General features: G+C 41.3%; 1 protein-coding gene across 1 annotated transcript; it reads left to right on the top strand.

Annotated features, from left to right (window-relative positions):
- The first annotated feature begins 39,984 nt into the window (after nt 1-39,984).
- On the top strand, nt 39,985-49,319 carry FGF16 (fibroblast growth factor 16). The gene is made up of 3 exons (XM_003412713.3): nt 39,985-40,258; nt 46,639-46,742; nt 48,032-49,319. Exons 1-3 carry the CDS (start codon nt 39,985-39,987, stop codon nt 48,275-48,277), a joined length of 624 nt encoding a protein of 207 aa, XP_003412761.2. The 3' UTR covers nt 48,278-49,319.
- The last annotated feature ends 22,770 nt before the right edge of the window (nt 49,320-72,089 follow it).

Here is a 72,089-nt window from a genome sequence, read left to right on the forward strand (position 1 = left end):
AGTCCAGTATTTGTTCATGATAAAAACTCTCAGCAAAATAGGAGTAGAAGAAAAATTCCTCAACATAATAAAAGGCGTTTATACAAAGCCAACAGCTAAAAAAAATAACATCACCCTAAATGGAGAGAGCCTGAAAGCATTCCCATTGAAATCAGGAACAAGACAAGGATGCCCTTTATCACCTCTCTTATTCAACGTTGTGCAGGAGGTCCTAGCTACAGCAATTAGGCTAGATAAAGAAATAGAGGGCATCCAAATTGGCGAAGAAGTAAAAATATCTCTATTTGCAGATGACATGATCTTATACACAAAAAAAACTAAAGAAGCCTCGAGAAAACTACTGAAACTAATAGAAGAGTTTAGCAGACTATCAGGATACAAGATAAACATACAAAAATCAGTTGGATTCCTCTACACCAACAAAGAGAATGTCGAAGGGGGAATCACCAAATCAATACCATTTACAATAGCCTCAAGAAGATAAAATACTTAGGAATAAATCTAACCAGAGAAGTAAAAGACCTATACAAAGAAAATTACAAGACACTACTGCAAGAAACCAAAAGAGACCAACATAATTGGAAAAACATACCTTGTTCATGGATAGGAAGACTCAACATTGTAAAATGTCTATTCTACCAAACGGATCTATAGATGCAATGCAATCCTGACCCAAATACCAATGACATTTTTTAATGAGATGGAGAAAAAAATCACCAACTTCATACGGAAGGAAAACAGGCTCCAGATAAGTAAAACATTACTGAAAAAGAACAAAGTGGGAGGCCTCGCACTGCCTGATTTTAGGACATATTATACTGCCACAGTAGTCAAAACAGCCTGGTACTGGTACAACAACAGATACATAGATGAATGGAACAGAATTGGGAATCCAGACATAAATCCATCCACATATGAGTGGCTGATATTTGACAAAGGCCCAAAGTCAGTTAAATGAGGAAAAGACAGTCTCTAGCAAACGGTGCTGGCATAACTGGATATCCACCTGCAAAAAAATGAAACAAGACCCATACCTCACACCATGTACCAAAACAAACTCAAAATGGATCAAAGACCTAAATATAATATCTAAAACGATAAAGATCATGGAAGAAAAAATAGGGACAAAGCTAGCAGCCCTAATACATGGCGTAAACAGAATACAAAACCTTACTAACAAGTCACAAACACCAGAAGATAAATGCGAGCTCCTAAAAATCAAACACCTCTGCTCATCCAAAGACTTCACCAAAAGAATAAAAGGATTATCTAAAGACTGGGAAAAAGTTTTTGGCTGTGACAATTCCAATCTGCATCTAATCTCTAAAATCTACAAGATACTGCAAAACCTCAAAAACAAAAAGACAAATAACCCAATTAAAAAATGGGCAAAGGAAAAAGCAAAGAAGTTTCCTGGATAAACAATGCTTCGAAGGTCAGCGGAGCAAGGGTGGGGGCTTGGGGACTATGGCTTCAGGGGACATCTAGGTCAATTGGCAAAATAAATTCTATTAAGAAAACATTCTGCATCCCACTTTGAAGTGTGGCGTCTGGGGTCTTAAATGCTAACAAGCGGCCATCTAAAATTCATCAATTGGTCTCAACCCTCCTGGATCAAAGGACAATGAAGGACACCAAGGTCACAAGATAATTATGAGCCCAAGAGACAGAAAGAGGCACATAAACTAGAAACTTACATCATCCTGAGACCAGAAGAACTAGATGGTGCCCAGCCACAACCGATGACTGCTCTGACGGGGAGCACAACAGAGAACCCCTTAGGGAGCAGGAGAACAGTGGGATGCGGACTCTAAATTCTCATAAGAAGACCAGACTTAATGGTCTGACTGAGACTAGAAGAATCCTGGCAATCATGGTCCCCAAACCTTCTGTTGGCCCAGGATAAGAACCATTTCCGAAGACAACTCATTAGACATGGAAGGGACTGGACAATGGGTTGGAGAGAGATGCTGATGAGGAATGAGTTACTTGTATCAGGTGGACACTTGAGACTATGTTGGCATCTCCTATCTAGAGGGGAGATGGGAGGGTAGAGAGGGTTAGAAACTGGCAAAATGGTCACGAAAGGAGAGACTGGAAGGAGGGAGTGGGCTGACTCATTAGGGGGAGAGTAAATGGGAGTATGTAGTAAGGTGTATATAAGTTTATATGTGAGAGACTGACTTGATTTGTAAACTTTCACTTAGGGCAAAATAAAAATTATTTTTAAAAAAAGGGGCAAAGGATATGAACAGGCACTTTACAAAAGAAGACATTCAGGTGGCTAACAGACACATGAGGAAATGCTCATGATTATTAGCCATTACAAACAAAAAAGAGAAATGCAAATCAAAACTACAATGAGATCCCATCTCACCCCAACAAGGCTGGCATTAATCAAAAAAACACAAAATAATAAATGTTGGAGAGGTTGGAACACTTATATGCTGCTGGTGGGAATGTAAAATGGTACAATCACATTGGAAATCCATTTGGCACTTCCTTAAAAAGCTAGAAATAGAACTACCACCATAAAAAAAAATACAATCCAGCAATTCCACTCCTTGGAATATTTCCTAGAGAAATAAGACCCTTCACAGGAACAGATATATGCACATGAACATTCATTGTAGCACTGTTGACAACAGCAAAAAGATAGAAGCAACCAAGGTGCCCATCGATGGATGAATGGATAAATAAATTATGGCATATTCACATAGTGGATTACTATGCAATGATGAAGTACAACGATGAATCCGTGAAAAACCTCATAACATGGAGGAATCTGGAAGGCATTATGCTGAGTGAAATTAGTCAGTTGCAAAAGGGCAAACTATTATAAGAACCCAAGAAAAAGTTTAAACACAGAAGAAAATATTCTTTGATGGTTACAAGGGTGGGGAGGGAGGGAGAGGGGTATTCCCTAATTAGACAGTAGACAAGAACTATTTAAGTAAAGGGAAAGACAACACACAATACAGGAGAGGTCAGCACAACTGGACTTAACCAAAAGCAAAGAAGTTTCCTGAATACAACCAAACGCTTCGAAGGCCAGAGTAGCAGGGACAGGGGTCTGGGGACCTTGGTTTCACGGGATATCTAGGTCAATTGGCATATCAAAATGTATTAAGAAAAAATTCCGCCTCCCACTTTGGTGGGAGGCATCTGGGCTCTTAAACACTAGCAAGCGTCCATCTAAGATGCGTCAATTGTTCTCAATCCACCTGAAGCAAAGGAGAATGAAGAACACCAAAGACAGATGGTAAAGATGAGCCCAAGAGAAAGAAAGGGTCACGTAAACCAGAGACTCCCTCAGCCTGAGGCCAGAAGAACTAGACGGTGCCCAGCTACCACCGATCACTGCCCTGACAGGGAACACAAGAGAGAATCCCTGATGGAGCAGGTGAACAGTGGAATGCAGACCTCAAATTCTCATAAAAAGACCAGACTTAATGGTCTGACTGAGACTAGAGGGACCCTGGAGGTCATGGTCCCCAGACCCTTTGTTAGCCCAAGACTGGAACTATTCCCAAAGCCAACTCTTCAGACAGGGATTGGACTGGACTATAAGATAGATAATGATACTGGTGAGGAGTGAGTTTCTTTGCTCAAGTAGACACAGGAGACTATGTGGGCAACTCCTGTCTGGAGGCAAGATGAGAAGAAAGAGAGGAACAGGAGCTGGCTGAATGGACAGGGGGAATACAGGATAGAGAGAAGGAATGTGCTGTCTCCTTAGGGGGATAGCAGCTAGGAGTACATAGCAAGGTGTGTATAACTATTCGTATGAGAGACTGACGTGATTTGTAAACTTTCACTTAAAGCACAGTAAATAAATAAATAAATGAGCAGTTAGTTGTGATACTGTCATCTCATCTCACACTAGAGTGGCCTGATCCTCCTCTGTGAGCCTGAGATGTTAACCAAGAAAGAAAGTCCTGGGCTTGGAGAGGCCTAGACAGTCAAGAGCCAGTGAAGCCACACCCTGATAGGACAAGTTTGTACTCCCTTCCTGGAGGGAGGGGGCAAGGAGACTAAAGCAATGACTAGATCCTGCTATAGATTTTGAGCTAGAGTATTATGCAACCTTGTTTAGGTGGCACTGTGATGACCTGTCTAGCTCCCTGCCCCATCTAGGGCCACCTAAACCTCACTGATTAAATTGTTCCCCCATCTGCACCAAACCCAGATTCTGGGATTCCTTCTGACTTGAATCAGGGAGAAATATATCTTAGTATATTCCTCACCAGCTGAGGCTCAAGTAAGTAGGGTCTGGTCCTGCTTTGATCTCACAATTCCAGTCCCAGTAACTGGGCTCTTGTCATTTCTTTTACATACATACTCAATTCCTGTTTTGGGACTACTGTCTTATTCCCTCAATATCTGAGGCTTTATAGTTCCCCAGTAGCCCTGGTGGCAGTAGTTAACCAAAAGGTCGCCAGTTCAAATCCATCAGCTGCTGCTTGGTAACTCTATGGGGCAGTTCTATGCTGTCCTATAGTCCTAAGGGTGGCTATGAGTCAGACTCCACTTGACTGCAATGGGCTGGGTTTGGTTTTTTCTTTTTTTATATAGTTCCCTAAGAGGAGCCCTTGTGGTTCAGCGATTAACTGTTCGTCATTAAAAGGTTGGCAGTTTGAACCCACCAACTGCTCCACAGGAGAAAGATGTAGCAATCTACTTCCATAAAGATTTACAGCCGTTAGAACTCCATGGGGTATTTCTACTCTGTCCTACTGAGTCACTAGGAGTCAGGATCAACTTGATGGCAACAGGTTTGGGTTTTTTTTGGTATAGTTCCCTAGGTACCCAAATTCTTCCAGGACTTGGGGGGGGGGTGTTTCTTGCCAATCCCTACTCTATCTGGGTCCTTTCTGGCAAATGGAGTTCTTTGCAACTTTTTAAATTCACGTATTTCAATTTTAGACATTGTCAATTTGTTCCCTGCCAGAAAAGATTAGGACATTAGCACTCATCCATTTCTGCCTATTCTCTCTTCCATCACCTCCTCATTTTTGCTAGTCATGTTAATTTTTTACCTTGTCAGGTTTTATAACATATTGGTACTGCGTCCCTGCCACCTGCAGTTGGTCTTCCTTGCTACTGGCTCCCTACCTAGACTCTTGTCTAAAGCCTGCTGTCAGGCTCCCTGGATGCTAGCTCTGCCCACCTACAGAGGCAACTATCTGTTGCTTGCTGACAGGCCTCCCTGGTCCTAACAATCTGCCTAAAATCTATTTCTCCCTGGACCTGTTGCTGAAACCTCCTCTTGCTACTGATTCTGTCCCCGTTGAATATGTCTCTCTTCTTAGTTTCTGCTCTGAAGCAGTTCTGGCACCACCATCCTAATAACCAAGGTGCATGCTTACACCCTTAGCCAACTGTACTTCTAACATTTTTAAATAATATGTGGAAAAATTCCTTTTCTTCTCAGTTTTAATCAAGAGAAAATTGAGTTTTTTTAATTAACTTTTACCAATAAATTAAAGAAAACCAGGGTAAATAACACACATCCAAAAGATCAGATATCTGATAGCTTACAGAATAAACCTACATCTAATCATAGATTAAATTGGATGGGGATGTATGAGGTCATTCAAATATTATCTTTCCTCCACTATTATCTCCAAATCCCTTTTTGAGGGTTGTTTTGATTTGTCCCAGGAGTTCCTAACTCCTGCAACCCTCCTATAAAAAAAAAAAAAAAACAGTAGACAATAAATAGCTAATAATTCATGCCCAGGGGGAGAAAAACCTCATTTCGGCTTTCCATGCCTTCTGCCACTGAGCAAGCTTCTGGCCTAGGCCTAAACATGCAGAAATCTTTACAGCCTCCAGACCTTTACTTATGCTCTCCTCTAAGCTGGACTGTTACTCCTCTTTCACTCTATTTATCCGAACTGTACTCATTCTTTAAAACTCCACTCTAGTATCACCTCCTCCAGGAAGCACATCAGTCTCTTGCTTTTCAACCTCTTGCGACATTTAAAATCTACAACATACAATTTAGCACATAGCTCACTAATCTCTTAGCCCCTATTGCTTCATGTAAACTAGTTTAGTCAATTAGTACAGTAAGAATCCTTCTTGACCTCCGCCACAACACTTAGCTAAAGCCTGAAAAGCCTGAGCCAGTAGTTGAGGCTCAGCAAAAGCATAGCGGAGATACTTGTTCTAAAACAAAATCAGGGATTTCCATTCCTTGTGCTTAACTGGTTAGAAAATGGAGTGCTCAGACACAGCCATGTGAGCCAATTCCTTAAAATAAACTATATATATATATATATATATATATACACACATACATACATACATATTTGTTGTTTATCTGGAAAACTCTGAATGATAGACGTTTTGTACTGAGAGTGATTCTAGAGGAACAGAATCTTAAGGATGAGTTTTCTGATTTGGATTGAGGTTTCTGGAATTGGCTCTCTACTCCGATTAGATTTAAAGGCACTACTAATGACTCTTTTCAGTGGTGAAGGGTACTACTGCGAGTGCAAGGTGTGATGTAGTAATAGAGACACACAAAATAAGACTACTGGATATTCCTAATCAAGTCCTTATAACTGACTAGGTTCTGGGTGACCAAGTATTTGATATTTTAGAACATTTTTGTCAAAATAACAAGTATAAAAAGATTGGTTGCTCCTAACTGTACTGGAAAAAGTGAGAAAAGAAAAGGATGAGCTAGGGTTTCAAATTTCCAGCTCAAACTTCACATAAACAACCTGAAAGTTTCTATGTCTTTCCTGGAAGCAACCCTTATATCCTGTAGCTGCAGAGCTGAGATGGCTAAAAACCAAACCCAGCCTTATCCCACCAGTGGCTGAATTACAACACAGGTTGAATTCCCAATCTCAAAAGATGTCTGATGTTAAAGGGAGGGCATTGACTGGGAAGGAATGATAATGGGAAGGAATAGGATCCTGAAAATTGGAATGGGAACGCATGGGCCGATACTGATCAAGTCAGGGACATTAAACCCCTAAAATCTGATGAGTCCTTTTTGCCAGTAGAAGCAGTGCTTCCATTCCAGTCTGGGAAGAATACACCTGCTTTCTTTCAGGAAACTGTAATGGTCTTCCCTGAAATAGTTGTCTTGTAAGACGCCGCTGATTCTCCTCAGGACCTAATTCTACCAATTCTGTTTGCTTCTAGATCTATAATTAGACTTAAGTCCCAACAGGCCTGAAAGGTGAGGTACAAAAGAACTACATAATTTTTCCAATTTATACAGACAGAAATGTGGAGAATGTGTATGGAAATGGATATTAAGGGTATTGAACAATGGTGGAAGAAACATTAAGTTGGATCAGGCCAAATTTATTGATATAGGCCCACTAAGCAGAGACTCTGCATTCAGAGTTTCAGCTCAAGGGGTTACAAAGATAAATAATTTATAAGGATCAGCACAAAACTGTTTCCTATGAGGCAGAGGTTAAACATATCCCAAATGTCCAACTTTTCCAAACTGCTGTACCACCCCATCATCTCAACATCAGCTACTCCCTCTCCACTCAGTACTTCCTCTCGTCTTTGCGTTCCGTAAATTGCTGCAAAGTCTCACAGAACTCACAAACAGCATAAAGGAAATGGCTCATGCGGTTGTAGAGGCTGTCAGGTTCCAAATTCATGGGTCAGGCATAAGCTTCTCCCAGCTCATGGGGCTGCAGGTGCTGAAGAACCCAAACTGGCAGCTCAGACCACAGGCTGCTGGCCCACAAGGTGAAGCTGGAGAATCAGGTCAGACAATACACTGCCAGCCCACAGAGCTGTGGAGGCCGGCAAATCCCAGAAACACAGGTAAGACAGCAGGCCTCTGGCTCAAGTCCAAAGAACCGGAGGTCAATCGATCACAAACCAGACTCTTGATCCAGAGGAAAGAGAGAGAGCCCCACCAGAGCACACACACATGTCTTAGATGCAGGCCACACCCCAGGGAAGGGTGTAACTTGAGTAAGTGCAGGACTTGTGTCATGCCCCCCTGTAAGGCTTCTATCCAAGGCACACCCGACCCCAATCCTGTCACATCAACATGTAGAGGTCAGGATCCACAACACATAAAATGAAGGACAATCATACAATATTGGGAATCATGGCCTAGCCAAGTTGACATACAACCCCAGTCATCACAGGTTCCATATACCTTATTTACATAGTCCCACTAAATCATTGTTTGTGAGTCACAAAGACCATGGCTAAATGGGCTATATTAAATAATTCATTGTACGTTGTACGGCAAAAGAGATCTAATTTTTTGTTTGGTTGGCTGAAGCATGGACCAAAAGGTGGCCTACACCAAATAAAGTTGAAACGCTAGAACTACCTTGGTATACTGTGTTGCTGTTTTTAGGTGCCATCAAGTTAGTTCCAACTCATAGTGACCCTGTGTATAACAGAATGAAACATTGCCTGGTCCTGTGCCATGCTTACAATTGTTGCTATGTTTGAGCCCATTGCTGCAGCCACTGTGTCAATCCATCTCGCTGAGGGTTTTCCTCTTCCTTGCTAACCCTCCAACCCACGAAGCATGATATCCCCCTCCAGGGACTGATTCCTCCTGATAACATATCCAAAACACATGAGACAAAGTCTCACCACTATCCCTTCTAAGGAGCATTCTGGCTGTACTTCTTCCAAGACAGATATGTTCATTCTTCTTTCGCCAATACCATAATTCAAAGGCATCAATTCTTCTTCGGTCTTCCTTATTTGTTGTCCAGCTTTTGCATGCATATGAGGCTATTGAAAATACCATGGCTTGGGTCAGGCCCACCTTAGTCCTCAGAGTGACAACTTTGCTTTTTAACAGTTTAGAGAGGTCTTTTGCAGCAGATTTGCCAAATGCAATATATCATTTGATTTCTTGACTGCTGCTTCCAAGGGCATTGATGGTGGATCCAAGTAAAAAGAAACCCTTGACAACTTCAATGTTTCCTCCGTTTATCACGATGTTGCTTATTGGTCCAGTTGTGAGAATTTCTCTTTTCTTTATATTCAGGTGTAATCCATACTGAAGGCTGTAGTCTTTCATCTTCATCAGTGAGTCCTTCAAGTCCTCTTCACTTTCAGCAAACAAGGTCGTGTCATCTGCATATCACAGGTTGTTTATGAGTCTTCCTCCAATCCTGATGCTTCGTTCTTCTTCATATAGTCCAGATTCTCAGATTATTTGCTCAGCATACAGATTGAATAAGTATGGTGAAAAGATACAGCCCTGAAGCACACATTTTCTGATTTTAAACTATACGGTATTCCCTTGTTCTGTTCAAACTACTGTATCTTGATCTATGTACAGATTCCACATGAGCACAATTAAGTGTTCTGGAATTCCCGTTCTTTGCAATGTTATCCATAATTTGTTATGATCCGCATAGTCAAATGCCTTTGCACAGTCAATAAAACACAGGTAGACATCTTCCTGGTATTCTCTGCTTTCAGCCAAGATCCAGCTGACATCAGCAATAATATCCCTGGTTCCACATCCTCGTAATTCATCTTGAATTCCTGGCAGTTCCCTGTCAGTGTACTGCTACAACTGTTTCTGAATTATCTTCAGCAAAATTTTACTTGTGTGTGATATTAATGATGTTGTTCAATAATTTCCTCATTCCATTGGATCACCTTTCTTTGGAATGTGCAAGAATATTGATCTCTTCTAGTTGATTGGTCGGGTAAATGTCTTCCAAACTGACAGCAAGTGGTGGAATATACTGTAGAAGAAGGTATCCAAAGGCTTAGGAAGATTGGAACATTAGAGTGGATTCATCATGTAAGGCCTGCTCACTCTCCCCGGGAGGGTCCAGAAGACACCCATTTTATCACAACTGTGAAGAATAAGTTTATAAGGGGAGCCCCAACGTTCCTGAATAGTTCTGTAGTAGCTCTTCTCTGTAGTCCAAAAATCACAGAGGGAACTGCTGCCTCTGAACTGGGCTCCTAAAATACAACAGGAATAATTGAATCCTGGGGTGGCAGAGGCCAAGTTGTGGCACTTAATCATCAAAGACAAGTTGGGTATGGTTACTGTAATGGACAGTGGAGTCAAAGCAGTAATCAGAATAATCTGAATCACAGAGATCTATGGCATTGGCTAGTTGATCATGATGTCCCTAAAGGAGAAATAGATGGATAGTCTACTAAATTCCTACTTACTCTGTATAAGCAAAAGAGTTCTAGGGCAAATGAACAGAAGTCTAACTTGAATCACCAAAACAGAGAGGCCTGGACCTTTAATTCCAAAACTTCAGCTTGTTTATAGTTACACTGTTACAGACCCATACAATCTCTTGAAGGAAGGGAAAGGCCAGGTTGCCTTGAGGAAGGATCCTCCTACACTGACAAAAATTTATACTGTTAATCTTTCTCCCAGCCTTCCCCAAAGGGACCTATGACCATTTAACACGGTGACTGTGCATTGGGGGAAAAGAAAATCAGACTTTCAGGGATTACTGGACCCTAACTGCACTGACACGAATCCCAGGAGACCCAAAACATCACTGTGGTCCACCAGTAGGAGTAGGGGTTTATGGAGTTCAGGTGAATAATGAAGTTTTAGCTTAAGTCTATCTCAGAGTAGGTCCAGTGGGTCTCTGGACTTATTCTGCGGCTATTTGCTCAGTTCTGGAATGCATAAATGAAACATACATACTCAGCAACTGGAAGAATCTCTACATTGTTCCCTGACATGTGGAGTGAGGGTTATTATGATAGGAAAGTCTCAGTTGAAGCCACTATAACTGCCTCTACTTAGGAAAATAGTAAAGCAAGAGCAATGTTGCATTCCTGATGGGACTGCAGAGATTAGTGCCAGAATCAAGAACTTGAAGGATGCAGGGGTGGTGATTCCCACCACATCCCTATTCAATTAACCTATTTAGCCTGTGCAGAGAACAGGTGGATCTTGGGGAATAACAGTGGAATATCGTAAACTCACCAGGTGGTGACTCCAGTTGCAGCTGCTGTTCCAAATTAACACATCCCCTGGTACCTGGTAACACATCCCCTGGTTCTGGCTCTGAACTGACTCTAATCTCAGGAGGCCCAAAATGTCACTGTGGCCTACCAGTCAGAGTAGGGGTTTATGGAGGCCAGGTGAACAATGAAGTTTTATCTTAAGTCCATCTCATAGTATGTCCAGCTATTGATCTGGCAATTTGTTGTTTTTTGTGTTTTTTATCAGTACTTATTAGTTAAGACCACCAGAAGTAGTTTGAGTTCAGCTGGAAAGATCAGAAATATACCTTTACTGTCCTACCTCAAGGGTATATCCATTCTTCCTATAAAGCCCTACATCATAATATAGTCTGCAGGGGCCTTGATCACGTTTATCTTCCACAAGACAACACAATCCTCCATTATATTAACATTATGCCAAGTGGACCTAGTGAGCAAGAAGTGGCAACTACTTTAGATGTATTGGTAAGACATCTATGTGTCAGAGGGTAGGAAATAAATCCCACAAAAACTTAAGGGCCAGCCCCCTCAGTGAAGTTAGTGTGGAGCAAATCAAGATATCTCTTCTAAAGTGAAGAAGTTGTTACATCAGACCCCTGCTACAACTAAAAAGGAGAAACAACACTTAGTGGTTCTCTTTGGATTTTAAAGGCAATGTGTTCCTCATTTGGGTGTGCTACTCCATCCCATTTACCAAGTGATCCAAAAGCTGCTAGTTTTGAGTGGGGTTCAGAACACAAGAAAGATCTGCAACAGGCAAGCTGCCCTGAAAGATGCTTTGCCACTTGAGCCATAAGATCCAGCTGATACAGTGGTGCTTGAGGTGTCAGTGGTAGACAGAGATGCTGTTTGGAGTCTTTGGCACATTCTATTGGTGAATCACAGTGCAGACCTTTAAGATTTTGAAGCAAAGCTTTGCCATCCTTTGCAGATAACTACTCTCATTTTGAGAAATAGCTTTTGGCTTGCTACTTGATCTTAGATAGAGACTGAACACTTAACTATGGGCTACAAAGTTATCATGTGACCTGAGTTGTCCATCATGAACTGAGTGTTGCCTGACCTACAAAGCCATGAAGGTGGGCATACACAGTAGCACTCCACCATCAAGTTGAATGGTATATATGAGATCAAGTTCAAACAGTCCCTGAAGGCACATGAGAAAGTGGCCCAAATGTCTGTGATATCCTCTCCTAATACATAACCTTCTATCTCCCAGCCTGCACCTATGGCCTCATGGGGAATTGACCAAGGAAAAGAATACAGATGGTCCTGTTTAATATGCAGGCACCACTCAAAAGTGGACAGCTGCAGTGCCATAGCCCCTTTCTGGAACTTGCCTGAAGAATAGTAAAACTTGTCATCGTCAATTCTGACTCGTAAAGGCCCTATTGGACAGAGTAGAACTGCCCCATAGGTTTTCCAAGGAGTGCCTGGTGAATTCAAACTGCCAACCTTCTGGTTATCAGCTGTAGCTCTTAACCACTATGCCACCAGGGTTTCCTTGAAGGACTATGGTGAGGGGAAATCCTCCCAGTGGGTATAACTTTGAACAGTGCACCTCTTTGTTCATTTTGCTTGAAAGAAGAAATGGCCTGATGTGTGATTGTATACTGATTCACGGGCTGTGTCCAATGGTTTGGCTGGATGGTCAGGGACTTGGAAGGAACATGATTGGAAGATCAGTGACAAGAAGGTGTGGGGAACAGATATGTGAACAAAAATAAAAAACTTGAAGGTATTTTTGTCCCATGTGAATGCTCACCACAGGATAACCTCAGCACAGGAGGATTTTAATAATCAAGTGGAGAGGATGACCTATTCTGTGGATATTGGTCGGCCTGTTTCCCCAGCCACTCCTGTAATTGCCCAGTGGGTTCATAAGCAAAGTGGCCATGGTAGCAGGATGGAGGTTATGTATGGGTTCAACAACATGGACTTCCATTCACCAAGGCTGACTAGGCTACAGCCACTGCTGAGTGCCTAATCTGTCAGCAAAGGAGTCTAACACTGAGTACCCAATGTGGCATCATTCCCCGGGGTAATCAGCCAGCAGCCTAGTGGCAGTTTGATTACATTGGACCACTTATACCATGGTTGGGGAAGCATTTTGCTCTTACTAGGATAGATACTTGCTCTGGATATGGATTTGCCCTTCCTGCACACAATGCTTCTGCCAAAACTACCATCCATGGACTTACAGAATTCCTTATCCATCATCATGGTATTCCACACAGCATTGCTTCTGATCAAAGAACTCACTTCACAGCAAATGAACTGCAGCAATCGCTCATGCTCATGGAATTCACTAGTTCACCATCACCGTGTTCTCCATTATCCTGAAGCAGCTGGCTTCATAGAATGGGGGAATGTCCTTTTGAAGGCTTAATTGTGGCACCAGCTAGGTGGCAATACCTTGCAGGGCTGGGTATTTTTCTCTAAGAGACTGTAAAAAAAAAAAAAAGAGAGACTGTATATGCTCTAAATCAGCATCCAATGAATGGCACTGTTCTTCCCATAGACAGGGTTCACAGGTACAGGAATAAAGGGATGGAAGTGGGAATGGAACCACTCACTATTACCACTAGTAATCCGCTAGCAAAATATTTTGCTTTCTGTCCCCACTGCTTCATGATCTGCTGGTCTAGAGAGTTTAGTTGAAATGGCAGGGTGCTTTTCCCAGGAGACACAAAAGTGACTCCACTGAATGGGAAGTTAGGAGTGACAGTCTGCCACTTGCACTACTCATGACTCTAAATCAACAGTCAAAGAAGGGAGTACTGTACTGACTGGGATGGTTAATCCTGATTACCAAGCAAAATTGAGCTGCTTCTACACAATGGAGATAAGGAAAAGTATGGGGAATACAGGAACTCCTTTAGGCCATCTCTTAATACTACCATATCTTGTGATTAAAGTCAATAGAAAACTACAACAACTCAATTCAGGCAGGACTACTAATGGTTCAGACTCTTCAAGAATGAAAGTTTGAATCAGCCCATCAGGCAAATAACCATGACCTACTGAGGTTTTTGCTGAGACCAAAGGGAATATGGAATGGGTAGTAAAATGATAGTTATAAATACCAGTTATGTTATGAGTATTTCTTGCTTATATTGACACATGTTTGTGTGTGTGTCTTCTTTTTATTCTCTTTCTTATCCACTAATCATACAAGATGCATTCATAATAATTAACTTTACATCACAATGTTGAAGCTACAGGATAACAAGTAGAAGAGCAAACATCACCCAGAACTTTGCATCCTCTTCTGGGCAAAGGGTTAGTGAGTTTTCAGGGCTATACAGAGTAGGTATTATGTTAGACAGCAGTATGACTTTGTTATTGTCTTTATTTGGAGATTAAGTACAGTGTACAGATATGTGTATGGGTGTCAAGTTGACAGGGTTATAATTTTCATGGGTTAATTTGTCTAGATTATACTACCTAGTTATTTAATCAAACCCTAATGTAGGTGTTGCTGTGAAGGTATTTTTGTACATGTGGTTACCATCTACACTAAGTTGACTTTAAGTAAAGGAAATTATCCTTGATAATGTGGGTTGAAGGAGCCCTGGTGGTGCAGTGGTTAAGTATTCAGCTGCTAACCAAAAGGTTGGCAGTTCAAACCCACCAGCTGCTCCTCAGTAGAAAGATGCGGCACTCTGCTTCCGTAAAGATTAAAGAAACACTGGAAATCCTATGCGGAAGTTCTACTCTGTCCTATAGGGTCACTATGAGTCAGAATCAACTTGACTGCAATGGGTTTTAATGGAGGTTGGACATCATCCAATCAACTGAAGGCCTTAAGAGCAAAAACTGAGGTTTCCCAGGGAAGAAGAAATTCTGCCTCAAGACTGTAATGTCATTCCAAGAGTGGATCCAAGATGGCAGACCAGTCAGATGCACTAAGCCATCTGGCTGCAACAAAGACAAAAAAAAAAAAACCCAAGTAAAACAGATACAGGCATCAATCCTGGAACCCTGAACATTAATGAAGGGATAAGGTATTAGATTTGAAGTCACTGTGAAGAAAGAAGAAACTGATAGAAAATGGGAAAGGAATAGAGATATATAGTGGAGGTTCCTGGCCAAATAGAATGACTCAGTGTGGCCATTTTGGAATAAAACCAACTCCACACATGGAAAGACACCTCCACAGAATTATCAATAGGAGACAGAGGTACGGCACGGACACACCTAGGGCTGAGTAAGACCACATTTGTTGGCTACAACTCAAAGAGGAGCCCAGACTCTCTCACCCTCTGAGTGACCGGCCTTGCACACTAGGACAAGGTGGTGAGAGCTATCGAGCCCACAGACAAGCAAGCAACAAAGCAAACCCAGCCCACTGGCCCAGACGTAACCAAATGAAACAAAAAAGCAGGATGAAACAAACAAACTGGCAAATAATAAATAAAGAAAATAATACATGAATGCTGTGAAGATGGCAGATAATATCAAAACATGCAAAAAACAGGTCGAGATGGCTCCATTAAGTGACCAGAATAAACCACCAGTCGGCCTTCTGGCAGAAGAAAAGGCTCTGAAACTACCAGATAGGTAATTCAAAATTCCAATATTCAGGGCTCTCCAAAAGATTAGGAAAGAGGTCAAGGAAAATACAGGTAAAATCATGGAAAACACAGACAAAACCAACAAAAACATAGTCAAAATCAAGGAAAACAAAGACAAAGCAATAGCAGAATTCAGGAAAATAATACAAGAATAAAATCTCAAAATAAATAAATAGAAATATTCCAAAAATAGCAATTAGAATTTCAAAAGGTAAACAAAAAATTTCAGAAATGGACAATGCAATAGAAGGTTTTATGAGCAAATTTGAAACAATAGGAGATAGAATCAGTGAAATTGAAGATGAATTCATGGATGCCACTTTGAGGAATAATCAGAATAAAAATGAAGAAAACCTAGGAACTATGTGGGATACAACCAAGAGTAAAAATTTGCACATGATCAAAGCTCCAGAAGACGGAGAGAAAATGGAAAACACGGAAAGAATCGTTGAAGACTTGCTGGCAGAAAACTTCCCTAATATCATGAAAGATGCAAAGCTGACCATCCAAGAAGCTCAGTGAACCTCACATAGGATAGACCCCAAAAGAAAGTCACCAAGACATATCATAATCACATTCACCAAAACCAAAGACAAAAAAAGAACCCTGAGAGCAGCTAGAGAAAAATGAAAAGTCCCATACAAAGGAAAACAGTAAGATTAAGCTCTGATTACTCAGCAGAAACTATGTGGGCAAGAAAGCAATGGAATGATATATGTAAAATCTTGAAAAAAATTGCCAACCAAAAAAAATATCCTGCAAAACTCTCTCAAATATGATGGCAAAATAAGGACATTTCCAGATAAACAGAAATTAAGGGAATTTTTTTAAAAAAACAAACCAAGCTTACAAGAATTATTAAAGACAATCCTTCAGTTACAGAAATAAAAACACCAGACAACAACTTGAATCTAGGACACAGATCAGTATCAGTCAAATACTGACCTCAGTAATAAACCCTCAATGATAAAATGAAACTAAAATATTCAAAACAGGGAACTAGAGACATCAATCGGTAAATGACAACAAAGTCAGAACAATAAAGGAGGGAATAAAAGGTGTAGATATAGAATTTTGAAATGGAAAGGAAGTCAAGGCAATATCAAGTAATAAAAGACTGGTTCAAACTTAGGAAGATGGGGTAAATTTCAAAGTAACCACAAAGAAAGTCAGTAAATCTACTCATCAAAATAAAGAAGAAAAACATAAAGTCTCAGTAAACACAAATCTACAATCATAAAAGAAACAAAAAGAAATTTCAGAAAAAAAGGAATTCAGCACAGGAAAGAGAAACAAAGAAAACGTCAGAACTACAAAAAAAAAACTACAAAATGACAGTAATAAACTCACACCTATCAATAATCACACTGAATGCAAATGGCTTAAATGCACTCATAAAGAGACAGAGAGTAACAGAATGGATTAAAAAAAAATGACCCATCAATATGTGATCTACAAGAGACACACCTTAGACACAAAGACATACATATATTAAAAATCAAAGGATGGGAAAAAAATCAAGCAAACAACAACCAAAAAAGAGGAGTGGAAATACTAATCACAGATAAAATAAACTTTAAGGCAAAATCCATCATAAAAGACAAGGAAGGACATTATATAATAATTAAAGGGATAATCCACCATGATTACATAGTCAAAACAAATATGTATGCACCCAACAACAGGGCTCCAAAATACATAAAACGAATTCTAACGGAACTGAAAAGAGAAATTGACAGTTTCACAATAATAGTAGGAGACTTCAACACACCACTCTCAGTAAAACACAGAAAATCTAGAAAGAAACTCAGCAAAAATACAGAAGATCTAAAGGCCAGGATCAACCATCTTGACCTTACAGACATATATAAAACATTTCTCCCAACAACAGTAAAGTATACATTCTTTCCCAATACACATGGAACGTCTCCAGAATATACCACATCTTAGGCCACAAAGCAAACCTTAACAAAATCCAAAATACTGAGATAATACAAAACATCTTCTCTGATCATAAAAGTAAAAATTAATAACAGGAAGAGCAAGAAAAAATATCAAATTCATGGAAACTGAATAACACCTTGCTTAAAAACCCCTGGGTAATAGAAGATATCAAAGATGGAATAAAAAAAATTTCTAGAATCAAATGAGAATTAAAACACATCATACCAGAATCATTGGGACACAGCAAAGGCAGTGCTCAGAGGTCAATTTATAGCAATAGGTGCACACATCAAAAAAGAAAAAAGGGGAGGCAGAGACAAGATGGCGGAGTAGTCAGATGCTTCCTGTGATCCCTCCTACAAGGAAGACCAGAAAAAACAAGTGAATCAATTAAAAAATGACAACCTGAGAGCCTTGAACATCAAAGGCAAAGATGAGGAATCAGACTGAGCAGCTGGGGGAGGGAGAGATGGTTCATAAGCAGCGAAGAGTTGCCAGACCCGATCTTGCAGGCCGAAATGGGCTGGTGCCAGCGGTGAGGCAAGCAGTGGCATTTGGGACACGTTTTCCACATCGGGAGAGATCCAGCAGCAGAGAGGCTACTCATGCCTCCAGAATCAGCAAAAAGCAGCATTCAATCAGCAAAAGATAAGTACATGTGTCTAACTCACCACATGGATCAAAAATCACCCCTTTGGGAAAAACCTCTCTCTCACTTACGTGCTCCCTTCCCACTCTGCACTGGGTCCAAGGCTGCTTCAGAGAAGTAGTACCCTTCACGCACCCTGAGTCGTTCTCCCAGCCTTGGAGAGGGAACAAATTAACAAACAGGGAAAATATAATCTGCTGGCTCCCCTAAGCCAGAAACTCAGGGTAGAAACATCTCCTTTGCTTAGGCTCAGGCATAAGGGGTTCACGGACATTGAATACCTTTCACCCCTTCATAGACCTGTGTGGGCCCATTTCAACAGTGCATGCCCTCATTAGCACAGTACAACAGGGTGTATACCTGAAATCTAACTTCAACTGTTTCTTCTAAATGATGGAGAGGTAGGTTTGTGACATTTGACACTGCTCTACCTATTAAGCAGCGTCATCACCTACCCACATCAGGGTCCTGAGGACTGATGGCTCCACGCATGCCACCTAGCCAACCACAACAGGGTCCAAGAATAAGTGGCGCCTCCCAGTCCTTACAGCCAACAGCATTGGCTGCCCATAGTCTGGTTGAAAAACCCACCCACCTACTCACTCTAGGAAACAGGGACACACTTTCCTCACAGACACTCAGGGGCAGTTGTTAGCCCCCTGCCTTGCTTAACGTGTGAACTCATACTGCAGCCAGATACCTGTGCCTACGCCAACCACACCTGCTCGTCTAGGACTGTAGGTGAGGCCCTGCACCATGCACTTGGTAACCCACTACCTAGGCACATGAGCTAAATCCATACAAGAAAAGTAAACAGACTCCTGGGATCACATACCTAGTAACAGCTATAACCACCTGGTGACAGGCCATTAGAGTTTCAAAGGCACCGATAATCAAAGTAGCTCACTTGAGCAGCATATTTGGGCATATCGAAACAAAACGAGAAGCTAGGATGCTGTAAGCAAACATAAAATGAATAAATACAATAACTTATTGATGGCTCAGAGACACCAGTCAATATCAAATCACATAAAGAGGCAGGCCACGATGGCTTCAGCAAGCTCCCAAAACAAAGGATCAAGAAATCTTCCCCATGAAGAAAACTTCCTGGAATTACAAGAAGTAGAATACAAAAGATTAATATACAGAACTCTACAAGAGATCAGGAAGTAGGTCAGGCGAAATGCAGAGGAAGCTAAGGAACACACAGACAAAGCGATAGAGGAACTTAAGATTAGAGAAGAGCATAATGACAAATTTAATAGGCTGCAATAATCCATAGAGAGACAGCAATCAGAAATTTAGAAGATTAACAATAAAATTTCAGAATTAAACAACTCAATAGAAAGTCATAGGAGCAAGAATTAAGGCAATGGAAGGCAGAACTAGTGAGACTCAAGATAAAGCACTTTATACCAATATATTTGAGGAAAAATCAGATAAAAGAATTTAAAAACATTAAGAAACCCTAGGAATTGTGTGCAACTCTATAAAGAGGAAAAACCTACGAGTGATTGGAGTACCAGAACAGGGGGATGACAGAAACTACAGACAGAATTGTTCAAGATTTCTTGGCAGAAAACTTCCCTGATATCATGAAAGATGTGACGAGATCTACCCAAGAAGCTCATTGAGCCCCACACAAGGTAGATTCCAAGAGAAAGTCATCAAGACATATTATAATCAAACTTGCCAAAACCAAAGATAAAGAGAGAATTTTAAGAGCAGCTAGGGACAAATGAAAAGTCACCTACAAAGGAGAGTCAATAAGACTAACCCCGGACTACTCAGCAGAAACCATGCAGGCAAGAAGGCAAAGGGATGACATATACAAAGACTTTAAGAAAAAAATTGACAGCCAAGAATTTTATATCCAGCAAAACTGTCTCTCAGATATGATGGTGAAATTAGGACATTCCAGATAAACAAAAGTTTAGGGAATTTGCAAAAACCAAACCAAAATCACAATAAATACTACAGGGAGTTCTCTGGTTAGAAAATCAATAAAATCAGATAACAACCCAAGACTAGGACACAGGACAGAGAAACCAGATATCAACCCAGATAAAGAAATCACAGAAATAAATCAAAGCTAAAATGCTTAAAATAGGGAAACAGAGATGTCATTATGTAAAAGATGTCAACATTAAAACAAAACAGGGACAATAAAAGTAGTCATAAATCTTTCGTAGGTAGAGAAAGTCAAGGCAATATAAAGAAACAAAAGATTGGTTTAAATTTAGAAAAATAGGGATAAAATATTAAGATAACCACAAAGGAAACTAACAATCCTACACATCTAAATAAAAAAAAAAAACAAGAAAAACATAAAGACTCAGCAAATACAAAATCAACAACAGTGAAAAAGAGGGAAAGGAAATATATAAAGAAAAAGGGCTCAGAACAGAAAATTAAGTGGAACAAAGGAACTGTCAACAACACACACACACAAAAAAGACATCACAAATGACAGTGCCAAATTCATACCTATCAATAATTACACTGAAAGAAAATGGATTACATGCACCAATAAAGAGACAGAGAGTGGAAGAATGGATAAAAAAAAAAGATCCATCTATATGCTGCCTGCAAGAGACACATCTTAGACTTAAAGACACAAACAAACTAAAACTCAAAGGATGGGAAAAAATATATCAAACAAACAACAATCAAAAAAAAGAGTTGGAGTGGCAATATTAATTTCTGACAACATAGACTTAAAAGTAAAATCCACCGCAAAGGATAGGGAAGGATACTATATAATGATTAAAGGGTCAATACACCAGGTGGACATAACCATAATAAATATTTACGCACCGAATGACAGGGCTATAAAATACATAAAACAAACTCTAACAGCATTGAAAAGAGAGATCCACAGCTCCACAATAATAGTAGAAGACTTCAACACACCGCTTTCAGTGAAGGACAGAACATCCAGAAAGAAGCTCAATAAAGACATGGAAGATCTAAATGCTAAAATCAACCAACTTTATCTTACAGATATATACAGAACACTCCACCCAACAGCAGCCAAGTATACTTTCTTTTCCAATGCACATGGAACATTCTCCAGAATAGACCACATATTAGTCCATAAAGGAAGCCTTAACAGAATCCAAAGCATCAAAATATTACAAAGCATCTTTTCTGACCATGAAGCCATGAAAGTAGAAATCAATAACAGAAACAGCAAGGAAAAAAAAATCAAACATATGGAAACTGAACAACACCTTGCTCAAAACTACTGGCTTATAAAAGAAATTAAAGAGAGAATAAAGAAATTCATAGAATCAAATGACAATGAAAACACATCCTACCAGAACCTTTGGGACACAGCATAAGCAGTGCTCAAAGGCCAGTTTATAGCAATAAATACACACATCCAAAATGAAGAAAGGGCCAAAATCAAAGCATTAACCCTATAACTCAAACAGACAGAAAGAGAGCAGCAAAAGAAGCCCTTGGGAACTGGAAGAAAGCAAATAATAAAACTTAGAGAATAGAAAAACAATTGAAAGAGTTAACAAGACCGAAAGCTGGTTCTTTGAAAAGATTAACAAAATCGATAAACCAAACTGACAAAAGAAAACAGGAGAGGAAGCAAGTAACTCAAATAAGAAACGAGATGGGTGACATTACAACAGGCCCAACTGAAAATTAAAGAATTATAACAGAATACTATGAAAAATTGTACTCTAACAAATTTGAAAGCCTAGAGGAAATGCGCAAATTTCTAGAAACACACTGCCTATCTAAACTAACACAAACAGAGGTAGAACAACTAAATAAACCTATAACAAAAGAAGAGATTGAAAAGGTAATTTAAAAACTGCCCCCCCCCCAAAAAAGCCCTGGCCCAGACGGCTTCATTGAAGAAATCTAACAAACATTCAGAGAAGAGTTAACACCACTGCTACTAAAGATATTTCAGAACATGGAAAAGGATGGAATACTCCCAAACTCATTCTATGAATCCAGCACAACCCTGATGCCAAAACCAGGTAAAGACACCAGAAAAATGAAATACCAATACCAATATCCCCCATGAACTTAGATGCAAAAACACTCAACAAAACTCTAGCCAATAGAATTCAACAACATATCAAAAAAATTATTCACCATGAACAAATGGGATTCATACCAGACATGCAGGGATGGTTCAACACCAGAAAAACGGTTAATGTAATGCATCACATAAATAGAATAAAAGACGAGAACCACATGATCTTATCAACTGGTGCAGAAAAGGCATTTGACAAACTCCAACACCCATTCATGATCTCAGCAAAATAGGAATAGAAGGGACATTTCTCAACATAATAAAGGGCATTTATACAAAGCCAACACAGCCAACATCATCCTAAATGAAGAAAGTTTGAAAGCACTCTCCTTGAGAATGGGAACTAGACAACGGTGCGCTTTATCACCACTCTTATTCAGCATTTTGCTGAAGGTCCTAGCCAGAGCAATTAGGTTAGAAAAAGAAATAAAGGGCATCCAAATTGGTTAAAAAAATTTAAGGAAGAAATAAATGTATCTCTATTTGCAGATGACATGATCTTATACACAGAAAACCCTAAAGAATCCACAAGAAAACTACAGGAACTAATAGAAGAGTTCAGCAAAGGAGCAGGATGCAAGATACACAAAAATCAGTTGGATTCCTCTACACCAACAAAGATAACATCAAAGAGGGAACCGCCAAATCAATAGCATTTACAATAGCTGCCAAGAAGATAAAATACTTAGGAATAAATGTAGCCAGAGACGTAAAAGACCTATATGAAGAAAACTACAAGACACTACTGCAAGAAACAAAAAGAGGCCTCAAAAAAAACCAAACTCAGTGCCGTCGAGTCGATGCCGACTCATAGCGACCCTATAGGACAGAGTAGAACTGCCCCATAGAGTTTCCAAGGAGCACCTGGCAGATTTGAACTGCCAACCCTTTGGTTAGCAGCTGTAGCACTTAACCACTACGCCACCAGGGTTTCCAAAAAGAGGCCTACATAAGTGGAAAAACATACCTTGCACATGGATAGGAAGACTCAACATTGTGAAAACTGATCTATAGATACAATCCAATCCCCATCCAAATTCCAATGGCATTTCTGAATGAGATAGAGAAACAAATCACCAACTTCATATGGAAAGGGGAAGAGGCCCCAGAAAAGTAAAGCATTATTGAAGAACAAAATGGGAGGCCTCACGCTACCGGATTTTAGAAACTATTATACTGCCACGGTATTCAAGACAGCCTGGTACTGGTACAACAACAAATACATAGACCAATGGACCAGAATTGAGAATCTAGATGCAAATTCATCCACTTATGAACAGCTGATATTTGACAAAAGACCAAAGTCTGTTAACTGGGGAAAAGACAGTCTCTTTTTTAACAAATGGTGCTGGCATAACTTGATATCTATCTGCAAAAAAGTGAAACAAGACCCTAACCTCACACCATGCACAAAAACTAATTCATAATGGATCAAAGACCTAAACATAAAATCTAAAACGATAAAGATCATGGGAGAAAAAATAGGGACAATGATAGAAGCCCTAATACATGGCATAAACAGTATACAAAACATTACTAACAATGCACAAACACTGGAAGATAACTGGGAGCTCCTAAAAATCAAACATTTATGCTCATCCAAAGACTTCACCAGAAAAGTAAAAAGACAACCTACAGACTGGGAAAAACTTTATGGCTAAGGCAAATGTGATCAGCATCTAATCTCTAAAATCTAGAAGATACTGCAAACCTGAACAAAAAAAGACAAATAACCCAATTAAAAAATGGGCAAAGAATGGGGGAAGCCAGCACAGTCTGTACAAGGCAAGGTCATGGTGGCTTCATAGACACATCCAAACTCCCTATGGGACCGAATTGCTGGGCTGGGGGCTGTGAAGACCATGATCTCGGGGAATATTTAGCTCAACTGGTATAAAATAGTTTATAAAAAATATGTTCTACATTCTACTTTGGTGAGTAGCCTCTGGGGTCTTAAAAGCCTGTGAGCACCCATTTAGGATACTTGCTGGTCTCACCCCTTCAGGAGCAAGGAAGAATGAAGAAAACAAAAGATACAAGGGAAAGATTAGTCCAAAGGACTAATGGACCACGTCTACCACGGCCTCCACCAGACTGAGTCCAGTACAACAAGATGATGCCCAGCTACCACCACTGACTGCTCTGACAGGGATGACAATAGAGGGTCCCAGACAGAGAGGAGAAAAATGTAGAACAAAATTCTAACTTGAAAAGAAAAGACCAGACTTGCTGGCTTGACAGACACTGGAGAAACCCTGAGAGAATGGCCCCGACACCCTTTCAGCTCAGTAATGAGGCCACTCCTGAGGTTCACCCTTCAGCCAAAGAATGAAGAGTCCCATGGAACAAAACAAGACTAAAGGGGGGCACCAGTCTTGGGGCAGGGACTGGAAGGCAGGAGGGAACAGGAAAGCTGGCAATAGGGAACCCAGGGTTGAGAAGGAAAAGTGTTGACATGTCCTGGGCTTGTTAACCAATGTCTTAGAACAATGTATGTACTAAATGATGAGAAACTAGTTTGTTCTGTAAACCTTCATCTAAAGTACAGATATAAATATATATATAAACCCACTGCCGTCGAGTCGATATATATATATATATAACATCAAATGAAAAAATACAGTACACTGAACTAAAAAGCACCTTGGTGCAAATAGATTACAATTTTTTGCAATTTATCTATTTAGGATGATATTTTTAACTATGTGAAAAAAGTCAAAGGTTGACAATAAAAAAAAACATGACTATAGAAAACCTATATACCTGATAGAAAAGTAAATAAATTGGAAGTATATGAATCAAAAAAATAAATAAATAATGGGCAAAGGAAATGAACAGGCACTTCACTAAAGAAGACATTCGGGGGCTAACAGATATATGAGGAAATGCTCACCATCATTAGCCATTACAGAAATGCAAGTCAAAACTACAATGAGATACCATCTCACTCCAACAAGGATGGCATTAATCCAAAAAACAAAACAATAAATGTTGGAGAGGTTTTGGAGAGGCTGGGACACTTATACCCTGCTGGTGGGAATGTAAAATGGTACAACCACTTTGGAAATCGATTTGGCCCTTCCTTAAAAAGCTAGAAATAGAACTACCATATGATCCAGCAATCCCACTCCTTGGATTATATCCTAGAGAAATAAGAGCCTTTACACAATCAGATATATACACACCCATGTTCATTGCAGCACTGTTTACCATTTCAAAAAGATGGAAACAACCTAGGTGCCCATCAACAGATGAATGGGTAAACAAATTACGGCATATTCGCACAATGGAATATTACGCAACGATGAAGAACAACAATGAAACTGTGAAACATCTCATAACATGGAGGAATCTGGAAGGCATTTTGCTGAATGAAATTTGTCACTCACAAAAGAGCAAATATTGCATGAGACCCCCATTATAAGAGCTCAAGAAAAGGTTTAACCACAGAAGAAAACATTCTTTGATGTTTATGAGGGTGGGGAGGGAAGGAAAGGGGTATTCACTAGGCAGTAGACAAGAATTATATTTTGTGAGGGGAAGGACAACACACAATACAGGGGAAGTCAGCACAACTGGACTAAACCAAAAGCAAAGAAGTTTCCTGAATAAACTGATCTCTTGAAGACCAGCATAGAAGGGGCAGGGGTTTGGGGACCAGGGTTTCAGGGGACATCTAGGTCAAATGGCATAATAAAATCTATTAAGAAAACATTCTGCATCCCTCTTTGGAGAGTGGCTTCTAGGGTCTTAAAAGCTAGCAAGCGGCTACCTAAGATGCATCAATTGGTACCAACCCACTTGGAGCAAAGGAGAATGAAGATCACTAAAAACTCAAGGAAAATATGAGCCCAAGAGACAGAAAGGGCCACATCAAGCAGGCACTCCGTCTGCCTGAAACCAGAAGAACTAGATGGTGCCTGGCTACCACCAATGACTGTCCTGACAGAGAACACAACAGAGAGTCCCTGATGGAGCAGGGGAAAAGTGAGGTGCAGAGCTCAAATTCTAGTAAAAAGACAAGACTTACTTAATGGTCTGAGACTGAAGGGACCCCAGAGGACATGGCCCCTGGACTTGCTGTTAGCCCAGAACTGAAACCATTCCCAAAGCCAGCTCTTCAGACAAAGATTAGACTGGACTATAAGACATAAAAAGATACCGGTGAGGAGTGTGCTTCTTAGCTCAAGTAGACACACAAGACTAAGTGGGCAGCTTCTGTCTGGAGGCAAGATGAGAAGGCAGAGTGGGACAATAGCTGGTTGAATCAACACGGGAAATACAGGATTGAGAGGAGGGATGTGCTGTCACATTATAGGAAGAGCAACTAGGGTCACATAACCACGTGTGTATAAATTTTTGCATGAGAAACTGATGTGAACTGTAAACTTTCACGTAAAGCACATTAAAAAAAGGAAGAAAAGAATCACATGATCATCTCAATTGACGCAGAAAAATCATTCGGCAAAGTCTAACACACGTTCCTGATAAAAACTCTCAATAAGATAGGAAGAGAAGGGAAATTCCTCAACATAATATAGGGAGCCTATACAAAACCAACAGCCAAATCATTCTTAATGGAGAGAGGCTGAAAACATTTCCCCTGAGAACAGAAACAAGACAAGGATGCTCTTTATCATCACTCCTGTTAAACATTGTGCTGGAAGTCCTAGCTAGAGAAATAAGGCAAGAAAAAGAAATAAAGGACATCCAAATTGGTAAGGTAGAAGTAAAACTATCCCTCTAGAGAACCCTAAAGACTCCGCAAGAAAACTACTGGAACAAATAGATTCAGCAGAGTGGCAGGATACAAGATAAACATACAAAATCAGTTGGATTCCTATACACCAACAAAGAGAAGTACAAAAAAGAAATCAGGAAAGCAATACTGTTTACAATAGCCCCTAAAAAAATAAAATACTTAGGAATAAATATAGCCAGGGACATAAAGACCTATCCAAAGAAAACTACAAAACACTACTACAAGAAACCAAAAGAGACCTACATAAACAGAAATACAGACATGCTCATGGATAGGTAGACTCAACATTGTGAAAATGTCAATTATACTGAAAACAATCTACAAATACAATGCAACCCCGATCCGAATACCAACGGCATTCTTTAATGAGACAAAAAAAACTAATCATTAACTTTATATGGAAAGCAACAAGGCCTCAGATAAGTAAGGCATTACTGAAGAAGAACAAAGTAAGGGGCCTCACACTACCTGACCTCAGAACCTACTATACAGCTACAGTAGTTAAAACAGCCTGGTACTGGCACAATGACAGACACATTGACCGCTGGAACAGTATCAAGAACCCAGATGTAAATCCATCCACCTATGGTCACCTGATCTTTGACAAAGGCCCAAAGTCCATCAAATAAGGAAAAGACAGTCTTTTTAACAAATGGTGCAGGTAAAACTGGATGTCCACCTTTAAGAAAATAAAACTGGACCCATACCTCACACCATACACAAAAACTAATTCAAAATAGATCAAAGACCTAAATATAAAACAAAAAAGTATAAAGATAATGGAAGAAAAAATATTGTCAACACTAGGGGTCCCAGTTACAGATAAACAGAACACAAACCGTAATTAACAACATACAAACACCAGAAGATAAGCTAGATAACTAGGATCTTCTAAAAATTAAACACTTATACTCATCAAAAGACTTCACCAAAATAATAAAAAGAGAACCTACAGACTGGGGAAAAAAACTGGCTATGACATACCCAACAAAGGCTGAAACTCTAAAATCTATAGGAAAATTCAACACCCCTACAATAAAAAGACAAATAACCCAATTTGAAAAAGAGCAAAGGATATGAATAGACACTTTAACAAAGAAGATATTCAGGAGGCTAACAGATACATGAGGAAATGCTCACCATCAATAGCCATTAGAAAAATGCAGTCAAAACTACAATGAGATAGCCCGACATTACTGGCACTAACCAAAAAAAACCAGAAAATAACAAATGTTGGAGAGGCTACAGGGAGATTGGAACTCTCATGCACTGCTGGTGGGAATGTAAAATGGTACAACCATTTTGGAAAACGATACGGCACCTCCTTAAAAAGCTAGAAAGAGAAATACCATATGATCCACTATCCCACACCTATGAATATATACTAGGGAAATAAGAGCCGTCTCACAAATGGACATATGCACACCTATGTTTGTTGCAGCATTATTCACAATAACAAAAAGATGGAAACAACCTAAATGGAATAAAACACACAATGGAATACTACCCAACAATGAAGTACAATGATGAATCCTTGAAACATCTTACAATGTGGATGAATCTGGAAGGCATTATGCTAAATGAAGTAAGTCAATCACAAAAGGACCAGTACTGCATGAGACCACTGCTACAAAAACACATGGAAATGTTTCCACACAGAAAGAAACAACCTTTGATGGTTACAAAGGAGAGTTGGGGTAGGGGGGGAAAAATACTAACTAGATAGTCACCATGAGTCGGAACTGACTCGACAGAGATGGGTTTTTTTGGAAACGTTGGGGGCATGGTGGTTAAGAGCTACAGCTGCTAACCAAAAGGTCAGCAGTTTGAATTCACCAGGCACTCCTTGGAAACTCTATGGGGCAATTCTAATCTGAACTATAGGGTCTCTATGAGTTGGAATTGATTGGATGGCAGTGGGTGTTTTAGAGAGTAGGTAAGTGGTAACTTTGGTGAAGGGTAAGACAGTACACAATACTGGGAAAGTCAGCACAACATGACCAAGGCAGAGTCATAGAAGCTTCACAACACATCCAAATGCCCTGAGGGACCGAGTTACTGGGCTGAGGGCTAGGGACCATGATCTCAGGGGAACGTACAGCTCAACTGGTATAACATATTGTATAAAGAAAATGTTCTATATACAACTGTTGTATCATCTGGGGTCTTTAAAGCCTGTGAGTGGCCATCTAAGAAACATCTACTGCTCCCATCCCAGCTGAAGCAAAGGAGGATGAAGAAGCCCAAAGACACAAGGGAAAGATTAGTCCAAAGGACTGATGGACCACAAATACCACAACCTCCACCAGACTGAGCCCAGAACAACTACATTGTGCCCAGTTACAACCACCAACTACTCTGACAGGGATCACAATAAAGGGTCCTGGACAGAGTTGGAGAAAAATGTACAACAAAATTCAAATTCACCAAAAAAGAAAAAAGACTAGGCTTGCTGGTGTGACAGTCTGGAGAAGCCCTAAGAGTATGGCCCCCAGGCACCGTTTAATTCAGTAGTGAAGTCACTCCTGAGGTTCACCATTCAGCCAAAGATTAGACAGGTCTATAGGGCTAACAATAACACACGTGAGGTATGTGCTTAGTAGTTCAGTCATGTACACCAGATCAGTGGGCACAGCAGACCAAAAGCAAAGACAGAAAGCAGGAACTGACCGGAAAACTGAATGAATGAAAACAGGGAAACCAGAGTGAAGTAGAAGAGAGTGTTGACACATCACGGGGTTAGCAACCAATGTCACACAACAATTTTGTATTAACTGTTTAATGAGAAGCTTATTTGCTCTGTAAACTTTCACCTAACACACAATTTTAAAAAGATTGTAATGAAACTCCTGCCGAGTTTCCGGCCTGCCAACCTGCCAGCCTGCCCTACAGATTTTAGACACTGCCAGCCCCAATAATCACACAAACCAACTCCTTAAAATAAGTCTTGTGTGTGTTGTTGTTGTTGTTGTTCAGTGCCATCGAGTTGGATCTGACTAATAGCGACCTACGTACAACAGAACAAAACATTGCCCAGTCCTGCATCATCCTCACCATCATTGCTGTGTTGGAGCCCATTTTTGCAGCCACTGTGTCAATCCATCTCATTCAGGATCTTCCTCTTTTTCACTGACCCTCTACCTGACCAAGCATGATGTCCTTCTCCAGGGACTAGTCCTTCCTGACAACATGTTCAAAGTACGTGAGTCTTGCCATCCTTGCTTCTTATGAGCATTCTGGCTGTACTTCTTCCAAGACAAATGTATTTGTTCTTTTGGCAGTCCATGGCATATTCAATATTCTTCACCAACACCATAATTCAAAGGCATCAATTCTTCAGTCTTCCTTATTCATTGTCCAGCTTTTGCATATATATGAGGCAATTGAAAATATCATGGCTTGGATCAGGAGCACCTTTGTCCTCAAGGTGACATCTATCTATCTGTCCGTATATATGTGTGTGTGTGTGTATACACATATATATATGGCAGTGGGTTTGGTTTTTTGGTATATATATATATATATGGTGTGTATATACATTATATATACACACCATATATATATATACCAGCCCACCCAGTGCCCTCGAGTCGCATATATATATACATACCAAAAAACCAAACCCACTGCCACTGAGTAGATTCCAACTCTTAGGGACCCTATAGGACAGAGTAGAACTGCCCCATAGAGTTGCTGACCCCTTGGTTAGCAGCCATAGCTCTTAACCACTACGCCACCAGGGTTTCTGACCAATTCAGGAAGTGACCCAGGTTGCCGGGGTTGGAGCCACATTCCATTTGTGTCTTGCTCCTCTCAGAGAACTAACAGATCATTTCCCAAAGATGTCATCACCTGCCAGATAATGCTAAGTTGCAGCCAGAATAAATGGTCCATTACACACCCCCCCCCACCAGCCCCATTGCAGATAGGCCTACAGGAGAATGACAGCAGTAACAAAGGAAGCTTGTGGCTAAGTGTCACTGCAGGAGACTAACCAGAGAGATAAAGTCTCAGCCAATGAGCTATCCTTTCCGCTCTAGGCCCTAGAGTTGAAGGTATGAAGAGGGAAGGTAGTCTGATTTTTTTTTTTTTTGCAGGATTCTCAAACTCTAGTTACAAATTACCAAGGACTAAAAAAAATTTTTTAAATGTTCTTTTAACTTGGGTTTTCCTCTTCCAGAAGAGAATTGGGTCGTGTTGCTTAAGAGCTATGGCTGTTAACCAAAAGGTCGGCAGTTCAAATCCACCAGGTGCTCCTTGGAAACCCTATGGGGCAATTTTACTCTGTCCTTATAGGGTTGCTATTGTCAGAATCAACTCAACCGCAAAGGGTTTAGTTTGGTTTTGGTCTATTGAATAAGGTCTCTGGAGCCAAGCTCCAGGTCTGAATTTCAACCCCATCATATGCTAGTTATATGACCTTGAGCAAGTTACTTAACCTCTCTAGACTTTAGTTTCACTTTTTGTTAAAATTAGGGATTATAATAGCATGGTGGTGTTATGCGACTTAAATGTAAGGCACTCGAAACAGTACCTGTCACTTAATAAGAATGTCCAATACAAATGAACAATTTCCTATTTTTCCCAGGCCTCCACTTCCTCACTCTGTGCTTGCCCACACAGCGCCTACAGTTTGGTCACCCCATTTCTGAGACAGGTCTTCTAAAACCCAGAGAGAACAAGACTGAACCAATACTACACAGAAAGATTAACAGGATTGGAATTAATTGCTTTGGGGTGATTTGGTCAGTGTTCTTATCTACTTCTCTCCTTCAGGAAAAAATGCGCATAGTTTGAGGAAACCTGGAGAGGAAATATGGCTGGATCCAGGTAGGATATAAATAATATTATGAACAATGACCAATTAGTATGTGTCAGGCACAGTTCTAAGTATGTTCTGTGTGTTATTTCACTTCAACCTCACAGCAACCCTATGAGGTAATGACTATTATCATCATCTGCATCGAACAGATGAGGACACTGAGGCTCCAATACCCACAATGACTTAAAGTTGGGGTTTGAGCCCAGGCACTCTGACATGAGCTTGAGTGTGCAACCACTACATTATACTGCTGTCCATGTCAAATGAGGAAAGCGAAAGGGGAAGGGAGGAACAGAGGACAAATGGGCAAGATAAGTTCTTTTTGAAGTAAGTAGACTGAGGCAGTATAGTGTTTTGGTTAGGCCTTAACTTAATATCAATGGTTAAGGACTACCTGGGTTTAAGTCTTACTTCTACCACCATTGAATCTTGTTGGACCTCACCTTTTTCACCTGTAAAATGGGAACACACCTATTTCTGAGAGTTGTGATAGAGTTTATAAGAGATAATGCATGTAAAGCACCCAGGGCGATGCTTAACACAGGAACAAACCTGTTGCCATTCAGTTGATTCCGACACACATCAACCCTACAGGACAGAGTAGAACTGCCCCACAGGTTATGGAAGCAGACTGCCACAGCTTTCTCCCACAGAGCAGCTGGTGGGTTTGAACCACCAACTTTTCAGTTAGCAGCCAAGCACTTAACCACTGAGCCACCAGGGCTCCTTTTTTAACACAGGAAATCACTCAGTAAATAAGAGTAACTGATGTCATTGACTGCACTTTTTGCAGGATTTACCTAGCAGTACATATTCCCTGCCCTTTCTTAGGGAAAATAAATTAGGAAGGAAAAAAATAATAAGTTGTCCTGAAAATGAAGAACTGGGCAGAATAAAAGTTCTAGATATCCTCTCCCACCTCCCTGGTGTGTGTGGAGATGGAGGATGAACAAAACATTATTAGCATCAGTATATCCTTCCTCAAGAAACAGAGCCCAACAGGTTGCCCCTAGTCTCTAGTCACTTATGGCCTGAGTCAGAACTCTCCTTGTTCTTATGGAGTTTTGTTTTTCCACTTCATTTTCACATATGTTGCTTTATTTCTCACATCAACCCTGTGAGATACTGGGGAAAAAGGAAGGAATCACAGGTGAGTTGATTATCTTTCATGTGCCAGGCATAACGCTGGTTACCCTGAATCAGTGATTTCGTTTCATCCTTACAATAAAACTGTGAAGGGGTACAGTTATTTTCACTTTACAAGCAATGACCTGAATCCAGTGAGGTTTTGCTTCCTTTTTTGTACATACATTTTCCTCTCATTCCGTATATGCAGCACAACCCTGGCCTGAGGTTGTGTCGTGGTAGAGGTTTTCCAAAGTATTCTGAAATCTCGCTGTCTTCAATATACTGATCTTTATATATGTCTCAAGGCCCATGAGTTGAGAGTTATTTACCCCAGTGGGTCTGAAATCAAATTATGACATCTTTGCTTATAAGCTATGTGAGTCTGCGCTAGTCACTTAACCCGCTTGTATCCTCATCTCCAAAATAGGAATTTACCACCTTTCTGTCAGTTTGTCATACTGTGGTGGTTTGCGTGTTGCTGTGATAGTGGAAACTATGCCAGCGGTATTTCAAATACCAGCAGGCTCACCCATGCTGGACAGGTTTCAGTGGAGCTTCCAGACTAAGACAGACTAGGAACAAGGACTTGGCCATGGTCTTTTCAATTGCCTCACATGCATGCAAAAGCTGGAAATGAAAAAGAAAGACTAAAGAAGAATTGACACATTTGAATTACGGTGTTGGTGAAGAATATTGAATATACCGTGGTCGGTCAAAGAATGAACAAACCGGTCTTGGAAGACGTACTGCCAGATTGCTTCTTAGAAGCAAGGATGGTGAGACTTCATCTCGCTTACTTTGAACCTGTTATCAGGGGGGACCAATCCCTGGAGATGGACATCTTGTTTGGTAACGTAGAGGGCCAGCGCAAAAGAGGAAGACCTTCAAGGAGATGGATTGACACAGTGGCCACAACAATGAGCTCAAACACACCTACTTTTGTGAGGATGGGACAGGGTGGAGCAACATTTCCTTCTGTTATACATAGGGTTGCTATGCATCAGAGCTGACTCGATGGCACCTAACAACAAAAACAAAATGGAGAAAAACTAGATAACTGGGAGCTCCTAAAAATCAAACACCTATGCTCATCCAAAGACTTCACCAAAAGAGTAAAAAGACTACCTACAGACTGGGAAAAGTTTTTAGCTATGACAGTTCTGATCAGTGCCTGATCTCTAAAATCTACATGATACTGCAAAAACTTAACTGCAAAAAGACAAATAACCCAATTAAAATATGGGCAAAAGATATGAATAGACACTTCACTAAAGAAGACATTCAGGTAGCTAACAAATATATGAGGAAATGTTCACGAACATTAGCCATTAGAAAAATGCAGATCAAAACTACAATGAGATTTCATCTTACTCCAACAAGGCTGGCATTAATCCAAAAAACACAAAACAGTAAATGTTGGAGAGGCTGTGGGGAGATTGGAACACTTCTACAGTGCTGGTGGGAATGTCAAATGGTACAATGACTTTGGAAATCGATTTGGCACTTCCTTAAAAAGCTAGAAATAGAATTATCATAGGATCCAGCAATCCCACTCTTTGGAATATATCCTAGAGAAATAAGAACCTTTACACGAACAGATATATGCACACCCATGTTTATTGCAGCACTGTTTTCAATAGCAAAAAGATGGAAGCAACCAAGGTGCCCATCAACAGATGAATGGATAAATAAATTACGGCATATTCACACGATGGAATACTACGCATCGATAAAGAACAGTGAGGAATCTGTAAAACATTTCATAACATGGAGGAGCCTGGAAGGCATTATTCTGAGTGAAATTCGTCAGTTGCAAAAGGACAAATATTGTATAAGACCACTATTATAATATCTTGAGAAATAGTTTAAACTGAGAAGAAAACATTCTTTTGTGGTTATGCGAAGGGGGAGGGAGGGAGAGTGGGAGGCGGCATTCACTAATTAGATAGTAGATAGGAACTACTTTAGGTGAAGGGAAAGACAGCACGCAATACAGGGGAAGTCAGCACAAGTGGACTAAACCAAAAGCAAAGAAGCTTCCTGAATAAACTGAATGTTTCAGGGGACATCTAAGTCAATTGGCATAATAAAATCTGTTAACAAAACATTCTGCATCCCACTTTGAAGAGTGGCGTCTGGGGTCTAGGGTCTTAATCGCCAGCAAACAGCCATCTAAGATGCATCAACTGGTCTCAACCCACCTGGATCAAAGGAGAATGAAGAACACCAGGGACACAAGGCGATTACGAGCCCAAGAGACAGAAAGGGCCACATGAACCAGAGACTACATCATCCTGACACCAGAAGAACTAGATGGTGCCCGGCAACAACCGATGACTGCCCTGACAGGGAACACAACAGAGAACCCCTGAGGGAGAAGGAGAGCAGTGGGATGCAGACCCCAAATTCTCATAAGAACAGACTTAATGGTCAGACCGAGACTAGAAGGACCCCGGTTGTCATGGCCCCCAGACCTTCTGTTGGCCCAGGATAGGAACCATTCCCGAAGCCAACTCTTCAGACATGGATTGGGCTGGACAATGGGTTGGAGAGGGATGCTAGTGAGGACTGAACTTCTTGGATCAGGTGGACACTTGAGACTGTGTTGGCATCTCCTGCCTGGAGGGGAGATGAGAGGGTGGAGAGGGTTAGAAGCTGGTGAAATGGACACGAAAAGAGAGAGTGGAGGGAGAGAGCAGGCTGTCTCATTAGGGGGAAAGTAGTTGGGAGTGTGTAGCAAGGCATATATGGGTTTTTGTGTGAGAGACTGACTTGATTTGTAAACTTTCACTTAGAGCACAATAAAAATTATTCTTTAAAAATGGGAGTAATAACACTTCCTACTCCACAAGGTCGTGAAAATTAAATAACTCACATGAAAGTGCTCTGTAAATTGGGGTGTTTAATGGAAATGTTATTTAAAACAGGATTATCAGTCAGATTAATTTCTAAAGAGCTCCAGGAGGATAATAGAATGTTTATATCACTGACAATGTTCCGCTGCTATTCATAAGGTTTTCACTGGCTAATTCTTTTCAGAAGTAGACTACAGGGTCCTTCTTCCGAGTCTGTCTTAGTCTGGAAAGTCAGCTGAAACCTGTCCTCCATGGGTGACCCTGCTGGATGAATACCGGTGGCATAGCTTCCAGCATCATGGCAACACCCAAGCCCCCACAAGACAACAAAATGACAGAAGAATGAGAATGACAGAACACTTAATTGTGCTCATGAGGAACCTGTACAAAGATTAAGAGGCAGTTGTTCGGACAGAACAAGGGGACACTGAGTGGTTTAAAGCCAGGAAAGGTGTGTGTCAGGGTTGTATCTTTTCACCATACCTATTTAATCTGTATGCTGAGAAAATAATCCAGGAAACTGGATTATATGAAGAAGAACAGGGCATCAGGATTGGAGAAAGACTCACCAACACCCTGCATTATGCAGATGACATAACCTTGCTTGCTGAAATTGAAGAGGACTTGAAGCACTTACTGATGAAGATCAAAGACCACAGCCTTCAGTATGGATTACACCTCAACATAAAGAGAAAAAAAATCCTCACAACCGGACCAATAAGCAACATTATGATAAATGGAGAAAAGATTGAAGTTATCAAGGATTTCATTTTACTTGGATCCACAATCAACAGCCACGGAAGCAGCAGTCAAGAAATCAAAAGACGCGTTGCATTGGGCAAATCTGCTGCAAAGGACTTCTTTAAATTGTTGAAAAGCAAAGATGTCACCTTGAAGACTAAGGTGTGCTTGATCCAAGCCATGGTATTTTCAATCACATCATATGTCTGAGAAAGCTGGACAATGAATAAGGAAAACCGAAGAAGAATTGATGCCTTTGCATTGTGGTATTGGCAAAGAATATTGAATATACCATGGACTGCCAAAAGAACAAACAAATCTGTCCTGGAAGAAGTACAACCAGAATGCTCCTTAGAAGCAATGACGGTGAGACTGCATCTTACATACTTTGGACATGTTGTTAGGAGGGATCAGTCCCTGGAGGATATCATGCTTGATAAAGTACAGGGTCAGTGGAAAACAGGAAGACCCTCAATGAGGTGGATTGACACAGTGGCTGCAACAATGGGCTCAAGCATAACAAAGATTGTAAGGATGGCGCGGAATACCAGGCAGTGCTTCGTTCTGTTGTGCATAGGGTCACTATGAGTCGGAACCGACTCAAGGGCACCTAACAACAACATATCACTGACCTTCAATCAAGTAGAACTCCAGAACTTGAACTGTGGTTGATGACTTTGGGAGTGTTTTAGGACAAGAAAAGCAGAAATTCCCTGAAGTGTTTGATGAGGAAATGGTCTTTGCTGTATCAGTGTGTAATTTAAATCTTCCTTGCCCTGGTGGCACAGTGGTTAAGCATTTGGCGGCTAATCGAAAGCCGGGAGTTCGAATCTACCAGCCGCTCCTTGGAAACATTATGGGGCAGTTCCACTCTGCCCTATAGGGTCCCTATGAGTCAGAATCGACTCGACGGCAATGGGTTTGGTTTTTTTGTTTGTTTGTTCTTGATAGGCATCCAAATCCTTTACATCATATGTCTCTCAAAACAGTTTCATCTACATTATTTTATTTGACACTCACTAAAACCCCCAAGAATTAGTCTTTATCGATTAAAATTGTCCTACCTGCTTTGTTACTATCTTCCCCTTCTGAGAAGTAGCCCATCTGAATTTGCAAAATCCTTCCCATTTTCCCTTTTAGGCCCATTGCAAAGGCCACCTTGGTCCAGAGCCTGACCATAAACCCCCAGATAAGCCCTCTTTCTGCTTCCTGAATCCACACAGCACTGTGCACCTTATGATGCCATGTATTCTAGTCATTTATGTACTTGTCTTAACCCCCAGTCCACCTCCCCCACCTTCTCACTAAATTCACAAACTCTTTGAAAAAAAAATTTTTTGAAGGGAAGAAGGAAGGAATGGTTTCTTTGTTGTCGTTTTCTGTCAGTCCCATTTTTAAAAGCTTTTTATTGTGGAAATTTCGAATATATAAAAGAAGTAAGAGGAATAGCATAATGAACCCTCATGTACCCATTACCCAGCTTCAACAATTAGCAACAGAGGAACCATCTTATTGCATCTCTACCTCCATTCCCTCTGTCCTCTCACTTTGGATTATTTTAAAGCAAATCTCAGGCATCCTATCATTTCAACTTTAAAGACTCCAATATGGGCATCATCTTTTGCATTTCTGTGTCCCCTATGATTGGAAGATCGTTTGCGTCGTGTTCCCTATGACTCAGCACATCAGAAGATTATTTCCATGGGCCTACTATGTGCCAGACTTTGTGCTTGTCTCTGGAAGTTCTGTAAATGCGTAAGACACCGTTTGAGCTAGGAGACACACCAGTACCAAGCGAAGACGTTCCTAACCAAGAACTGTTACGGTACCAGGGAGTGAGCACAGGGTGCACGCGGGAGCCCAGAAGTAGGACCTCGAATTACACTAATTGAATTGAGCCAGCTTTCTTGTCTCGTGGTGATCCTGAGTTCGAACTCGCCGCAAGGCGCGGGGTCTCCAGCAGGAGGCGCTGCAAAAGGTGGGGACTTGCTGGGCTCAGATTCTTCTGCCGGAGCCGACCAGCGAAGCCGGCGCGGGGTGTGGGTGCAATCTGCAAGTAACAGCGCCGCTTAATAGGTGAGCAGGACGTTGAGCGTCAGGGCCCGAGAGGGGCCCGCGGGGTTCAGGTGCCGGGCAGAGGCGTTGGGTCGTGGGGCAGGCCCTGCACCTGCTCCCAGGTCTTCTCGCCACTGACTGCTGCCCCGGCGGCCGCCAGTTCCCGCCCCAACTACCGCTCTTACTGATAAAATATCTCCAAGCAGGGCACCGGACAGAGCGAGGAAACACCTGTTTCCAACAAGAAAAGAAGTGGGGGGGGGGAGCCCCCATCGTGTTTCCAATGGCTTTCATCGAGCCTGCTCTCAAAGCGCTCCCAGAAAGCTAGTGGAGATCATTTTTTCGAAAAGCTCTCTATTTCTAAATCCCCTCTCCTTTTCCTAAGCTGCAACGCCCTTTTTAAAAATGTCTCCTTTCCTCGGAGGGGTTTCCCACTCCTCTCAGACCTCTTAAGGCCCCCACTTTGGTGTCTGCAAGAACTGCCACCATTCCCACTTCAAATTTTACAACTACATTCGCCTCTGGATTTTTAACTTCCTCAACCTCCTGCCGAGCTACAGGTGGGGAGTGGGGCTTAGGGGGCAGCAGAACAAAGAAACCAGGGATCCCCTGTCCCGGGCCAGACGCCTCTTCGCCTCTTTGGCAGCCTCCGACTAACTGGGGAATAAGAGGGGCTCAGGAGTGCGTGAAGCTCCAAGCCCCGGTCTCACGCCACTTCCCAAAGGCTAGCCTGAGGACGCGTGGGAGGTGGGGACGGCCCCCGGGCAGCAGACAAACAAACAGAACCCCACGGAACAGGCCTGAGTGGCCGTGGGCGCCAACAGCTTCCACGCACTGAGCTCCGTTATTTCATCAGCAGTTTCAGAAAAACCTGCCAAAAACAGTTATGCCTCACTGCAATGTGTAGCTTTTTCCTGCCTTTTTTTTTTTTTTTTTGAAAATAAAAGAGGGAGTGAAACTCGCTCGCTGTCTCTCCCTCCCTCTCCCAAAAAGAGCCAAATGGATGTGAGAAGGGGGAAAAAAAACCCACACACCAATCTCCGAGTGGATGCCAGTGAGGTGTGGCTTGTATTTAAATATCCAATATGTCAATGTAAGGGGAGTGGGTACGTATATAAAGTGCCGTTTGCATCTGATTGCTCGAAGAAACCAGCTATGAGAGGCCTGTGGAGATGGATGAGAAGGGGAAGCGACACTTTGACTGAGAACAAGGTCAGGAGGAGCGCGCTGCCCCACGCTCTCTGCTGCTGAGAAGTTCCTTGGACGAGAACAGACGTCCACTGCAGCTCGGGAGAGCGCGGAGCAAGACAGCTTGCCAGCTCCGCGGAATCGCCCGCGCTCTACACTGGGAAAGGCAGTTCGCGCACCGCGGCCCCGGCTCGGTCCGCGCGCCCCCCGCACAGCCCGCGCCGCCGCCGGCCCCGCCATGGCGGAGGTGGGGGCAGTCTTCGCCTCCTTGGACTGGGATCTGCATGGCTTCTCCTCCTCTCTGGGGAACGTGCCCTTAGCTGACTCTCCGGGTTTCCTGAACGAGCGCCTGGGCCAGATCGAGGGGAAGCTGCAGCGCGGCTCGCCTACAGACTTCGCCCACCTGAAGGGGATCCTGCGGCGCCGCCAGCTCTACTGCCGCACTGGCTTCCACTTGGAGATCTTCCCCAACGGCACGGTGCACGGCACTCGCCATGACCACAGCCGCTTCGGTGAGGACTCGGCCTGGAGGGACGGGAGGCGAGCGGACGGCGTGGTGGGGAGCCAACGGGCCCAGGGCTCCAGCTTATAGCTGGCGGACCGCCCCCGGCACGGTACTGTCCGGCCCGTTGTGGCGGGAGGCCGCTGGGGGCCCGGGGCGGACCCTACACGACGGTGCGGACCTGAGCCGCAGGGCGTCAGGGCGCCCGGCACCCTCGGACGTGTTAGGGGGTGGGCAGGGGCGCCTTGAAATTCGGCCTCTCCTTTTCCCACCCTCCGTCCCTGGGGAGCTAGGGGTTCGTTCTGGGAACTGGAAGCAGCGCCTCGGACGAAAGCAGGTGGAGCTGGGAGATGGTGTAAGTTCTCGCTGCGGGATGGGGGGGCGGGGAACGTGCCGCGGCTGCACCGCTGGGCCGAGCCTTGAAGGCAGCAAGGCTGTCGCGCCGTCCGATTGCCTAGAGCAGTAGCCTGCTTGGGCCATGGGCGTGGTGGGCGGGCGATCTGTGCCCGAGTCGCTTTTGGCAGGCAGGGACTGGGCAGCAGTGGCACCTGCCTACCTCGGGGTTGCTCTGCCCAGGGTAGGAGTCAATCCAGGCAGCAAAGCATGAGCGAGGTATCGGGATCTAGGAAAGCCTCCAGGGTCCACTGTATAAGAACAGAAGCCTGGAGCAGCTTTTGCCCTGAGCTACCTGTGGACTCCTTGTCTCAGTGGGGAAACCGCACAAATCCTGGTTCACTCCCAGCCCCAGAAACAGGTGTCTCCTGGGCCCAGGACAGGAAGTGTCTAACCTCCATCCACGATTGCCTCTTCCCATCACTCTGTAGCTTGTTCTAGGGCACAGCTGCTTGTCCCACATACAGAACGAATTACACAATATAAAACTTGATCATGTAAATGGAGATCACTAGGTTTCTAGACAAATGTGTTCATGCCTCAGCAATGTGGCCATTTTTATTTTCAATTTTCTATTCTCTTCTCTACAAAGCCATTATGCAGGTGCAGTGAGAGCTCCCTGTCCTTGCCCACCCCCCAATCTCCTAATGCCCTCTGTTTTCTCCCAAGGACTCTATAACCCAAGGAGAGCACCTTCCACCCCAAGCCAGTAAAAGGCTCAGGCTACCCTCAAGCCTGACACCCTTCCCTTCTTTTTTCACTCTCTCTCATCCACCCCCACCTCTCCACCCCCGCCCTCACCCCTCACTGCCCCGCAAACCAGTCTATCCTATTCTCTATGCCTAGCTAGAGTTTCATCTAGTATGCACAGAAAAAAATGGGGTGTAGGAGCCAGTTGCTGGGCAGGGCCAAGCCTAGCAAACAACTTAGGTTGGCCTTCCTCACTGGGAGCAGACAGGAACCCTAATGAGGTCTATGTCATCTTGGAAAAATGCACTCAGAACTGGAATACAGTAGGTTGGGGGGGGGGCAACAGAGGGGTGCAGGTGTCTGTATAAACTTGCAGCAGGTTCTCAAAAGGGTGATGAGGTGTGTGGGGGGTGTTAACTTGGCTCCTTTTCCTTCTATCACTTGTGACTTTGCGGTCCTCTTTTGCTCCTCTTCAGAAGGAATGGGATTCCCACCCTGGCCTCGAAGCCTCCCAGAGGCTCCCAGAAATGGCCTAAAGATACTGGGGTAGCTCATTTTTTATATATAAAAGAAAAGTCATGAAATAATGGAGAAGTATGGGGGTGGGGCAGTGAAGGTGGAGAAACTATGAATACAGCTCCCAGAGGCTATAAGTGTTTGTCTGGCTGCATGCCTAAGCTGAGCCAAATAATCTACAAGGTCAACATAAATCAGTAATAGGCTCTTGGGGTAAGTGGTCTTTAATTACCTCCCTAAAGACACATCTTGATTTCTTTTCATCTCCCAGGCCTGCTAGGGGTGTTAAGTTTAAGGAGAAACCAAAGGAAATAAAACAGGCAGGAGAAAGGGATGTTTTCACTGTTGCTTAACTGACTGCTTCATTTTTGGTTTTGCCTTTAAAAAAAAAACACCGCCTGGGACCACCTCTGCATCACCTTTTCCCTTTCCACCTTCCCTGACTTCCTGGAAATTCCACATATTTCCCGTAAAGGAAATGATAGCTAGTCAAAGCTGTCTCTTTTGTAACCTCCCCTGCCAACTTGCAAACACATACTTACTCTTTCTCAGTTTAGCTTTTGGCAAAGAGGTGGCATTTGAGTTTCCTAACTCTCTCCTCCCGCCGTATTTGAGTTAATCAGCCAGGGTATTCAATAAATCGAAACTTTAACATTCCATAAGTGCTTTAGCAGTCAACATTCCAGCAGGGTAAAGTAGGCCAGACTTAAGATATAAAATATTATAGATTTCTTGGGGGGAGGGGATAGTCTCCAAAGGCTATGTAAAGTAAATAGCTATTTGTTGTAATTGGAGAGCAGGGCCCCCAAGGATTACCCTGGAATCCATGTGTTCAAAACGAGCCCAAGAGCAACCCCTACTCCAAATAATAACCTGTTGGCACAGCATATGCTCCCCCCACCCCCATCTGCCATCAGTAGCCAGGAGTATTTCAATCCCTGCCTGGCTGGTGGAGTTTGCATGAGGTTCACAGGGATACTGACATTCCTGAGGGCACTGTGAACTGGCAGAGCAGAAGTTGGGAGCCAGACTGGAGGAGAGGCCTCTCGCCAGGTGGGATACAGCAGGCTCATGCAGCTGCTTTGGTTTTTGAGTGAGCTGGCTCTTATTTGGCAAGATGCCAAAGCAGCACCGTCTTGGCCCTAAAGGTCTGACAGTATGGCTAAGGTTGCTGAAGAGAGTTGTGGAACCAGATTAAATAACACAATAGCAAGTCATCTAGATAAGTTCTGAAGGAGTGGGGCCCAGGACAGATCAATTTTGACTGAGGCCATGGGAAAAGAGGTGTAAGAAGAGAAGAGTCTAGAAATTGTCTAGCCTGAGGTGGACAAGTCAATATGAGGCAGAGTACAGGGAGGTCCTGGGACTTGAAGGGGTGAAAGTAATGAGGACAAACTTGGTCTACTTAATACTTTACCTCAACATTTTACTGTTAACACCCCTCTCCAGCTGTAGCTGGGAAAATGTGGAAATGGCTTGTTTTCTCTCCCCCTTTGTGCTGGCTGAGATTCAGGAGAAGGTTTAGGAGTATCTGTTCCACCAGCATGTGCCACTGCGTTCCCACAGTTTGAATCCAGCTAATAGGAAAATTGGCAAAGAGAAATGATGCCCAAAGACAGCTGGGCAGGGACGATTCCAGCTGTTGGAGACCCCTGTTACTGGACACAACCCAAGTGACTTCCTGTATGATCTGTCCTTTGGCATAAGGGTTAACAGAGAATTGGAGAAAAACTGTGGTGACTCAAATGGCCACACCTCTTGGGTTTCAGGATTTGTTCTTACACCAGGTCTTGGATGGGGAAATCACAAACTGCCCTCTGCTACTTGATGAGCTCAGGGTGGTCAAAGGCATGAGATACTTAGAGAATGAGGAAACTAAGACTTGAAGTTAGGAAGTAATCTGCTAAGGAAAAGCAAAGAACTAAAGGCTCCAGCAGGTTGTTATCCCTGAAAGTTTAGTCCCCAGAACTGAAGCATGACCTGGTTTCTGGTTTCCTGGCCATACTGGCTACTCTCCTTTGAATGTTCTCCTGTTTTTTCCATATCCCTCTCTTACAGGAAGTTGCCAGAACTAAACACAGTACTCTCTGTGTGGTCTAATCAAGGCAGAGCAGAGTGGGATAATCCCCTTCCTTATGCTAATGATTTAGTCCTCTAATAATGAAGCCTTATAGCACATTAGTTTTTCCCCCTTTTTTAATTTTTTTACATTAGTTTTTTAGTAATTTGCATCCCACTAATCATTCATACATACTGAGCTTATCTCAGTATGTGGCCATTGTTGTGTATGTTTTGCTAAGCCACATCTCCCATTTCAAAGATGGGCAAACTTAAAATAAAATAAAATATATAATAAAAATACACAGAAACACAAAATAACAGTACACTTTTTAAAGAAAATATATATGGTTGCCTGAAGTGGGGAGGTAGATGGGAGCAAGGAATGGAAATAAAATAAATAGATAAATAAAAACCCTTGCACAGGCCAATTATGATTATGGAATATGAACTAAGGAGTATGATTAACTCAACTGTCTGCACTTGAGGCTCACCCTCCCCACCAAAATAAAGTCCCAAACAAAAAATCTTGGGGTTTAGGAACCCAAGTGCAGGACTTCATATTTATTCTGAATGTAAACAGAGCTTATTTTGTTAGTCAGCCCATTTTTCCATCCTCTTGAATTCTCTTTGGATCTTAATTGTGTTACCCCTCTCAGCTGTATATCTTCTGGAACTGGAATAAGCAGTCGTCCTATGTCCTCTTACAAGTCACTTATTAAAATTTTAAACAGGGCAGAACCTTGGGTGCAACTAAAGATTTTGGTCCAGTAAATCAGTATTTAACTAACCCCTGCTTGGCACTAGGTATTTTCCCTTCCACTATTGCCATCAGGAAACCCTGGTGGTGTAGTGGTTAAGAGCTACTGCTGCTAATCAAGAGGCTGGCAGTTCAAATCCACCAGGTGCTCCTTGGAAGCCCTATGAGGCATAGGGTCACTATGAGTCGGAATTGACTCTACGGCAACGGGTTTTTTTTTTAACTGTTTTTAACCTGTGTCAATCTCTTTTCCCAAAGCTTCTTTTTTTGTACTATAAGAGTTAGTAACAACCAAACTGAGAATAAAACTTGGAGTATTTCAGTACTAGATGTCAAAGGCCACACCCTGAGTGTTCTATATATATAATGGCAGGAGAAGAACCTTACATTCTTCAAATAGATCCAAGTGGGCTGTGGAAATACGTGCTCCTAAAGCAACCATGGCATTCCTGGGTGGTGCAAACAGTTAATGTGCTCAGTTGCCAGCCAAAAGGTTGGAGGTTTGAGTTCAACCAGAGGCACCTCAGATGAAAGGCCTGGTGATCTACTTCTGAGAAAATCAGCCATTGAAAACTCCATGGAGCACATTTCTACCCTGACACACATGGGGTTGCCACAAGTCAGAACTGACTCAATGGTAACTGGTTGATTAAAGCTGCCATGCCTGAACATCCATGCACCAGCCTGAGTCACTGTGAATCCTCAGGAGACTTCCTACTGACTTTTTGTTTCCACTCTTGTATCTTATTTCAAAATTTTACCACTTAAATTTTTTATCTTTAAGGAATCATTAATATTCCTTAATTTTAATATTCCCATTACATAGACTATTACCCTTAAGAATCGAATAATTTTGATAAGAAGGACAGCCAGATGTGAGCTCATTTTTTATGTTTGGGTGCCTCTGTAAGTCAATCATATCAAATTTTGGTCTGTATGCTGAAAAACATGGGTAGATACAAGAAAATCAAAGACAAATCTAGTTGACTGATATGCATATATATATATGTAGTAGGTATACTGTCTTAGAACAAAATTACAAAGTCCTAAGTATCCCCAGGCTTTCAGTTCTTGGTCCTTTTTACTCTTTTAGTAGTTGGTTTCTTTTTCTTTTTTTTTTTTTTTCCTGCTCCTGGGTAAATTAAAATGTTTTCAAATTCTCTGCTCTAACCTTGTCAGCTACAGGGATATTTCTGAATTTCTTCCCTTTCCCCTTAAAGTTGCAACATCTCAAATCAGTATCAAGTCCAGTACTACCTGCCAATTCTTAGCCCTGGATAAACTTAAAATTCTCAAGAGAGAAAGGAAGAATGACCGGCTTGTCAGCCAGGGGCTGTACTTTCTGAAAACACTTTTTAGGAGAAAGCTTTCACTAAGCCAAGTTTTGCCTCCTGCCATAAGCAGGGAGAACAAACTTAGTGAGTGGCCTGTGTAGCCTTTGTTAGAGTCAACTACAGGCACTTGGAAATATAATAGTTGGCTTTAAGGGCGTGGGAGCTGAGAGGATGCAAAACAATTTCAGCCTAGAAGAGAGCGAGGTAATGCTGTGTGCTCTAGGGAAAAGGGAGGTGGCTTTGGGAAAGATGCAGAAATCTGGCCTCATTCTTCCATTTAGATAGCTGCCCTCCCATTTCTTGAAATGGTGGTATTTGACAGCAATGTATCTTTTAATTTTGAAGTTTTTGTAGCCAAAGCCGTCTCACAGTCTCTTCCTCATAATTGCATAAGAGTGTTGAGTAGAAGCAGAGATTGTTTCCTCCCATTTTACATATGGAAATTGAGGCCCAGAGAGACTGAGTGCCTTCTCTGCGGTTCCATTCTTGCTACAAAAGACGGTTTCATTGGGTAATTCACCAAACATACACAGGGATAGCCTCCAGTTGGGGAAAAATAACTGGTAGCTCATGTCACCTGAACAGCTTCCTTTTAGCTTGATGTCAGAAATGAGAATAGCATTTCCTTTTTTGCTCAAGGAATCCTGGAGTTTATCAGCCTGGCTGTGGGCCTGATCAGCATCCGAGGAGTGGACTCTGGCCTGTACTTAGGAATGAACGAGCGAGGAGAACTATATGGGTCGGTAAGTTTAAGGTTTTCTTTTCATCGGAGGCTGTTACCACCAGTGTTTGGACAATGTAAAGCAAAGGTATAAAAACATTTATCTATCACTTGAAAGCACTTTAGTCAACTGTAAAGGATTAGTGTCTTTTAGTCACTTCCTGGCTGCCCAGAGCTTTGCTACATTAACACCTTCACTCAACTGTCTCCCAGCCAAACAATCTTTCCTGTGATCCATTTGCCTTTGCCTTTTCTATTAGAGGGTGAGCTAGTTTGATGACAGTAGTAAGCCCTGCTAGTTCACCAGTAAGATGTTCAGGGTTTGGAGCATTAACCATCCAAGGAGCATATCTGAATATTAATGGGTAATAGCAAGTACAAAAGTAAGCAATGGAAGAGCTGGCCTTCAGACTTAGGATTCTGAGATTAACAACACAGTCCCTCATTTCCAGATTGCTTCAGCTGAATCCCAAAGGCCAAATGAAACAAACAAATGAAGAGTAAGGGCTCCAGAGTCTGGTGACAGCCTTAAGCCCCAGCTTGGACTGGGCTGGCTGCAGTACATTTTTTTCTATTTTGGAAGCTAGCCCAGTGCTGGGGAATAGTGAGTGACTTTGCTGACCTTAACCCTTTCAAGGGATCCCAACTCCTGGCTTTGACTTTTGAGTCACATAGCATGCTTTCTGGCTGCCTGTACCCCATGAAATCAAAACACATTTTTCCCTGACACCTAAGAGATAGGCCTGTCCCTAGCACTCAGTATCGGCAGCCCCAGCAAGTAGCATGGCGGCCGGATCAAGTGTGAGAAGAGAGGACAGAGGCAAGAGACCCAGGAGCTGCCAACTTGAAGTAGCCAGATTGGAGGAGCTTTTCAGGGAGATCTTTTCTGAGCTTTCTAACTGACAGGCTTGAGACCCTTCATTAGGAGAGATCACAGCTCACCTCCCATGGAGCTTTATATAGATCCAAGGCCTTTGTCAGTTGGCATGGTTGACTGTAATCTCGATGGATTTGTGCATCATTAGCCCTAAGTAGGGAGAAAGCTCAGTGGGGCATTGGGAGGCCATCTCCTCCAATCCCCTGCCTTCAGGAAAGATCTCATCTAAAATATTCTTGTGTGGCTCATGAAACACGATGAAGGAGTTACAGATAACAGTTTTTTGAGCTCTTTGGAATGAAGATGCCAGGAGATAGGGCTGAAATTTTCTAATATCAATGTGTTATTGCTATTTCAGAGTTTCTCCACCAGCACGGGGGCAATGGGAGAAATAGTCATATAATGGGCTTTACTTTATCTTCTTACCCTCACAGAAGAAACTCACACGTGAATGTGTTTTCCGGGAACAGTTTGAAGAAAACTGGTACAACACCTATGCCTCCACCTTGTACAAACACTCAGACTCGGAGAGACAGTATTATGTGGCCCTGAATAAAGACGGCTCACCCCGAGAGGGATACAGGACTAAACGACACCAGAAATTCACTCACTTTTTACCAAGGCCAGTAGATCCTTCTAAGTTGCCCTCCATGTCCAGAGACCTCTTCCGTTATAGGTAACGGACCCCTAGTGTGACCTCTGTGACCCACATACTCTGGGGCCACTGTTGTCTCTGCAAGCACTATACTCATAGCTTTTAAATCCTTCATTCCTATCAATTTAGATAACAGAGAAGCACTTAATGTTCAACCCAACCCAGCTGTTCCCTTGTTCAAATTGTATATCAATGTTGGGTTATTTTGGGGAGGGACATGGAGGGAGGGGGCGGGTTAGAGGGTATCTTGTATATACTTTTTTCTTTACTCATGTTATTTCCCCTGAGGTGGCACAAGCAAGAATGGGGGCCCCTGCCAAGGGCCAGGGGTGTCTAACCAAATACCTTGACAATGGGTAAATGAAAGACAAAGAATCTGCCACAGATGCTACCTACAGCAATTTGGAAAAGTCTCATTAAGAAAATCCTTAGGGCTACAACCCTGCTGCAAGCCATCCCTGCATTGGCTCTGCAGATTTCTCATCTGTCCTGACATGCAGTTTTCCTGCCACTGGAAGTAGGAGATGGGGTAGGTTGTAAGAAAATGATATTAAAACGTAAGCATGGATGCTGTGCATAAGGGCAAACTATTTATGAAATGTATATGCTATTTATTTTATATATTTATTTATTTCAGAATAATTTTATTTTTAATGAGAGATGCTATGGCTGGATTTTCATCAGAAAGAATAAGATCCTACTGAAACAGGATAAAATGAGTTATTAAAGCTTTTATTGGCAATAAAATTGTCTTTATATTGTAACCCATTGTCTAATTCTATTGATTTGGTACATTTTGTAAGATTAGAAGGTTGCTTAGCTTCTTTCTCTACAACTCAGAATTTCCTGATGTAGGCATCACACTGCCTTTGCTAGATGATGATGACACTGTCATCCAGTATATGAGCATTATCTAGGGGCCCTATCTGAAGTTCTGGTGGCCCTTTCCAGTTCTATGATTTTAAATTTAGTGGCAAATCAAAGCTTCAGGAAGGCCTCTACCAACAGCTATTACTGAATCTCCTAGTTATGCTTAGGACTGAATAAACAAACAAAATATATGTATCCTGTTGCCGTTGAGTCGATTCCAACTCATAATGACCCTATAGGACAGGGTAGAACTTCCCCATAGGGTTTCCAAGGAGCAGCCGATGGATTCAAACTGCCAATCTTTTGGTTAGCAGCCATAACTCCTAACCACTGCACCACAAGGGTGCCATATGTGTGTGTACGTGTCTATACATAACCCGTTGCCGTTGAGTAGATTCTGACTCATAATGACCCTATGGGACAGAGCAGAACTGCCACACAGGGTTTACGAAGACAGACTGCCACATCTTTCTCCCGCTGAGCGGCTGGTGGGTTTGAACCTCTGACTTTTCAGTTAGCAGCAGAATGCTTAACCACTACACCACCAGGGCTCCCTATATTTAGGACTGGGTATAGGAAAATCTTCCTGTGGGACTTAAGGGTCCAAACTCCTAAGGTCATAAACCCTAATTAGTGGCTTCTTACTTTAGATAGGAAAATGAAGGGATTCAAAATAAATGATCAATCAATAGGGAGGTTGATTTTTTTAAACCAGTCAGCTGCCCACCTAGAGACATTCTCCCACTCCCTTCTCTTCCCTCCACCCACTGCCAGTGCTTCTCCTAGGGAATTCTGTGGACCTGTGAACACATTCCCCTAAAGCAGTAGTTCTCAGAGTACATGGTCCCTTGACCAGCAGCATCACATGGGAACTTCTTATAAATGTAGATTGTTGGGCCATAACGTAGACCTACAGAATCAGATACTCCAGGGGTGGGGCCCAGCAATCTGTATGTTAACAAGCCCTCCAGGGGTTTCTGATGCGCAGTAAAGTTTCAGAACTATTGCCCTAAAGGGATGGTTTTCAAAATATATACATTTGCAGCTGAAAGGTTTATAAATAAAGCTTCAGGGTAACTTCAGTCCATAAAACAAAAGTAGGGTGGCTCTAGTTGAAGTGGAGATGGTATCTCTAGAGCTCCCTGTTCCCCTGAGCAGCCCTGGCCTCTTTACTAGTATTACTAAGGTAGGCACACAAGGTTATTTGCATTTTCATAGCAAATGTTGTCCCAAGTCAAGAACCAAAGGAATAAAACTCATTGAGTACTCAGGCACCATGAAGGACTGGTGGGAGGAGGTCTGGGGTTTGGGACAGATCTTCCTAAAACTCCTCATTCACATCAAGTAGGCATTCATTACTTTTCTAGTTAATCATATGGGTGGAACAAGTAGCTTAAGCACCAGCTCACTTAAAAATCAAAATCAAAAGGCCTATAAAAATTCACCTAAATCTACTGAACACAGAAGCCACATACATGAAAATACACACATGATATAGCAATTAAGACTGTATGATAAAAAGTGCTAAACTGCATGATTTGTGTGATCTTAGACTAGAATGGTAATCGGTAGAACCACCACGTAGAGATCTTAGTGGGCTACGGTGATTAATTAAGTTTCCTGAAAAGGGCCATGCCTGGCTGTGAAGAACCAACAGGATTTAGAGAGGCAAAGAGAATGATAGTGATGTAGGCATCAGGCTGCAGAAAAGAGATACCACCTCTCACGGTCTCTGGGAGAGGAGTAAAAATCAGCTGCATGACTTTTTTTTTACGACATTTTAAATGAGCCGAACACTTATTTTAAAGCCGAAATTTTACATATGTTATCTTTGTTCTAGAAGTCTTTATACACAGTCACAACTTCTGAGGGCTTCTGAGATAAATGAGATCTGCTGTAACCAGTGGGAAGTTGGCACTTTCCTGTGAGTATAGCACTTGACATGGGCCTGGTAAGACTACAAGCACCATACTGCAGGGCAGGATTTGGGAGGAACACACCACTGTAGTGACAAAGGGGAAAATCCCAAATCCTAGGGTCAATCCTTGTCTTTTTCCTCCAGGGGAAAAAGACTAGAAGATCCCAGGATGCAGGGGGAGCTCACAGGAGAAGCACTCTTTGTGTTGAACTTTGAGAAATAACAATGAATGGGGCACATAGTCAGAAAATGGAAATGGACGACCATTCTCATTTGCAAAAAGAGGGGGAAAGAAATCATGGAAATGGAAATAAAATGTCAGAAGTATAATCTAGTACCACTTTATCAACCCACAGCTGGTTGACAACCCTATCCCTAAAGTGGTAAGTAATGGATTTTGTGTTAACCTAGAGGAAATGATAAGTAAGCTCTAGGTAAGCTCTAGATGATAAGTAAGCTCTAGAGCTCTGTTTTGGATGAAAATGTGCACAGAGACCATTTCTTATTCATCCTTACACCCCCTCCCAGTATTAGGACGTTCCTTGAACAAAACAGGCACTTAGGAAAGTTTTGTTGAATGGGTGAATGGTTGATTGAAAGAATTAATGACTAAATGAATGGACGAAGACAGAGACTCCTTATTTAGCAAATATGCATATGAAACGAATGCCGGGCTAAAGAGAGCAAATGTATTATATAACAGAATCATCTGAAGTGTATCTAGGGGAATATAGTGAGCTCCCTGTCACTGAAAGTGTTTAAGCAGAGACTAGACAATCATTTGACAGGGATATTGCATCATTTAGAGGGGATGGGGATGGAGTAAATACTAGATAGCTGTTAAAGTGTCTTCCAGTCCTGAGAGCATCTAAAATAGCAGGAGGTGGCATTAGTTTGCTAACAATACATTCTGTAGGACCTGCAGAATTCTCCTGAGCACAAGTAGTGTTCCAAATAAGAGTATATAAGACTTAAGAGTACTACCAAACCGCTATCCCAGGCCAAGGAAAACACTGTAGATCAGAGGTGCCAAACTTTTGGTTCATGGGGTCCTTAAAGGTCTACAGAAGGCTCTCTGGGCCTGAACTCCCTAAAATTGTATGCAAAATTTTATGTATATGTATATTTAGTCTTTCATCAGCTCTCAAAGGATCTCCCAAAATGTTATAAACAGCTACCCTAGGGATTTCCACTTAATGCATCTGGAAATCACAGGCATAAAAAACTGGTGGCCGCTGTGAACATATATGAAAACCTTGACACAACCTTTAGGGGTTTTTTATTTTAAAAGATGTAGATTTTATGTGTGAAATCTTTGACTCCTACCCTCTAAGAGACAGCTTCACTTTTGACAACAAGGAGGTGGGAGTGTGGGGAGGGAGAAGCTGGGCTTGCTTCACTGTTCAGTGGTTCTAAACAAAGCCCAACTCAGGGCCAGCACTGACAGGAGTCCTGATAGCAGCAAGACTCTCATCCTCCTCCCTACACACCTCTCTTTTCACCCTCACTGTCATTGCCTAAGGAGCCCTGGTGGCGCAGTGGTTAAAGTGATCGACTGCTAACTGTAAGGTTGATGATTCGAAACCGCCAGCGGCTCCACAGGAGAAAAAACGTGGCGGCCTACTGCCGTAGATTTATAGCCTCAGAAACCCTGTGGGGTCACTATGAGTCGGAATCAACTTGAAGGCAGTGGGTTTTGGTTTGGTCATTGCTAAATGTTGCTTATGCTCAAAAAAACCACCAGAGACTGAACCACCAGGCCCGGACACAAAGAGCTTATTTAAGCCATCAGGACAGGTGCTCCCCCAAAAGGAATTTAATCAAAGACTTGAAATAATAAAAGAACCTGGGTTTATCTTACCTCTGAAAATAAAAAAAAATAATTTTTTTTATTTGTTATTTTCCGAGTCACTGCACTGCTCAGTCACCTAATCCCTGGCTATTTAGTCAGAAATCTATCAGGCTTGGGGCTCTAGTGGGGCCACAAGTCACACAGGCTGGGTCCCAGGTTGTCTAGAGTGCGTACTCAGCCTTTCTCCTCCTTAGAGCCTCTCCAGAGGCTGGCTCTTGGGGACTACCTTACTCCTCTCCAGCATTACCTTTCCCAGAACTTCAGGAACTGGGATCTGTCAGGGAGGAATGTGGGAGGTAAGGAGAAGGGGACCAGAGAGGAGAGATCCATCCTCTCTTCTGGAAAAACCATCAGCCATCTAATTCCCTTGCTGAGCGGGGGGATCAGAACATAATTCAGTTTGTCATTCCTAGAGCTCCCTCTGTTCTCATCAGAAAATGGAAAAACCTCTGTAGTAGGTCTCCACACCAGGGCTCTGGTGGCAATTGCAGAGTTACCCAACTGTCTCCTTGACTCTCAGAAGCCCCTCTTTGCTCCTCCATCACAGCAGAGGCTGCGGTCCCCCGCAGCATCACTTTTCAATTCCCAGACAAGGTACGGGATCAACCCTGTGCTTTATCGTTTGCAATGGAGCAAAAGAAATGCAGATAACATGTTCTTCGTTCTAAATCCTGATTTCTTTACTTCCCAAATCTGTGACCCTGAACAAATTTTATTAATTCATTCATTAATTTAACAAATATTTATCAAGAACTTATTACATCTCTAGGTTCTAAAGAAATAAAGGTGAATAAGACATAGTTCCTGTCCACATGACATGGTAAGTCATGACAAACAATTATATTTTATAAGTGCTATAAAGAAAAAAATTACAAGGTAATGTAAGAGTGTATAGGAGGGAGACATAACCTATTTAAAAGGTTAGGGAAGGCTTCCTGAGAAAGCGATGCTTAGATTGAGCCTTGAAGAGTGAGTAGAAGTTAGCCTAGTGGGGGTGGAAATAGCTTTCCAGGTAGGGGGAATAGGAATATGTGAAAGTCCAGAGGCAGGAAGGAGTTAGGCATGAGCAAAGAACTACAAGAAACTAGTATAGCTGAATTGTAGTGAGCCACAATATCCTCACATGTAGAGCCTTAGTGGCACAGTAGTTAAGAGTTTGACTGCTAAACAAAAGGACAGCAGTTCGAATCCACCAGCTGCTCCTTAGAAACCCTATGGGGCAGTTCTGCTCTGTACTATAGGGTCTCCTATGAGTTGGAATCGACTCGACGGCAACAGGTTTTTTTTAATTTGAAAACATGTCTCTGAATGAACACATGGATAACTCCATCCCTTTTCCTATATGTATCATTCTTCTGGCGTTTTACAAAGGACAGGTGGCACATGAATAACCATGCCATACCAATGCTGGTCTCTAAGAACATCTAACTAGAGCACTCATCTGGAAACTCCATCTTCTAGTGTACCTTGAATGAAACAACTTCTGTATTAGTTATATTTTATCCAGTACGTCCTAGGTGCCCAGGGTCCTCCTTTCTCTAGGCTCCCATAACCACACCATGACTAGACAGTGTCATCTAGGTCCCACATAACTAGAATCCTCCCATACTCAGTTCTCTTCCTTATAGTCATGCCCTCTGCCTCCCACCCCCAGTTCCCTTTAATGTGCTGCATACAAGACTACTTGTAATTCACCGATGGCTGGTACATGCTTTTTGCCCTATTGGTTTCTAATGTCCTTGTGTTCCACTGGTTGTAAATGTTCCATGTTTCCAAAGCCCATCAATACACCATCCTAACCACATCTAACACTACAACCTATAGGTTTCGCTAGGCTTCCCCTTTACGCTATTATGCTCATGCCCAGTAGGTCCCAGAATTCTCCCCCAGTATAAATCTAAATAGTTTTTCATATCCTTCTCAAAGTATAGTCTGAATGCCATGTATATATGTATCTACCACAGAGTCACTTAGAGAGCTCCCACCCAAAGCCTCATCCAACTCTAGTTTAAAGTAACCAAATATCTCACACTTTCTTTGCTTTTGCTTCTGGATTGCCAACATTGCAAGAGAAAGCCATGAAAATTGGGTCATCACATGGCTCCAGGACAAATACAGTCTCTTCGACCTTGGACCAGCCCTTTTCTGCTTGACAATCCTTTAAAAAATTCATCTACAGTCGATTCTGTCTGTTATTCATCATAGCTCATCATAATAATCCTTAACATGTGAATACCTTTATATTGGTTCAGCGTTTTCCAAACTTCTCTGACGATAAGCACTTGGGGTAATTTTCTAAAAATTCAGATCCTGGCAACAAACTGGGGCTTCCAAACCGTAATTTCCAGCTGAGATGCTTGATTATCTATGTCAGTGTTTCTCAAACTTTTTGGTTTCAGGACCCCTTACAGTTTTAATTATTGAAGACCTCAAAGAGCTTTTGTTTATGTGGGTTATACCTATTGATGTTTATCATATTGGAAATTAAAACAAAAAATTATTATTTAATAACTCATTTAAAATAACTAACAAACCCATTATACATCCACATAAATAACATTTTTATTTTTAAAAGACCGTATTTCCAAAAACTTTTGTGAGAAGAGTGGTATTGTTTTACATTTTTCCAAACCTCTTTAATGTCTAGCTTAAGAGAAAACAGCTGGATTCCCATAACTGCTTCTGCATTCATTCAATCTGGTTGCTGTAAGTTCTTTTGGTTGTAGTATAGGAAGAAAATCCAGCCTCTCATAGATAATGTAATTAGAGAAGAGAGAATCTCATGGATGCCCCCCCGCCCATCTGCAACCGTGAAGATTACAGCCAAGGAAACCATATGGGGCAGTTCCATTCTGTAATACAGGGCCGCTATGAGTTAGAATTGACCTGACAGCACAAGACAACAGTATATTCACAAAGTTGGGCAACCATCACTGTTTATCTATTTGTCTACATTGCACACACACACTGACTGTGCCTCAGACATCAAAGCAGTCATAAGATTGGTAGAAATGAGAACTTCACCCAGTGGTATCAACCATTCCATGGGTGCTACGTCCATCTAGTATGATCCAGCTGTATATGTGAGACATGCACACAGTGTTGGCAAAGTGAAAGCCATTATTATTTATAGAAAGCAATCAGTAAACAATAGAAACAAATTACTTATAAAGAACCAGTCCCAGCCCTTACATGTATCTCACTTTGTAGGAAAGGAACCTGCTGATGTCTCAGAGGGGGAACCTCAGCTTACCCTTCCCCCAAATTACCCATTTCCATAGTTATGTCACTCAGCAGCCACTGTGGTTCAGGTCAGATGCTGTATTCACCTACCACTGCCTCTGGCTCCTGCACAGCTCCCACCGCGCTCTGCTCTACTGTGGGGCCTCGCATTACCAGCTCTGCCACTGGGCCCTTCTAGGCCTCTTGTCACCGGCTGTGTCCTGCTGTAAGAAGACTCCTGCACATGATCTTCAAGCCTCTGCAAGCAACCCCTGATGGGAGTGCCCAGCTCCATTGGCTACCTCCTGCCCGGGGGTGCCCAGCCCACCACAGCCATCTGTCTTTGTGGGCCAACAAGTCCACAATTTCTCTCCATCTTCAGTGTTACAACCCTCCAACCGTGTTACAGCTCTATTTTATTTGGGCCTAGAAGGTTCTAAGTGCAGGGACCCTGGGCCCAAAGGAAAAGTTCTGCTCCAAGCTCTTGACAGTAATGAGGTCCCCTAAAACCTCTGTGAGATTGGTCACAAATATAGGCAATCTCAAGGCAAGACTGCAAACCAACCAATCTCCTAAATGGAATGCAAGCCACTTAGTCCTATTGGGTGGATTACAAACTGCCTTTGGCTAGTGAACCAACCAATCTATGCAAGCTGCTTAAGCACATAGTAAGTAGACCAATCACTTGCAAGGCTGTGACCTGACCATTCATTTTGTGAGAATTACAAACCCAAGGCCAGAAAGGCCATATATAAGAGAAACCCATTGCACCACAATTGTCACTAATTGCAGAAAAACTTCATTACCCCCAAAAGAAACTTCATACCCATTAGCAGTCACTCTTCATTCTCCTTCCTCCCAGCCCCTAGCAACCACTAATCTACTTTCTGTCTCTATGGATTTGCCTATTCTGGACATTTTGCATAAATGGAATCACACAATAAATGGCTTTTTGTGACTGACTACTTAGCACAATGTTTTCAAGGTTCATCCATGTTGTAACTTGATGAGTGCTTCATTCCATTTTATGGCTGAATAATATTCCAGTGTATGGATATACCACATTTTGTTTGCATTCGTCGGTTGATGGACATATGGGTTCTTTTCACTTTTGGCTATTGTGAATAATGCTACTATGAACATTGGTGTACAAGCTTTTGTGTTAACATATGTTTTTAATTCTTTTGGATATATTCTTAGGAGCGGAATTGCTGGGTCATATGATATCTCTATGATCAACTGTTCGAGGAACTGCCAAACAAGTTTTCAAAGCAGCTGTATCATTTTACATTCTGATGAATTTCTCCACATCCTCACCAACACTTGCTACCTGTCTTTTTGATCATAGGCCATTCTAGTGGGTGTAAAGGGGTATCTCATGTGGTTTTGATTTACATTTCCCTAATGATTAATAATGTTGAACATCTTTTCATGTCCTTATTGACTATTCGTATATCTTCTTTGGGGAAATGTCCATTCACATCCTGTGCCTATTTTTAAGTTTCTCTTTTAATTGTTGATTTGTAAGACTTTATATATTCCGGATACAAGTCCTATCTTATCTGGTGCTGCTATAACAAAAAATACCACAAGCAAGTGGATTTAACAAACAAATTTATTTGCTTGGTTTAGGAGGCTAGAAGTCCAAATTCAGGGCTCCAGCTTTATTGGAAGGCTTTCTCTCTCTGTTGGCTCTGGGGGAAGGTCCTTATCTTTTTTCAGCTTCTGTTCCTCAGCGATCTTCATGTGGCATGGTATCCCCCATCTCTGCTTGCTTCTCTGTGCCAAATCTGCTAGTTTTATATCTCAAAGGTGATTGTCTTAAGGCACACCCAACACTGATATGGCCTCATTAACCTAATAAAGAAAATACTATTACCAAAGGATTATATTCACAAGTATAGGGGTTACAACACATATTTTGGGGAGACACAATTCAATCCATAACAAGTCCCTTATCAGATATATGATTTGAAAATATTTTCTCCCATTCTGTGGGTTCTTTTCACTTTCTTAATGGTGTTCTTTGAAGCACAAAATTTTTAATTTTGAGAAAGTCCAATTTATCTATTTGTTTCTTGTTGTTTGTGCTTTTGGTATCATATCTAAGAAATCATTGCCTATCAGGGCCACCATAGATGGGCCCAGATAGAACAGGAGAAAAATGTGGAACAGAACTCAAATTCTTAAGAAGTCCGGATTTACCGGACCAGTTGAGACTATCACTCTGAGATATTCTTTAAACCTTAAATTGAAACTATACCCGGAGGTCACATTTTAGCAAAATAACAGATTGACACACAAAATAAAGGATACTATCCATGAGTATGGTGCTCCATTAAAAAACCAACTGTATGAGATCAAAAGGTCGACAATTACTCTAAAGCAAAGATGAGAAGATAAGGGGGCAGGAAAACTAGAGCAGTGAAAACAGAACAACCAGAATACAATTGAAGAGAATGTTGACACATTGTGAAAAATGTAACTAATGTAACTGAACAACTTGTGTAGAAATTGTCAAATTAGAACTTAATTTACTGTGTAAACTTTCACCAGAAACACAATAAAATATTATTTATAAAAAAAAAATCATTGCCTAATACAAGGTCACAAATATTTACCCCTATGTTTTTTTCTGAGAGTTTTATAGTTTTAACTCCTACATTTAGGTCTTTGGTCCATTTTGAGTTACTTTTTATATATGGTGTGAGGTAGAAGTTTAACTTCATTCTTTTGCATGGTTATATCCAGTTGTTCCAGCACCATTTGTTGAAAAGACTATTTTCCCCCATTGAATTGTTTTGGCACCCTTGTCAAAAATAAATTGACTGTAAATGTAGGGATTTATTTCTGGATTTTCAATTCTAATTCATCGATCTGTATGTTTATCCTTATGCCAGTACCACGCTGTCTTGTTTACTGTAGATTTGTAGTAAGCTTTGAAACTGTAAAGTGGGAGTCCTCCAACTTTGTTCTTCTTTTTCAAGATTTTTTTTTTATCTGTTCTGGATCCCTTGCATTTCCATATGAATTTTAGGATCAGCTTGTCAATTTATACAATAAGTCAGCTGGGATTTTGATAAGAATTGTATTGAATATGTAGATCAACTTGGGGAGCATTACCATCTTAATAATATTAAGTCTTCCAATCCGTGAACACAGGATGCCTTTCTACATATTTAGCTCTTCTTTACTTTATTTCAGTTAGTCTTTAAGATTCCTTATATCTTCATTCTTGCGTTCCTCCCTCTCTCAAAGCTAAGCCCTTCCCTGTGTCCTTGATCCCAACTCCTCTACCCAGACCTTGTCCTCTCAACATGCTCATTTCTCTAATTATTGAAAGACTTCCTAAACATACAGGTAAAGGAAGAAACCATTAAGGAAAATATCAAGAATTTTGTAAACTCCTAAATATAAAATCAAAAAGTAAACAAAAATGGGGAAATATTGGCCACAAAAAATAGAATATTATTCTTAATATACTGAATGTAATGCCCATACAAATCTATAACCAAAACACCAAGACTCCAGTCAAAAATGGGCAAAGAACATAATAACCCACAAAAGACATACAGCTTGTTAATAAACATAAGGAAAATACTTCAACCTCAAAAGTAATGAGATGCAAAACAATGAAATACATTTTTCCTATAATTTTTTTTTTATTTTAAATTATAATATTGAAAAAAATAAGGGTGCAGAGAACTTGGTACAATCATATACTGCTACTATAAGACTACTGATGTTGTAATAAATCAAGAACCTTAAAAAATGTTCCCCCATTTTGATCCAGTAAATCCACTTCTAAGAATACAATCAAAGACTTGTACACAAAGATGCTCATTGCTGCATGTCATGGATTGAATTGTGTCCCCCCAAAATATGTGTATCAATTTAGCTAGGCCCTGATTCCCAGTATTCTGTGATTGTCCCCATTTTGTCATCTGATGTGATTTCCTATTGTAAATCCTATCTCTAAGGTGTTAATGAGATGGAATTAGTGGCTATTATGTTAATAAGGCGGGACTCAATCTACAAGATTAGATTTTGCCTTATGCCAATCTCTTTTGAGATATAAAAGAGAGACGCAAGCAGAGAGACATGGGGACCTCATACCACCAAGAAATAAGAGTCAGGAGAATAGTGTGTCCTTTGGACCCAGGGTCCCTGTGCTCAGAAGCTCCTAGACCAGGGGAAGATATATAACAAGGATTTTCCTCTAGAGCTAACAGAGAGAGAAAGCCTTCCCCCGGAGCTGGCACCCTGAATTTGGACTTCTAGCCTACTAGACTGTGAGAGAATAAACTTCTGTTTGTTGAAACCATCCACTTGTGGTATTTCTGTTATAGCAACACTAAATGCCTAAGACACAGCATTATGTATAAAAGAAAAAAACACAACAAAAAACTAACTTTCCAAACATAGCAGAATGACTGTAAATTATGGTACATCACTATGATCAACTACTATGCAACCAATTTAAAATGAGCTTCTTGAGTATTTTCAATAACATAGAAACAGAATATGGGTTTGTATTACAATATGATCTTAATTATGTAAATATACTGTACACATATGAATAGAAAAAAAGAATAGAGAGAAATGTACCAAAATGTAGAGTGGTTGTCTCTGAGTAATGGGTTTTTATTCTTATCTTCTACGTTTTTCTGTATTTTCCAAATTTTCTACAGTAAGTGTGTATAATTATCTATAGAGTGGACTAGTTTGAAGCCATTACAGTGGTGTTTCAAAAGTATATTTATTGACATGAAAATACATTTACAAAATACTGTAAAGTTAAAACAAAGTTATAAAATCATATTGCTATATGGTACCATTTTGTTAAAAACAATATATAGTTAGTATGTTGTTTATATAAATACATGAACATAAATGTTTAGAACAGTACCTCACTCATAAGTCCTCAAAGAGGATAGCTATGTATTACTATTATATGTCCTATCCCTTTTTAGACAGACTGTAGTACACTATTATTTACAGTATGTCTTAAAGATCCTTCCAAATCAGTAAATATTAAATGGCTGAAGAGTATTTAATCAGTCTCCCATTGACGAACATTTAAGTTGTTTCTAGTCTTCTGCTAGTACAATCAGTATTCAAGAGAAAATCCTTGTTACATATATTTATGTGGGCATATGGGAGTTTATCTGTAAGACAAATTTTGATACATAGTGCCAAATTCTCCTTACTGGAAGTTGTAGCCATTTACACTACTGCCAATCATTTATGAGAGTACCTATTTCCCCATACTTTTATCAACAAAATAAACAATCATTTTATCTTTGCCAACTGGATATAGATAAAAATTGTATTTTGTTTTAGCTTTATTTGCATTTTATGATTGAGAGTAAGGATCTTTCCATTTGTTTAGAAACCTCTTTATGTTAAAAATAGGGAGACTGATGCCCAAAGAAGGGCAATGTTTAAGGGTTCATACCTGACTAGTGGTGGAATCAAAATTGGCTCCACAGTTTACACAATTTCAATTTCTTGTTTTGTTAGGTGAGGTTGAGTCAATTCTTGTTTTGTTAGCTGCCGTTGAGTCAGTTCTGACTCATAGCTACCCTATAGGACAGAGCTGAACTGTCCCATAGGGTTTCCTAGGCTGAAATCTTTATGGAAGCAGATCACCAGGTCTTTTCTCCTGTGAAGCAGCTGGTGGGTTCAAACCACTGACCTTACGGTTAGCAACCAAGTGCTTAACGGTTGTGCCACCAGGGCTCCTTGAGGGAAGGCTTACAGTATAATTATAATTGTTGTTGTTAGATGCCATCGAGTTGGCAGCTCCATGCATAACAGGGTTGGACTGTTCTGATCCACAGGCTTTTCACTGGCTGATTTTACAGAAGTAGATCACCGGGCCTTTCTTCCTAGTCTGTGATAGTCTGGAGGCTGAGCTGAAAGCTGTTCACCAACACAGCAACACAAAACCCTCTACTGACAGATGTGTGGTGGCTGCACTTGAGGTGCATTGGCTGGGAATTGAACTCTGGTTTCTTACATATAAGGCAAAAAATCTACCACAGAACCGCCACTGCCCCCCTACCAAAAAAAAAAAACTGTTGCCGTTGTCAATGCCGACTCATAGCTACCCTACAAAACAGAGTAGAACTGCCTCATAGGATTTCCAAAGAGCAACTGGTAGATTCGAACTGCCACTAGGGCCCCAACTAGGTTTTTTTGTTTTTTTTTGTTTTTTTTTTTTTGGCCCCGTTACAGTATAACTTAAAAAAAAAAAAAACCTATCGCAGTGGAGTCAGAGTAAAACTGTGCTTCATAGGTGTCGTAGGCTGGATTCTCTAGAGAAGCAAAACCAGTAAAGTGTATAAATATATAGAGAGATTTATATCAAGGAAATGGCTCACAAGGTTGTAGGGGAAGGGACATCCCAAGTCTGTGGGTCAGGCTGGAGGCTTCTCCCGACTCACATAGTTGCAGGGGTTGGCGAGACCAAGATCAGTAGGTCAGACAGCAGGGCTCTGGCTCACAGGCTGTGGAGACTGACGAAACCCAAGATCGGCAAGTAAGACATCAGGTAAGCTGCTAGCTCAAGTTCCAAGAACTGGATGGAAGTCAGATGAACAGGAACCAGCTGCAGGATCCAGAGTGAGCAAAAGTCCACAAGCCTTGCCAAAAAGTTCACCTATATTGGATGCAGGCCACACCTCCAACGAAACTCCCTTTCAACTAATTGGCTCCTCACAGCAGATCTCATCATGGAGGTGATCACATTATATCCGCTGTCATCATGGAAGTGATTACATAGTTATACCACTGCCAAACTACATCATAACTGCCAAAACCACTGAGATTCATGGCCCAGCCCAGTTGACACACAACCTTAATGGTCACAATAAGGTTTGCAGTGGCTGTTATCTTTCAGGAGTAGATTGCCAGGCTTTTCTTCTGAGGCATCTCTGGGTGAATTTTAACTGCCAAACTTTTGGTTAATAGCCAAGTGCTTAACCACTTGCATTACCCAGGGACTCCTACAGTATAATAGACCTTCAAAACAAAAACAAATATGGAGGCTGGGCCAAGATGGTAGGATAGACAGATGCTTCCAGTGAGCCCTCTTACAAGAAAGACCTGAAAAAACAAGTGAAACGAGTATATTTATGACAAGCTAGTAGGAACCCTGAACATCAAAGGCAAAGTTAGAAAACAAACTGAGGGGCAGGGGGAGGAAGAGATGGTTCAGAAGCGGAGAGAAGTTACCAGATCTGATTCGCCCGGATCCCTCAGGCATCATTCCCAGGGGAAGCTGCGGCAGGCTGGAAGTAGCATTCAGACTCACTTTACTCAGGGAGAAGCAGCAAGCCACACAGCCTACTAACACCTCCGAAACCAGAGAAGAATGGCACTCTCAACAAAAGCTAAGTGCTTGCATATATTTTACTGTGCCCCACCCCAAGCCAGCTTCAGCGGCTGTTGAGTTCCCTGGGCCTGAGATAGGCCCTGTTGAGTGCCTAGAGCCATCCTCCCAGCCTTGGAAAAGGAATAAATTTGCAGTTGGGGGAAAAGATAATTTGCCCGCTCCATTAATCTGGGGCGCTCAGGACAGAAGTGGCACCTATCCAGGCATAAATGGTCCGTGGACTTTGAGTACCTTTCCCCTCTTCATGGGCCTGTGTGGGCCTATTTCAGAAGAATAGGCCCTTGTTGGCAGACTACAACTGTTTCACCAGTATGGTGGAGAGGTGGGTGTTTGATGTTTGACACCACTCTGCCTATTAAACTGGGTCCTCAACCTACCCACATCAGGGGCCTAAGAACTGGTGTCTCCACTCAGGTCACCCAGCCACCCACAACAGTGGTCCAAGGATAACTGGTACCTCCCAGTCCTCACAACCAAAGACTTTGGGTGCCCATGGTCCGTCTACAGAACCCACCCACCTGTACGCTCTAGGGGAGAGGGAAACGCTTTCCTCAGAGACACGTAAGGGAGATTCTCAGCAACCTGCCTTGTTCAGAGCATGACTCTCTGCTGCAACAAGATACCGGTACCTACACCAATCACCCCTGCCCCTCTAAGACTGTAGAACAGACCCTATACCACACACTTGGTGAGCAGCTACCTGGACTCCTGAGCTGAATCCATACAAGAATAGTGAATGGACTCCTAGACTGATATGCCTGATAACAGCTCTAGCCATCTGTGGACAGGACATCAGAGCTTCAAAGGTGAAAATACTCAAGCTAGTTCTCTGAAGCAACCCATCTGGGTATATCAAAACAAAACAAAGCAAGAAGCTAGGATACAGTAAGCAAACAAAATGAACTAATACAATAACTGACAGATGGCTCAGAGACAACAGTCAATAACAAATCACATAAAGGAACAGACCATGATCACTTCAACAACCTCTGAAAACAAAGAATGAAGTGATCTTCTGGATAAAGGTGTCTTCCTGGAATTATCAGAGGCAGAAAACAAAAGATTAATAAACATAACACTTCAAGACATCAGGAAGGAGATCAGGCAACATGCAGAACAAGCCAAGGAACACACAGATAAAGCAATTGATGAAATTAAAAAGGTTATCCAGAAACATAATGAAAAATTTAGTAAGCTAGAAAAATCCATAGACAGACAACAATCAGAAATTCAGAAGATTAACAATAAAATTACAAAATTAGACAATTCAGTGGGAAGTCAAAGGAGCAGAATTGAGCAAGTGGAAGGTAGAACTGGGGATCTTGAAGATAAAGCACTTGGCACCAATCTATTTGAAGAAAAATCAGATAAAAGAATTTGAAAAAATCAAGAAACCTTAAGAATCATGTGGGATGCTATCAAAAGGAATAATCTAAGAGTGATTGGAGTACCAGAAGAGGGAAGGATAACAGAAAATACAGACAGAATTGTTAGAGATTTGTTGGCAGAAAACTTCCCTGATATCTTGAAAGATGAGAAAATATCTATCCAAGATGCTGATCAAACACCACATGCAGTAGATTTTAAAAGAAAGTCACCAATGGGGTCTTAAAAGCTAGCAAGCAGCCATCTAAGATGCATCAATTGGTCTCAACCCACCTAGATCAAAGGAGAATGAAGAACACCAAAGACACAAAGTAATTATGAGCCCAAGAGACAGAAAGGACCACGTGAACCAGAGACGACATCATCCTGAGACCAGAAGAACTAGATGGTGCCCGGCTATAACGGATGACTGCCCTGACAGGGAACACAACAGAGAAACCCTGAGGGAGCAGGAGAGCAGTGGGATGCAGACCCCAGACTCTCATAAACAGACCAGACTTAATGGTCTGACTGAGACTGGAAGGACCCTGGTGGTCATGGCCCCCAGACCTTCTGTTGCTCTAGGACAGAAACCACTCCCGAAGCCAACTCTTCAGACACGGATTGGACTGGACAATGGGTTGGAGAGGGATGCTGGTGAGGAGTGAGCTTCTTGGATCAGGTGGACGCTTGAGACTATGTTGGCATCTCCTTCCTGGAGGGGAGATGAGAGGGAGGAGGGGGTTAGAAGCTGGCAAAATGGACATGAAAAGAGAGAGTAATTGGGAGTACGTAGCAAGGTGTATATAAGTTTTTCTGTGAGAGGCTGACTTGATTTGTAAACTTTCACTTAAAGCACAATAAAAATTATTTAAAAAAGTCACCAAGACATATTATAATCAAACTTGAAAAAAAACAAAGATAAAGAGAGAATTTTAAGAGCCAAAACCAAAACCAAACCCAGTGCCATTGAGTCGATTCCAACTCATAGCAAACCTATATGACAGAGTAGAACTGCCCCATAGAGTTTCCAGGGAGCGCCTACTGGATTCGAACTGCCGACACTTTGGTTAGCAGCCATAGCACTTAACCACTACGCCACCAGGGTTTCCAATTTTAAGAGCAGCCAGGGATAAATGAAAACTCACCTATAAAGGAGAGTGAATAAGAACAACCTTGAACTACTCAGCAGAAACCATGCAGGTAAGAAGGAAATGGGATGACTTATATAAAGTGTTGATGGAAAAAAAATTGCCTGCCAAGAATCATATATCCAGCAAAACTGTCTCTCAAATATGAAGGTAAAATTAGGACATTTCCAGATAAACAGAAGTTTAGGGAATTCATAAAAACCAAACCAAAATTACAAGAAATACTAAAAGAAGTTCTCTCGTTACAAAATGAATAATATCAGGTATCAATCCAAGACTAGAACACTGGACAGAGCAATCAGATGTCAACCTAGACAGGGAAATCACATAAATAAATCAAAATGAAAAACGCTCAAAAGAGGGAAACAGCGATGTTATTATGTAAAAGAAGACAACATTAAAACAACAAACAGGGACTAAGAAATGTACTCAGATCTTTCATAGGAAGAGGAAGACAAGGCAATATGAAGAAATAAAAGTTAGGTTTAAATTTAGAAAAACAGAGGTAAATACTAAGATAACCACAAAGGAGATAAACTATCCTACACATCAAAACAAAACACAAGAAAAAAATAGAGACTCAGCAGAAGCAAAATCAGCAACAACAAATAAGAGGAAAAGACAATATATAAAGATAAACTACTCAGGACAAAGAGTTAAGTGGGAAAAAAACTGTCAACAACACACAAAAAAAGACATCAAAATGAGAGCACTAAATTCATACAATCATACCTCTCCATAATTACAGTGAATGTAAATGGACTAAATGCACCAATAAAGAGACAGAGAGTGGCAGAATGGATAAAAAAAAACATGATCCGTCTATATGCTGCCTACAAGAGACACACCTTAGACTTAGAGACAAAAACAAACTAAAACTCAAAGGATGGAAAAAATATATCAAGCAAAAAACAATCTAAAGAGACCAGGAGTGGCAATACTAATTTCTGACAAAATAGACTTTAAAGTTAAATCCACCACAAAGGATAAGGAAGGACACTATAAAATGATAAAAGGGACAATATCCCAGGAGGATATAACCTTATTAAATATTTATGCGCACAATGACAGGGCTGCAAGATACATAAAACAAACTCTAACAGCATTTAAAAGTGAGATAGACAGCTCCACAATTATAGTAGGAGACTTCAACCCACCACCTTCAGTGAAGGACAGGACATCCAAAAAGAATCTCAATAAAGACACAGAAGATCTAAACGGCACAATCAACCAATCTGACATCATAGGCATATACAGAGCACTCCACCCAACAGCAGATACGTATACTTTCTTTTCTACTGCACAAGGAACATTCTCTAGAATAGACACATATTCAGTCATAAAGCAAGCCTTAGCAGAATCCAAAACATTGAAATATTACAAAGCATCTTCTCTGACCATAAAGCCATAAAAGTGGAAATCAATAACAGGAAAAGCAGGGAAAAGAAATCAAACACTTGGAAACTGAACAATGCCCTGCTCAAAAAAGACTGGATTATTAAGACATTAAGGATGGAATAAAGAAATTCATAGAATCCAATGAGAATGAAAACACTTCCTATCAGAACCTTTGGGACACAGCAAAAGCGATGCTCAGAGGACAATTTATATCAATAAATGCACACATCAAAAAAGAAGAAAGGGCCAAAATCAAAGAATTATCCCTACAACTTGAACAAACAGAAAGAGAGCAACAAAAGAAACCCACAGGCATCAGAAGGAATCAAATAATAAAAATTAGAGCTGAACTAAATGAAATAGAAAAAGGGAAAAAAAATTGAAAGAATTAACCAGACCAAAAGCTGGTTTTTTGAAAAAATCAACAAAATTGATAAACCACTGGCCAAACTGACAAAAGAAAAACAGGAGAGGAAGCAAATAACCCAAATAAGAAATGAGATGGGCGATATTACAACAGACCCAACTGAAATTAAAAGAATCATATCAGATTACTAGGAAAAATCGTACTCTAACAAATTGAAAACCTAGAAGAAATAGATGAATTCCTAGAAACACACTACCTACCTAAACTAACACAAACAGAGGTAGAACAACTAAATAGACCCATAACAAAACAAGAGATTGCGAAGGTAATAAAAAAACGCCCGACAAAAAAAAAGCCCTGGTCCGGATGGCTTCACTGCAGAGTTCTACCAAACTTTCAGAGAAGAGTTAACACCACTACTACTAAAGGTATTTCAGAGCATAGAAAAGGATGGAATACTCCTAAACTCATTCTATAAAGCCAGCATATCCCTGATACCAAATCCATGTAAAGACACCACCAACAAAGAAAATTACAAACCTATATCCCTCAAGAACTTAGATGCAAATATCCTCAACAAAATTCTAGCCAATAGAATTCAACAGCATATCAAAAAAATGATTCACCATGACGAAATGGGATTCATACCAGGCATGCAGGGATGGTTTAACATTAGAAAAACAATTAATGTAATCCATCACATAAATAAAACAAAAGACAAGAAATCACATGATTTTATCAATTGATGCAGAAAAGGCATTTGACATCCATTCATGATAAAAAAAAAACTCTCAGCAAAATAGGAATAGAAGGGAAATTCCTCAATATAATAAAGGGCATTAGTACAAAGCCAATAGCGAACATCATCCTGAAAGGAAAGAGTCTGAAAAGATTCCCCTTTAAATTTGGAACGAGACAAGGATGCTCTTTATCACCACTTTTATTCAACATCGTGCTAGATGTCCTAGCCAGAGCAATTAGGCTAGATAAAGAAATAAGGGGCATCCAGATTGGCAAAGAAGAAGTAAAACTATTTGCAGATGACATGATCTTATACACAGAAAACCCTAAAGAATCCTCAAGAAAACTACTGAAACTAATAGGAGATCAGCAGAGTATCATAATACAAGATAAACATACAAAAATCAGTTGGATTCCTCTACACCAACAAAAAGAACATCGAAGAGGAAATCACCAAATCAATACCATTTACAGTAGACCCCAAGAAGATAAAATACTTAGAAATAAATCTTACCAGAGATGTAAAAGACTTATACAAAGGAAACTATGAGACACTACTGTAAGAAACCAAAAGAGACTTATGTAAGTGGGAAAACATACCTTGCTCATGGATAGGAAGACTTAACATTGTAAAAAATGTCTATTCTACCAAAAGCAATCTACAGATACAATGCAATTCCGATCCAAATTCCAATGGCATTTTTTAACGAGATGGAGAAACAAATCACCAACTTCATATGGAAGGGAAAGAGGCCCCAGATAAGTAAAGTATTACTGAAAAAGAAGAACAAAGTGGGAGGCTTCACTCTACCTGATTTTAGAACCTATTATACTGCCACAGCAATCAAAACATCCTGGTACTGGTACAACAACAGATACGTAGACCAGTGGAACACAATTAACAATCCAGACATAAATCCACCCACATATGAGCAGCTGATATTTGACAAAGGCCTGAAGTCAGTTAAATTGGGAAAAGACAGTCTTCTTAACAAATGGTGCTGGCATAACTGGATATTCATCTGCAAAAAAATGAAACAAGACCCATACCTCACGCCATGCACAAAAACGACCTGAAAATGGATCAAAGACCTAAATATAAAATCTAAAATGATAAAGATCATGGAAGAAAAAATAGGGACAACGTTAGGAGCCCTAATACATGGCATAAACAGTATACAAAACATTACTCACAATGCAGAAAAGAAACTAGATAACTGGGAGCTTCTAAAAATCAAACACCTATGCTCATCCAAAGACTTCACCAAAAGAGTAAAAAGATTACCTACAGACTGGGAAAAAGTTTTTAGTTATGTCATGTCCTGATCTCTCAAATCTACATGATACTGCAAAAACTCAACTACAAAAGGCAAATAACCCAATTAAAAAATGGGTGAAAGATATGAACAGGCACTTCACTAAAGAAGACATTCAGGTGGCTAACAGATACATGAGGAAATGCTCACGATCATTAGCCATTAGAGAAATGCACATCAAAACTACAGTGAGATTCCATCTCACTCCAACGAGGTTGGCATTAATCCAAAAAACAAAAAATAGTAAATATTGGAGAGGTTATGGAGAGACTGGAACACTTATACACTGCTGGTGGGAATGTAAAATGGTACAACCACTTTGGAAATTGATCTGGCGCTTCCTTAAAAAGCTAGAAATAGAAGTACCATACTATCCAGCAATCCCACTCCTTGGAATATATTAGAGAAATAAGAGCCTTTACAGGAACAGACATATGCACACCCCTGTTCATTGCAGCACTGTTTACAATAGCAAAACGATAGAAGCGATCAAGGTGCCCATCAACAGATGAATGGACAAATTATGGTATATTCACACAATGGAATACTACACATCGATAAAGAACATTAATGAACCTGTGAAACATTTCCTAACATGGAGGAATCTGGAAGGCATTATGCTGAGTAAAATTAGTCAGTTGCAAAAGGACGAATATTGTAAAAGACCACTATTAGAAGAACTCTAGAAATAGTTTAAACAGAGAAGAAAATATTCTTTGATGGTTAGGAGGTGGGGGAGAAAGGGAGGGAGGGAGAGGAGTATTCACTAATAAGATAGTAGATAAGAACTATTTTAGGTGAAGGGAAAGACAACACACAGTACAGGAGAGTTCAGCACAACTGGACTAAACCAAAAGCAAAGAAGTTTCCTGAATAAACTGATCACTTGAAGACCAGTGTAGCAGGGGCAGGGGTTTGGGGACCAGGGTTTCAGGGGACATCTAGGTCAAATGGCATAATAAAATCTATTAACTCTTTGTCCTGAGTAGTTTATCTTTATATATTGTCTTTTCCTCTTATTCGTTGTTGCATTCCACTTTGGAGAGTGGCGTTTGGGGTCTTAAACACTAGCAAGTGGCCATATAAGATGCATCAATTGTTCTCAACCCACCTGGAGCAAAGGAGAATGAAGAACACCAAGGACACAAGGTAATTATGAGCCCAAGAGACAGAAAGGGCCACAGAAACCAGAGACTACAGCAGCCTGAGACCAGAAGAACTAGATGGTCCCCGGCTACAGCTGATGACTGCTCTGACAGGGAACACAACAGAGGACCCCTGAGGGAGCAGGCGAGCAGTAGGATGCAGACCACAAATTCTCATTAAAAGACCAGACTTAATGGTCTGACTGAGACTAGAAGGACCCCTGTGGTCATGGTCCCCAGACTTTCTGTTAGCCCAAGACAGGTACCATTCCCAAAGCCATCTCTTAAGGCAGGGATTGGACTGGACAATGGGATAGAAAATGATACTGGTGAAGAAAGAGCTTCTCGGATCAAGTAGACACATGAGGCTATGTTGGCATCTCCTGTCTGGAGGGGAGATGAGAGGGCAGAGGGGGTCAGAAGCTGGTCAAATGGACACAAAAAGACAGAGTGGAGAGAAGGAGTGTGCTGTCCCATTATGGGGAGAGCAATTAGGAGTATATTGCAAGGTGTATATAGATTTTTATATGAGAAACTGACTTGATTTGTAAACTTTCACTTAAAGCACAATAAAAAATATTAAAAAAAATACTCAAATCTTATTATGCTGCAGCATTCTGGCCTCTTGCCCTGGAGCATCCACTCTCCACATATATTGAATGCAGAGTAATAACTCAAAACCCTGCACCTGATTGACAAAAAGGACAACTACTAGTTACCCCACACTGCTACTTAAGGCATATCCGGGTGGAGGCAGCAATCCTAGGTTAAAGAAGCTGAGCACTCTGGCAGTTTTAATGACTTTTAGGTGTGTAGTGGAGAATATAACATTACATTTCCTATTACATGAGCTCCGGTGTAGTGGGAGCAAGTTAAGGAAATGTAACAAGGTGAGATTTGTGCTTTAATACAATTACTCTTGCTGTAGTGTGGAAGATAGACTGGAATGTAGGTGGGGAGATCAATTAAGAGGCTATTGTGGATTCTGGGAAGATGGCAGCATAAAGGGATAATCATTCTGACCCTCCTTCACAAATACAACAAGGAAATGGTGCTCGGCTTTAAGGGAGTCTGAATCAGGGAGCGGAGGAAA

This window comes from Loxodonta africana, chromosome X (genome assembly GCF_030014295.1).
Source record: "Loxodonta africana isolate mLoxAfr1 chromosome X, mLoxAfr1.hap2, whole genome shotgun sequence".
In the NCBI taxonomy this organism is placed as follows: domain Eukaryota; kingdom Metazoa; phylum Chordata; class Mammalia; order Proboscidea; family Elephantidae; genus Loxodonta; species Loxodonta africana.

Excerpts from the sequence above, each read along its gene's own strand:
- FGF16 (XM_003412713.3), top strand. The coding sequence starts at position 39,985 with ATGGCGGAGGTGGGGGCAGTCTTCGCCTCCTTGGACTGGGATCTGCAT. Across the intron at positions 40,259-46,638 it reads CCATGACCACAGCCGCTTCG|GAATCCTGGAGTTTATCAGC; the intron begins GTGAGGACTCGG and ends TTTTTGCTCAAG. Across the intron at positions 46,743-48,031 it reads GAGGAGAACTATATGGGTCG|AAGAAACTCACACGTGAATG; the intron begins GTAAGTTTAAGG and ends TTACCCTCACAG.